Source organism: Populus trichocarpa, chromosome 8 (assembly GCF_000002775.5).
Source record: "Populus trichocarpa isolate Nisqually-1 chromosome 8, P.trichocarpa_v4.1, whole genome shotgun sequence".
Lineage (NCBI taxonomy): Eukaryota > Viridiplantae > Streptophyta > Magnoliopsida > Malpighiales > Salicaceae > Populus > Populus trichocarpa.
Window position 1 is genome coordinate 16,197,517 of NC_037292.2, and position 72,089 is coordinate 16,269,605.

Genomic DNA, 72,089 nt, shown 5'->3' on the forward strand with positions numbered 1-72,089 from the left:
GTCTTCCATTATGATAAGCTCATTCAAATCTCAACAAACTTAGATTATATTGATCTTGGGGTCATGAATTCCATTAAATTCCGCTAGGGTTCGCATCATAACGATATGTTAAGTAGTATACTTATTGAATAAAAAGTATCAGTTCATCGCAGTTAAATAATACATAATTATATATTTGTCTAAATTCTATTTATGACAAATATCTTTCCATCACAATATTTTTTGGTACGGGTTGTTTAGGATGAGAGAATATTGACAAGCTCCCACATGAAGGCACTTCCCTACCATCGTCATACCTTGAAACGCAGTTGATTCTCGTTCTCAATTGAGGCTCTAAATAGTACGAGATCAATGTTGAGATATCTTAAACAATATAGGCCTTACATATCAAAGCCTCAACATGCGCCTTGTTTTTTACTTTTCTCTTAAGGTTGAAGAAGTACCTGTATGGAATTAAATGAATGTTTTAAAATATACAAAGAAAGACAATAAAATTTTAATTATGATGCATGTGCAATCCCTAACCTCTCGAATGGATACATCCATTTATATTGGATCGGGCCTCCAACTTTTGTGTCAAACAATAAATGCATGGGTAGATACTCCATCGAGTAAAAAAACAATAGAGGGAATATCATCTCAAGTTTACATATTATCTGGATGATATTCATTTCAAGCATCTCCATGTGTTGTGTCTGCAACTTGTTGGAACATATATCTCTAAAGAAGTGACTGATCTTTATGAGTGCATCTCATATCATTTTTTACAATAAATCCCGGTAAGCTAATGGAATGAGTGTTTACATAAATATATGGTAGTCATGACTTTTCATTCCATACAATCTACAATCCTCCAAATCCACCAACCTTGATATGTTAGAGGCATGTCCATCAGGAAATCACAGACTTTTAAGTCATTATTAGACAAGTAACTGTGCATTCTTGTCTAAGGCAAAGTTGGCTTTTGGCTTTGCGACCCGTGACCCAACATAAACCAACTCTATATTTTTATAGTGACAAAATAAAGCTATATACATTCTAGACTTGATGTTATCCTTTGTCTTCCCCTTCACTTCCATAACGTGTTGAAAATGTTATCAAACATATTCTTTTTTTATGTGCAAGACATCAAGGTTATGACGGAGGAGATTGGTCTTCCAATAAAGAAGTTTCTATAAAATAATTCGCTTTACCCAATTATGGATAAAACTAAAACTAGGAAACTTCTGCTTACTAGATTGAAAACCAAACACAATGTCACCATACTCCGATACCACGTCATATAATTCTTCACCTGAAAAAAATGGCGGTGCAACATCCCTTTCAACTCTGCCAACAAAGAAGTCCTTTCTGTTCTTTCTAAAATTATGATCTGTTGGCAAGAACTGCTGGTGGTAGTAAAAAAAGATGATTTACCACCGTTTGTTAGTGTGAATGCCTTGTTATTTTCCATACAATATGGACATGCTAGTTTTACATGTGTGCTCCAACCAGAAACTATTCTATAAGCTAGAAAATCATTGATAGTCCACATCAAAGCTGCCTTCATTATAAAATTTTGTTTTCTTGATACATCATAAGTTAAAGCCTCAGATGACCACAACTGCTTCAACTCATCAATCAATAGTCGAAGACAAACATCTATATTCTAACCTAGACTATTAAGACCAGGTATGATTGTAGATAAAAACATGAACTTCGACCTCATACACATTCTTGATGGCAAGTTATAAACCATGAGTATCACCGGCCAACAAGAATAAGGAGCAACAAATGATCCGAATGGATTAAATCCGTCTATACATAACCCAAGACACATGTTCCTTATCTCCATTGAAAATTAAGAATGCATATTGTTAAAGTGTTTCCAGACTTCACCACCGGAAGGGTACACCATCACTTCATCCACCACATCATGTGATTGGTGTCATGTCATGTTCCTAGTAGTCTTTAGTGACAGGAATAACCTCTGCAGTCTAGGTGTGATTGGAAAGTATCTAAGTTTTCTGTGTGTGACAAGAGTCCTTCCCTTGCTAGTCATGGGTTTATAGCAAGAATGCCCACATGTTCTACACTTGGTCAACTCTGCATTTTCAAGGTAGTACAATATGCATAAATTTAGACAAGTGTCAATTCAATTTTTTGGTATCCTATACTGAGGGGTTTCATCATGGACTTAGCAGCATAGAAGTTCTCTTTCAATCTGTTCATTTCAAATAAAATGTTTCTTACTCATTCAATAATTTTGTCATAACCGGCACCACTTAACTCATGATTTGACTTGATGGTGAACACTTGTATGTGCCGATAATTTACTGTGATTTGTCCAACCATCCCATAATGGTTCGTCAAAATCTTTCAAAAGATAAAAAAAACTTGGCCACGTCTACAATAGGTTCTTCATCTATGATTGGACGTTGGTCGGCATGACCCTGATTCATTCTCATCACATCCATCACCATATTCCTATAAGGATTACTATTGTTATCTATAACTCTATGCACGTTGCTAGAACTAGAGGTTAACACAACCATCTTTTCTACTATCGTATTATGAGGAACATATGGTTCTTTGTATGTATACCAATACAGATATTTCTCCAGAAACTCTTTTTATAGAAGATGCATTGTTACAACATCTGGAGCGATAAACTTTTTATTTTTACACCTTTTGAATAGACATCTAATACCCCTTCCACTAATATTTCTCGGATTAGATAGTGCATAATTAACAAAATCCTGAACTCCATTACAATAAATTTGCAAAAAAATTGATTTAACTCAAACTTATTAAATCTATTTTAATTGTACTCTTAATTTATTATCATTTATCTACATACATTCAAATTTGTATACATTTATAAAAAATTTCAGCTCGACAATAAAATTGATAAAATATAAAACAGACCCATTAAATTAATAAGCTATTATATATTTCATATCAAAGCATCTAAGTCAAAAATTCGATATAGGTTTCATCAATTTACATAGAAATACAATTTTACAAAATCTAAAACAAACCCTAACTTGTACAAATCATAAATCCACTTAACAAATTTGTATGAGAAAAAAACTATAAAACAAGTAAACACCCAAACAAAATACATATACTACAAAATATACGAAAACAAATTAACATTTTAAAATTGAGTTCAAATAAAAAAAACCGTACATTTGTTTGCTTAAAGTGGAGAATCCTCAATAAAATTTAAATCAGAGCAAAAATACTGATAAACTGAGTGTTGTGATGGCCGAATTTGTTGTGAGAGTTTGAGTTGTGTTGAGATTGGGGAAGGGGTGGCTTTTTGTTGCAGAAAAAAATACATAAGGAAAAAGGAGAAATGGGGGAAGGGGAGAGGAGAGTCGATCGTCAGGTTATAAATTAAATATCACCGACGACATTATTGATAAGATTATTCCATCAATAACTCCATTAGTCATTCTATCGGTAAAAATGTCACGTCACAATATGATTTTCCTTTTTGAATCCGACTGTAATACCCTCCATAATTCCCAAGGTATATACCGAGGAAATTTTTCCATTGAGTTAATTTTATTGGTAATGTCGTCTGTAAAAGTTACATGTCATTATACTTTTTGGATTTTTTTCATACCTTATTTCCCACTACAATTCCTTTGGTATCTATCGATAGAATTTTTTTGTTGGTGTTTATCAATGAATACAGGGATGTAAGATTTTGTTAGTGAAGGTCATCACTATATACCAATAAAACATTATGTCAGTGTTTTCATTTGTATTTGTCAATTTTCTAGTTATGAGGGAGATACTAGGCATATGAAACTATATTATGGTAAAATTTCAGGTTAATCGTAGTTCAAGAACATATTATTTAAATTGGTTAAAGTTGTTACTGTTTTGACAAATTAGTGGACAAGTGTTCTTTCTTGGCTATTTTAGCCCAATTAGTCCATACCTATAATGGATTAATTTTGGACGTCAAAGAGAAATTAAATCAGACTTATTTAGGCCCTAAACTTGTGCATATGCTTGGGCTATAAGGGTTCCTAATGTGGCTTGGATTTGATATGATGGCATCCAAGGGGATCTTTCTCTTGGGTTTATTTTCTTTATTTTATAGGTATTCCTAGTGCATCAAGAAGACTAAGAGGAGGTAATATAAGAAAGGAAATTATAGCAATCAAAAAAAAGTTTCCTAGTTGAACTTCTAAACTAAAAGTTTTGGCCAAAACACCACTTAGAAGAGTTTGGAAATTTCAGCTACATAGAGGAATTCTAGCATGGAGATTTTGGTTTTATTATCCTATTTTATTTATTTGATTTTTAACAATTATTTTTAATTTGGGTTTGTTATAGACCATTAAAAGTTATTTAGGGGTTTATTTTATTATTGGACTTATGTTAGTTGATTTGTAGTTTAGGTCCATTGGCTTGCAACCTAAAAGAAACTTATTAGGATTATTTAAAGGAGACTATATAATGTTTTTGGAGCTGTAAACTTTGGCAGCTTGGTGATAATAAACATGCATTTCTTTCATTTAATTGTTTATGGTATAACATCCTTTTTTTTTGTAAATCTGACTTATTGAAGATTAACTGGGTTTATGACGCCATTCACATACTCCGGGTTATAAGGTATATGGTTATCTCTGGATCCAAGTTTATTCCAATACCTTTTGTTCATAGATACAAGGTTTCCTCTAGATCAGGGTTCTATCAAACCTGGTTTTCTGTTTCTTGGGTTGTATTTCAAGTTGGGGGTTACTTGATCATGTGATCAAGATGTCTGTACCATTATAAGCCTACTTCATGTTGTGGGTTGCATCCAAATTTCCTTTTGAACATGATAAAAAAATATCTAGGTCATGGATAACTATTTGACATTGTTATTAAACCTGACATATGAGGTCAACCTTGAAACCTCCCGATTTGATTCTTTGTCTTGTTCGAGTTTAAAATTAAACCATGTAGAAGTTATCCTGACATGACTTTAGTTGACTTGGTCGGTCCAAAGGTAGCCCATCTAACTTGTAAAAAAAGTATGAGGATGGAATTAAAAAGAAGAAAAAAGATGAAATTGACAACAAAAAAAACCTCTTGACCTAATTATTTGCCTAACCCGGGTTTAAAATTAAATTGTGCAATAGTTGCTTCAACATAATCCATCTAACTTGACAGGACCAAAAGCAATTCAGACAACTATTAAAAGTCTAATAGTGAAATTGAGAAAAAGAAAGTATGAAATTTTGAAAGATAAAAAAGGGGAGGAAATTAAAAAAAAAGGTAGTGGAATTGAAAAAAAAAAGAAAACAAAGAATTGAATTGTTCATATGAACATTAAAAACTCCAGAAAGAAGTCCACTTCTTTTAGTATAAGAAGGTAATCATTAAAACATTTAGAATTAGAGTTACCTTGAAATTCAAGGATAAGAATTAATAAATTTGATAGTTAAATTTGAGTTTTATTAAAAAAAATAAAAAGAAACTTAAGTTTTATAATAGGTAGTTTGTTCTCAATATTTTATATTGTTTTGATTTCTTTTTTTTTTAATCAAATATAAGAAATTTTATAGATAAAAAATAAAACATAGCTGGAGACTAGCAAGTCAACTGTACAGGAATTTACATTCAGAGAAAGGGAACAGACTCCCTTGAGTTAAGGGAACAGACTCCCTGAAATAAAACCTTAAACTAGCTAGCAAACTAACTAGCAGGCAAGAACCAGCACAGCGGGAAAAGCTACCTGCATCCAGGAATGCTTGAGAACTAGAGAAGAACCTAAAAAGCCTGCAAGAGACTAAACATCAACAGAGGCTCTGACTAGAGCACCAGCAGAGCAGACAACCCAGAAAACATCAAATAGAGACCGGCTGGAAGCAAACCAGCAACAGTAGGCACCCACCAAACATGAAAACCCAGCAACAATTGCATCCAGTAACACTTGGCTACTAGAAAGGAACCCAAAATGCTAGCAAGAGGAGAGCTAGCAACAACAACTTTAGGCATAAAACAGGCACAGTGACACGACCAAAAGATTGATGTCTTCTCCCAAGTGCAGGAGTGTCAAAGTAATAAATAACCCGGCAAGATCGGGGTCGAACCACAGGGAGGTTAATTGTATAAATTATAAACAACAACAACAACAAGTTAAAGAAAGCTTTGAGATGTGATATTGATGTAAGGATTAAACAATGATAAAATAATTGTCAAGGTTAGAGGATCCACTAATGGTATTTCAAACAAGTATAGTATAAACTCTTTTTATTACTCAACTGGAAACCACACACAAAGGAGGTTCAATCGGATTATAAATTGTTAACATGATTACATTAGTTATCTTATTCGAATAATGCTAATACTTGTAAATGTTGTCAGGCATTCATGATTATAACTTATGTTAACAACAAATCAAGTTCCTTTCATAGCACAGGTGTCAGTTATACCATACGGTTGGGCTATGAAAGTGCCAAGTATTTGTTGTACCAAGAGTTATACAACATAAATCTAGATTAACCATTTAACAAGCAAAGTGTTAAAAGTGAACAAGATAACAAATATAAAACATGTTAGTATCAAACATTAAGGTCCATGTTGAGTTTATATTATACTTATTCTTACACCATTAGTGTAACATTTTCACCTTGACATGATAAACTTAGCTAAACATAATGAAAGAGAGAAACATAAATAAACAAGGAAAGGAAATGAAAAGCATAAGCAAGAGATTAATATAAGCAAAACTTAAGCATTACAAAATATAAAGAGAGAGCAAGAGCATGATCTTGATCTGAAAACCAAGATGCCTAAATACATGACAAATGCCTCCTTTTATAGGCCAAAATTCAGAACTATTGATTTGTTGACTAATTGTTGAGTGGGTGGCCACATCTTGACTTGGTAACAATCCTTATCTTCTTGTCTGCCAAAAACATCATTGATAACGTCATAATTTCAACATACTTAAATCATGAAAGTTCTAGGAAATTGTCTCATATTTCCAAGAAAAAAAGTTGAGGTCATTTGGACTTTTAGAACTCGAGATATGGGCTGAACAATGTCTGGGTTGCAGGATAGATTCGGACTTCTCCGTTGTTGCTACAAATTTGGACTTGAAAATGGCCTTTTTAAATCTTGAACTCCGTATGAAAGTTTTAGGCCTATGTCTTAGCTTTACATCCATATAAGGCAGACCTAAATCCAAGATCTACAGCTCCAAATATGACCCAATGACCGAACAGTGTTTCAGTTTGGATTGAACCGGCATCTCTTTGCTAAGTTTGGCCCTCTCTTTGTCCTTTCAATTTCAGTACTTAAACTCATCAAACAATCCTTTCATTTATGTGATAGGCCTGCATTTAAGATGAACATTTACCATAAATTAAAGGTATCTTATGGTATCAGACTTGTTATTATAAAACATGCTTTAGTTAAGGAGTTATTGATACTTCAAGTGCAAAATGATGATATAAAACCTTGATAAAAATGCACTTTTAAGTACTAATCACACCCCCCCAACCAGCTTATTACTAGTCCCTAGTAATCAAAGCGTTAAAATAGAAAAACAATTTGCAAATTCCACAAAGCAAGGCATTCATCATTCAAATTCCATTAATCTATCTAGATAAACAAACTCTCATTAAATTTATATATCTGCTCAATACCTCTTAAACAAAATATTAATAAACCTTTCTTTTCATGTGCTCAATGTATGGAAACATAGATGATGGGGCTTTTATTGGAAGAAAACAATATTATGTTCTAATGTTTAAGGTTAACTTCCTTGGGTTGGGATTATTATCTTCTCTTCTTTCTTTCTTTCTTTTTTTTCTTTTTTTCTCTTTTTTTTTCAATATATATACATATAACTTAAAACACAATGCATCTTTAATCCATGTAACGAGCTTTCGGCTAATGACTCCCAGACTAGTTGGTCTTAGGGCATTAGGTGTTGAGACACCCCTACGAGCTTAGTAACTCGGGTTCTAGATACTGATACATAGATAATGCAATGTTTGATTCCCTTAAGCTTTTCTCCTTAACCCATGTAACAAGCTTTGGGCCAATAGCTTCCAAGTCAGTTGACTTTAGGGTATTAGGTGTTAAAACACCCCTTCGGGCTTAATTGCTTAGGTTAGGGAGGTTACGAAACCAAACTTATCTACGTTTTTATTATCATCAATATTATCAATTTGTTTTTTTTAAAAAAAATTATATACTATCCCTTTCCCTTAGTTGTTACCTTTAACAAAAGAACATAAATAATGTAATAATCTAATGTGCAACCCACAATCATATGTTAAAATGTGTGTGTGAAAATGAAGGTTTAAGAATATTTGTTAAATGAGCATATGAGCAGAATCAAGTGATAACAATGCGAGAGTTTGTAAACCTAAATATTTCAAGAAGTATTTTGATAGACCTTGATAAGACTATTTACTAAGATGCGTCTCAAGAGTCAATAAAATTCCTCCTTACTCTGTCATCCTAATAACAGTTTTGTCAAATGGTTTTAATAATAGCAAAAAGAGTTAGTAAGTTAGTTTTTTTTTTTAATGTCAACTACTACCCTCTCCCCCCAACCAGAACGAGACATTATCCTCAATGTCATAAGGTAGAAAGATATAGTATAGAAGACATCACTTGAAACAGCGAACACTAACAAACCTGAAACAAACTTAAACAAATATAAGAAATAACAACACAAAATAATATGCTATTAATAAAACCAAAAGACATAAGATTTCACAAACGAAGGCTCAAATCCAATCTAAGCTTTTTACAACTTATGGAGGGATCAATTTTTATATACAGGATCACTTAATTCAATAGTCATTTTCAACTGAAAATTTGTCAAAATAAACTTTCAAACGATGTCCATTTACCTTGAAAACATTGCCATTCTTTGGATTCTCGATATCACAGGCCCCATATGGATACACATGTTTCACAATAAAAGGACCGCTCCATCTTGATCTTAGTTTTCCAGGAAATAAATAGAGTCGAGAATTATAAAGCAAGACTTTTTGACCATCATCAAATGTTTTTCTCAAGATTCTCTTGTCATGAAACTCTTTGATTCTTGCTTTATGAATTTTTGAATTCTCATTTGCATCATTTCTTATTTCCTCAAGCTCATTTATTTGTAACTTACGCAACTAGCTAGCATCATCAAGGTTAGAATTGAAAGCTTTAATAGCCAAATAAGCTTTATGTTCAAGTTCCACATGCAAGTGACAAGGTTTTTCATAGACTAATCTATACGGTGACATACCTATTGATGTTTTATACGCAGTTCAATAAGCCCAAAGTGCATCATTAAATCTTAAAGACCAGTCTTTTCTATTAGGGTTCACTGTTTTCTCCAAGATCTGTTTGATCTCCCTATTAGCAAGCTCTACTTGTCCACTTGTCTGAGGGTGATAAGGGGTGACAACTTTGTGTGTGATTCCATATTTCTTCATTAAAGACTCAAATGACTTGTTGCAAAAAAATGTTCCACCATCACTTATCATGGCTTGAGGGATTCCAAATCGACTCAAAATATTTTCTTTCAAGAACTTTATCACTGTTTTGTGGTCATTATTTCGACTTGGAATTGCCTCTATCCATTTTTAAACATAATCTACTGCGACTAATATGTACAAAAAACCAAATGATGAGGAAATGGACCCATGAAATCTATACCTCAACAATCAAAGATCTCAATGACAAGAATAGGATTTAAAGGCATCATGTGATGTTTTGAAATAGATCCCAACTTTTGACAATTTTCACAAGCCTTACAGAATGCATGTGAGTCCTTGAACATGGTGGGCCAGTAAAATCCACTTTGTAAGATTTTTGCAGTTGTCTTTCTTGATGAGAAATGGCCCCCACGTACCTCAGAATGACAAAATTTAATGACACTGCTTACCTCATTTTCAGGAATGTATCTTCGAAATATTTGATCAGGACAATATTTGAATAAATAAGGGTCATCCCAATAAAAGTTCTTTACTTCGTTCAAGAACTTTCTTTTATCTTGGGTACTCCAATGAGCTGGCAATTGTCCTGAAACAAAACAATTGACAATATTAGCAAACCAAGGCATTGTAGAGACATAAAATAAAGATTCATCAGGAAAGTAGTCATCGATTGGTGTGATGTCAGATCTCGAATTTGTTGTCAATCTTGACAAATGATCTGCGACAACATTTTCGGTGCCTTTTTTGTCTTTGATTGTGATATCAAATTCTTGAAGTAACAAAATCCACCGCTCCAATCTAGCCTTAGAATCTTTCTTAGAAAGAAGATATTTCAATGCTGCATGATCACTAAAAACAACAATAGGTGAGCCAATAAGATAAGACCTGAATTTTTCACATGCAAATACTACTGCAAGTAATTCTTTTTCAGTGGTGGTGTAATTCATTTGAGCACTATTTAAAGTTTTACTTTCATAGTAAATCGCATAAGGTTTCTTATCTTTTCTTTGTCCCAAAACACCACCCACGACATAATCACTAGCGTCACACATTATTTCAAAAGGTAATGACCAATCAGGAGGTTGAATGACATGAGCAGAAGTAAGCAAGTTTTTAAGTTTAACAAAGGCTTCTTCACAATGTTCAGTCCATTCAAAAATATTATCCTTTGTTAGAAGGTTACTCAAGGGCTTAGATATTACACTAAAATCTTTGACGAACCTTCTATAAAAACCAGCATGTCCTAAGAATGATCTAACATCTTTAACAGATTTTGGTGTTGGTAAGTTAGCAATTAACTCGATTTTAGATTTGTCAACCTCAATTCCTTTCGATGAAACAATGTGACCAAGTACAATGCTGTTTGTTACCATAAAGTGACATTTTTCTCAATTCAGTACATGATTCTTCTCTTCACACCTGCTCAAAACCTTTTCTAAGTTAGTCAAACAATCATCAAATAAATCACCAAAAACAGAAAAATCATCCATAAAAATTTTAAGAAAACATTCAACCATATCACTAAATATACTGAGCATGCATCTTTGAAACGTGGCTGGTGCATTACATAATCCAAAAGGCATCCTTCGATATGCAAAAGTACCAAATAGACATGTGAAAGTAGTTTTCTCTTGATCTTCCAATGCAATTTCAATTTGGTTGTAACCTGAATAGCCATCTAGGAAACAATAAAATTCATGATCTGCAACTCTTTCTAGGATTTGATCCATGAAAGGTATAGGAAAATGATCTTTTCTAGTCATTGAATTAAGTTTCCTATAGTCAATACACATGCGCCAACCAGTAATAGTCTTAGTTGGAATTAACTCATTTTTCTCATTTGTTATCACAGTGACTCCAGACTTCTTGGGTACAACTTGGGTAGGACTTACCCATTTGCTATCAGAAATAGGATAAATGATTCCATTATCTAGAAGCTTAATGACTTCATTTTTCACTACTTCTTTCATATTAGGATTAAGCCTTCGTTGCATTTCTCTAGAGGGTTTAACATTTTCCTCCAAATAAATCATGTGCGTGCAAATCAAAGGACTAATTCCTTTTATGTCAGCTATGGTCTATCCTAATGCATTTTTGTGCATTTTCAGAGTTTGTAATAACTTACCTTCTTGATGTGCATTAAGTTTTGAAGAGATTATTACTGGAAAAGTTTCATTTTCTCCCAAAAATGAGTATTTGAGATTGAATGGTAACGGCTTCAAATCAGGTTTTGGTGGTTGAACACTTGAAGGTATGGACTCAATTGCTCGTGGTGGCAATTCCTCAATTTTTGGTCTCCAACTATTTGCCTTTGATTCTTCCTGAAAATAAACCATTTGCAAATCATCAGATTCATCAATCTCAATTTCACTAGAAGTGGTTTGAAATTGATCATGAACTAATTTTTCAGTAAAGTCCACTTCCTGTAAATCATTATCATCTCCAGGTTGCTTGCAAATGTTGAAAATATTCATCTCCAATGTCATGTTTCCAAATGATAGCTTCATGAGTCCATTCTTACAATTAATCAATGCATTAGAAGTTACAAGAAACGGAAGTCCTAAAATAACAAGAAATGAATTACATGCTTCAACAGGTTGTGTATTCAAGACAATAAAATCCACATGATAAATGAATTTATCGACTTATACTAACACATCTTCAATTATTCCTCTAGGCACTTTTACAGATCTATCGGCAAGTAAAAGAGTTACAGAAGTTGGTTTTAACTCACCTAAATTGAGACTTTGAAAAATTGAATATGGAAGTAAATTCACACTAGCTCCAAGATCAAGTAAAACCCTTTTAATTTTATGTTCTCCAATAAAGCATGAAATTGTAGGACAACCAGGGTCTTTATGTTTCAAAGCATTATTGTTTTGAAGAATAGCACTTACTTGTTCGGCTAAAAAGGCTTTCTTTTTTACATTCAGTTTTCTCTTCACAATGCACAGATCTTTCAAAAATTTAGCATAAGAAGGAACCTGTTTAATTGTATCCAGCAAAGGTATATTGATCCTTACCTGTTTGAAAGTTTCAAAGATTTCAGAGTTGTGATTGACTTTCCTTTGTTTGGTCATGGCATGAGGAAATGGAAGTGCTGGCGAAGAATCAATCTCTTCTTTACAATGTTCAGATTCAACCCCTTCCTTACCCTCAGAGATTGACTCATCATCTTTCTCACAAGGTTCAAGAATGAGTTTTTCAATAACCTTACCACTGCGAAGAGTAGTGACTGATTTGACTTGATCCATGTGTTGGCTTCCAGAACTACTTGCATTTGCATTGTATTGCCCCTTTGGATTTTGCTGTGGTTGAGATGGAAACTTACCTTTCTCTTGAAAACTAAGAGTAGATGTCAATTTTGCAAGAGTATCTTTAAAATCTGTCATGCTTTGAGCAAGTTGAGTGTTGATTGTCTCTTGCTTTTCAATGAATGCATGCAATGTTTCCTCAAGATTTCTTCTAGGAGGTGGAGCATAAGAAGGTGCATATCCATGAGAATTTTGGAAATTATGGTGTGCTTGAAACAGTAGTTGTGAAGTTTGTGCATTATTGTTATCACTCTTCCAATTGAAATTTGGGTGATTTCTCCAACCAGGGTTGTATGTTTGCGAGTATTGTTTATGATTTGGCCTTTGGAAACTGTTTAAAGCATGGGCTTGTTCATAGAGACATTCCTTAAAAGAAGGCAAAGTTGGACAATCATTGGTTGAATGTTCATTAGTTTCACAGATTTGACACACAATGTCTTAAACAGATTTTAGTTGACCACTCTTTTTTAATTCTAGTGCCTCGACTTTTCTAGCTAAAGATGCAAACTTGTCTTGGAGGTCATGATCTTTCCTAAGGTTGTACATACCTCCACTAGATGTATGAGGTTGGGTTTTACTTGGTGCCTTATAAGTGCCTGTAGTGTCCCAATTTTATGCATTTTCAGCTAGCAAGTCTAGGTACTCCATTGCTTCATTAGGGTCTTTATTCTCAAAAGTTCGATTGCACATCAATTCAACCATTTGCCTATTTCTAGGTGTTAACCCTTCATAAAAATGTGAAACCAATCTCCATGTTTCAAAACCATGATGAGGGAAAGTATTAAGCAAGTCTCGATACCTATCCCAACATTGGTAAAATGTTTCTCCTGGTTTTTGAGTGAAAGTGATGATTTATCTTTTGAAAGAGTTTGTTCTGTGAGATGGAAAAAACTTCTTTAAAAATTATTGTTGCATTTCATCCCAAGCACGAATGGATCCAGGTCTCAAATTTTATAGCCATGTTTTAGCTTTATCTTTTAATGAAAAAGGAAAAAGCTTTAACCTGATGGTGTTCATGCTACAATTTGAGTCATTATAGGTGTTACAGACCTCCTTAAATTCCCTTAAATTCAAGTATGGATTTTCTAAATCTAAAACATGAAAAGAAGGTAAAAGTTGAATAATGTCTGGCTTAAAATTAAAATGAGATGCATCGGGAGGAAGAAGTATGCATGAGGGTGCACTTGTTCTTGTGGGATTCATGTGGTCTCTAAGTGTTCTCACTCAGTTATTCTCATTATTCTCATTATAAAGCGACTGATTATATTCTTCGGCCATATTTTCTGAAAATGATGAGGATACCCTACAAAGTCTACCACTTAATGTACGTGACCAAGCTCTCATGCATGTGTAGGAAGAGAATAAAAGGAAGAAAAGAAAAGAAAAGAAAAAGAAACAAAAGTTAGATAAAATGAAAAGTGAAAAGAGAAAATAAAATAAATACTATAATTTGTACAAGAATTTACCTCCCCGGCAACGGCGTCAAAAACTTGACACGACCAAAAGATTGATGTCTTCTTTCAAGTGTAGGAGTGTCGAAGTAATAAATAACCCGGCAAGATCGGGGTCGAACCACAGGGAGGTTAATTGTATAAATTATAAACAACAACAACAACAAGTTAAAGAAAGCTTTGAGATGTGATATTGATGTAAGGATTAAACAATGATAAAATAATTGTCAAGGTTAGAGGATCCACTAATGGTATTTCAAACAAGTATAGTATAAACTCTTTTTATTACTCAACTGGAAACCACACACAAAGGAGGTTCAATCGGATTATAAATTGTTAACATGATTACATTAGTTATCTTATTCGAATAATGCTAATACTTGTAAATGTTGTCAGGCATTCATGATTATAACTTATGTTAACAACAAATCAAGTTCTTTTCATAACACAGGTGTCAGTTATACCATACGGTTGGGCTATGAAAGTGCCAAGTATTTGTTGTACCAAGGGTTATACAACATAAATCTAGATTAACCATTTAACAAGCAAAGTGTTAAAAGTGAACAAGATAACAAATATAAAACATGTTAGTATCAAACATTAAGGTCCATGTTGAGTTTATATTATACTTATTCTTACACCATTAGTGTAACATTTTCACCTTGACATGATAAACTTAGCTAAACATAATGAAAGAGAGAAACATAAATAAACAAGGAAAGGAAATGAAAAGCATAAGCAAGAGATTAATATAAGCAAAACTTAAGCATTACAAAATATAAAGAGAGAGCAAGAGCATGATCTTGATCTGAAAACCAAGATGCCTAAATACATGACAAATGCCTCCTTTTATAGGCCAAAATTCAGAACTATTGATTTGTTGACTAATTGTTGAGTGGGTGGACCACATCTTGACTTGGTAACAATCCTTATCTTCTTGTCTGCCAAAAACATCATTGATAACGTCATAATTTCAACATACTTAAATCATGAAAGTTCTAGGAAATTGTCTCATATTTCCAAGAAAAAAAGTTGAGGTCATTTGGACTTTTAGAACTCGAGATATGGGCTGAACACTGAACAATGTCTGGGTTGCAGGATAGATTCAGACTTCTCCGTTGTTGCTACAAATTTGGACTTGAAAATGGCCTTTTTAAATCTTGAACTCCGCATGAAAGTTTTAGGCCTATGTCTTAGCTTTCCATCCATATAAGGCAGACCTAAATCCAAGATCTACAGCTCCAAATATGACCCAATGACCGAACAGTGTTTCAGTTTGGATTGAACCGGACATCTCTTTGCTAAGTTTGGCCCTCTCTTTGTCCTTTCAATTTCCGTACTTAAACTCATCAAACAATCCTTTCATTTATGTGATAGGCCTGCATTTAAGATGAACATTTACCATAAATTAAAGGTATCTTATGGTATCAGACTTGTTATTATAAAACATGCTTTAGTTAAGGAGTTATTGATACTTCAAGTGCAAAATGATGATATAAAACCTTGATAAAAATGCACTTTTAAGTACTAATCACACAGATTGCCAGCTAAGCTGCAACAGGAAATTCACCCAAGCAAAACAGATGCTCAGCAACCAACTCATAGCACCAGCAACTGCAAAAGCAGGAAACATGCAAAAATATTGCACCAAACTAAAAAAGTAACAAATAGCTAGCCAAACTGCACCAGGAAACAACAACATTGTATCCAAAACACATAGAACCCAGCAACAAAAACTGCACAAGATCAAACTGATAGCTCAGCTGCAACAGGGTGCAAGCAAATATGCACCAAACCAGAAATTACCCTAGAGGAAGCAGGGCATCTACATAAAGAAAAACACAAGACCAACAAGTCTACAGAATAAAACAAGCAAGAACTAAGGGATCACCCTTCCAATCAAACATAAACAAATCATTAGAAAGTGGATGAGGGAGCAGAGTCATCTGAGCTATGCAGCGACTGGAAAACAACAGCAGGGGCCTTAAACTTCCTTTGCAACCCCAAACATGGAATGGTAGCTGTTTTGCTACGAGTGAGATATTGCCTCGTGGAAGGGGCTACTGTTGTAGTGGCCTCAGCTTTAGAATGGTGTATTGGAGTAGTCGAGCTAGAGAGCTCGGTGACAGTAGCTTTGGACCTCTTGCGACCAGGAGACTGGGGCCTTAATGCACCAACTGTAGCAGCTTCAATAGATATTGGATCCACTTGAGGAACAACAGAAGGGCCTGCACAGTACGGTTCCTGCTTCTCAACATCATCTGTTTCTGCAGAGGGGCTAGAACTAGCTGAACAAGTTGGAGTCTCATGCGACCTCTTTTTACTTTTAGGCTTAAGTCCTTTAGTGCAAGTGAGAGTTGAATGACCTAGAGTCTTACACTGCTTGCAAAAGCGTGGCAGAGATTCATACATAACCTGCTAAATCAAAGTGGTGCCATTGGGTAAAATTACATTGACAGAGGATGGCAAGTCGGAGAGCAAGTCTACTTCAATAAGGACTCTAGCATAGGAGACCTGAGTCATTTATGCAGTAGGGTCATCACAATGTATCGGCTTTCCAATCATGCTTGCAATTTTTGATAAAAAAAATATGGTTTCAGCATCGTAATGGCAGATTAGGTAACCTTACCCATGTTGGCATTGTGGTCATATCAAGAGATTGAAAAAAATAAAATAAGCTAGCACTATTTTCAGGATAAGAGGTCGACCAAAGACAATATATGGACCTGCACCTAAGACTTCTAGCATCTCCAATTTTGATGAGAATGCAAAGATCAACCAACCCGAAGCATGCATAGTGAAATGAGCTTTATGCTGCCAGGTTCGATTAATATACGTTAACAGTGAAGCATAACCTGAGAATTTCCCAGCCACATAACCAATCAAGTATAACTTCCACTTAACAACGAGGTCACTAACATCAGTTTCCTGAAGATAACATGAAGCAGAGGATGCATATTCTGGAAAGTGAACAAGAGCAGGAGACTGAGAATTTAAAGTACCTGGTGGTGTGTCTGCCGGAGTACTTCTGCTACAACCAGGCTGAGACTTATCCATCACCAGTGATGCAAGAGTGGCATCAACGGGGGGGGGGGTAGCATCAAAAGGAGGTGCTGAAGGATGACTCTTGACAAAGGAGGATGGAGGGGGAGGAACAGTAGTCAGGGTGGGAGTGAGACCACTTAAGCTCGGACAGGAACCGCTAGGGTGAACTCCAACCCGGCGTTCGGTATGACGTTCTGTAGCCAAGGGGCTTGCCCTGGAACTGCCAGAGGAGCCACCATTACGACCACCAGAAGAATGACAGTGAAGAGATGGAGCAGGGGAACCTGTCTTTTGCATGGTTTTGTTCTTGCGTTTGGACGAAACCCTAGCTGCACTGGTGAAATCAGCAAAATCAATAAATGTAACCTTTGTTCGAGGTGGAGAGGAGGTCGGATAAGGAGAAATGGAGCCTTGGTGAACCGGCGAGCAATTCCTAGACGGAACCCTAGACGTGTGCAAGATAAATGTATGGCGTTTAGTTTGAAGCCGGAAATTGCCTTGGGTGGAACAAAGAGTTGAGGATTTAACCTTAGATTTAGTCATATTGACCGAAGAGAGAACTCTAAGGAGCAGAGGACAGATAAAAGAAGAAAAATGGTGAACGAAGAGGGAAGAACACAGACGCTTAATAGACTGCTTCTCTCACTACACCGGGAGCTTCTCTCTATTGACTAAGAGCTCTATATTGTTTTGATTTCTTATATGTATTAAATATAGGATAGTTTCTCTAACACCCTCTCACTTACAATCCATATTTTTATTTTTTCAATAAACTTAAGCTGATCTTTATTAAACTGTTACACTAGAATTGCTCCATAACCATATTAAATTTGATATTTGAGTTTTTTTTTGAAAAAAAAGCTTTATAATGGGTATTTCATTTTTAATATAAATTTAGATGTCTTTATATATATATTTGTGTGTGTGTGTGTGTGTGTGTGTGTGTAAACCAAAATTTATGTCTTCAACTCAGTCAACCTGACATTCCAATCTGGAGATTCCTTTTAACCAGAACCAAAATCTATGTCTGCAGCTCGATTAACCTGAAATCTCAATCTAGTGGTTTCCTTTAACCAGAACCAAAATCTTTGTCTGCAGCTCGATTAACCTGAAATCTCAATCTAGCATTTCCCTTTAACTAGAACTAAAATCTATGTCTGCAACTCGGTTAACTTGAAATCCTAATCTAATTCCCTTTAACCAAAACTAAAATCTTGTAGCTACTAGGAGCACCATATGCTCACATCAATTCTCTTGCACAACTGTCTCTTTTTTTCAACTCAATTGACCTAAAATCTTGAATCTTAGTGATCCCGTTTAACTAGAACTTTCTGAGGGTGTCTTTAACTATTTTGATTGAATCCAAAACATTTTTATTGTATAATTGAAACAGAGATTCCTGATGGCAGGTTTCCTTCTTTTCTCCTTTTATGATGATAGGTTTTGATCAAGCTCTTCCTGAACTTTCCTAGTGTTTCTTGATTGCAGGGTTGATATTTGTCCTTTCTAATAACAAGGTTAACTGGATTTCATGATGATAGAGTTGAATTTCTTAATCCTTCCTGATTGCAAGGTTGACATATCCTTCTTGATGGTAGGGTTTGAAAATTTAGTGCTTTTTGAATGCAGGGTTGACCAGAATACTCCTTTTATTCTAGGGTAAAAAAAGATTCCTTACTATCATGACTCAAGGATTCTTTCTTTATCAACTCAAATTCATCAAAATCTTACTAGATTTCATTAAAGATTTTTCCTAAAAAATTCAAAAATATTTATTCAATGCTTTGAGGTTAGATGACATGCATGCATCCTTACCTGATTTGAAATATAACTCCTCTATTTGATGTTCCATCGTCATATGGTGTCTTTGCTAGCTATCCAAAACATTTTCATTTCTTAGATTCACCATCTCCTTTGAGTTCATCGTATGTTAATCCTTCACTTAAATGCAAGTGCAGTGCCCATCTTAGGCTATCCGCGATTATTACTACTCTCATTGTTTATTAAGTTTGACCATGCCCCCCAAGTTTGGCATTGTTTGCTTTATCATGAAAGAGTTTAACAAATCATTCAACTTCTTGGATTATTTCAAAAACTACATTCTGATTAGTTGTGTGCATACTACCAACAATTATCTAAAGGTTTTCTGGTGTCAACCTCATATTAGATTGTCAATCAATCACGAAGTTGCTTTCAGTTGAACCATACTCCTCTTGTTTTATTTAAGCATTATCAACTAATTTAATCAGGCTCCTTTGTACTATCATCATAAAGGATCTTGTGTGACCCATCAATGGATCACTTGCTTTCAAACAATCGCCTTTTCCTCGAGAGCTAACCATGGACTTTTAAAGATCATGCTCATTTTTATCTCATTGTTAAAATGAAACCAAAAGGATGCTAGTTTTGAAAGTATTTAAAAAATTAACTTGGTGAAAGACCTAGCACAAGCCATTCAATACATGCAATCCTTTAATTATTTTATATTTTAAAAAGAGAAATTAACTCAATGTAAAATAAAAACAATTTGTTTGGCTCTTTTATGGTTCTTTGTGTTAATTTTAATCTCTCATTTTGGGTATATCATTCGATGGTATATGATGAGGTGATCTTTTATGGATTTCAACAACAAGAGGTTCGATTCAAGACTCGAGGTTCTATAAAGACTGATTGTCTCTTTTAAGTAACCATTTTATCAGCATGCATAATAACTAGTAACTTACTTCGTGAAGCCATGATCTTAATGGAAAGGCTCTTCACATTTTAAGAGCGTCACTTATCAATTCAAATCGCTTGCTTGATTAAAAAAAAAAGACTTTTAAAAGCACGTAATGTAGGCTATGACTTATGGTTATGAAAGGAAGGGAAATTCATAAGCTCAAAAAATATTTGAGGGTTTCAATGACCTAGGACCACCATCAACTATTCAATTTATTATATTTCTTTTGTTGTCTTTGTAAAAGAAATGACATATAACAATGTCATTCATTCCAACCAGAATCTTTACATCGATCAATTAATGGTTTAAGAAACTTCATAATCATGTCATTTCTTTAACTGTCAATTTCAAACTTAAAGAGAAGTCTAAAGCTCATTCTCATCATTTATCTCATGATATGCCTTCATCTTTTTGTTATCTTAATAGAGGCCATAAAGCAACTCCAACTCCTCATTTGATGGATAACTTATCTTTTATCTAATCATTTAAAGACACAATAATCTCAATCATAATTTTCTTAATATGAGGCTCTATAACAGATACCAAAAGACATGGTATTTCACTTTCTTGTCTTTTGATCTTTTATGTGTGTTTTCCTTTCAGTTTTGTTTCTTCTTTCTCTTTTTTTTTCACTCATGCCCCTTAGACATCAACTTTTGGCATTTTTGTGCTTTTCCTAAATTAAAATCTCTTTTGCCTTTCCTGTCTAGGGCTTTTCTACTTTTGGGTCTTTCATAATCTTTTGTTTTTAGCATTTCCTTCACCATTGATTCTATCATTGTCTTCATCCTTTCAACCAAAAATCTCTCACTTGTCCCCAGTATGGGTGTGATCCATACTAAGGTTTATTTTTTAAACGAATATTTCATTAGGCTCAAATTGAAGCTGCAAGGGATAATCTTAAACAAATATATTTTAAGAATCATGGAAGGAATAAACAAAGATGACCTTTTATCATTTTAAGCAAGGTCGGTTAGAACCGATAAATTTTGACATCGTTCAGTGTAATGATTTGGACTTGTAAAGAACCATGATTTACGAGTTCATAACTATCAAATCCACTATATGTCAATATACATATTGTTAAAACTTAGCTCCATGATGTATGGTTTAATTTCGTATGTGAGTTCAAAATTTATTTGGTCACCTCATGCCATTTTAACAAACATCGAATCATTTTTGCAATCAAAACTCTTTTAGTTTTTTTCAAGATTGATTAGCCTTAACTTTGCATGTTAGAGTTTGATCAAAATATTTTATCAAAATACCCTTTAAAAAAAGCATATCTTTATTTCAAGACAATCATAAGACAAAGAATAAAGCACAATTCATTGAAAGTACATGATGCAGTCACGATACATGAAAAAAAAACTATTGAAGCAAAATTGAATGCTCATTCTCTAGGTAATTGCATATTATTTATGCATTGTCAGCATTTTGCAAGCTACTGATTATTGCTGAAGATGGGGATAAGGGTGACTGTGTGGTAGGTACCATCATTCTTCAAACTCAATATGTCCTTTACTCACCAACTTCTGGACATGACAGTTGAATTTTTTGCATTTTCAATTGAATAGCCCATGACAATATCATGATATTCACATCTCTCATCTAGATTATATCACCTAGGAAATGGTGGTTGTATGGGATTTGTTGGAGTTAAGGGAACAAATCCAACGTCTGACAGATGTTGGTAGACAAAGAATTAAAACCTATCAAAAACATGTTATTGATACAAATAAACACTAGATTATCTATTAATCATGCTTAACGAAGGTGTTTATGCAAAGAAATGGACCAAACATTCTCTTAATCAAGGGTATGAGGTAATGTTCTTCCCAAGAACATGAAGAACATGCCCAGAAACCCACACATTAACCCATTAAAGGCAGCCATTGTCAAGCTTAGAAAATACATGCTTTCTTTAACCTAATAGGTCATTTTTTGCTTTTAAAGGATGCTTTCTTTAACCTAATAAATCACACTATTATAAATAAACATTTTTTAATTCCAAAAAACTAACAAATAACATCAAAATCAAGCATAAGGTACCAAATCAAAAAAACTATCTACTTAAAACAACCTATATGTCCGTGCAATATGGATTAAAAATTGATTTTCTGAACCTATTTTATGCATGAACAGGCCTAAAAAACCCAGGGTAAACACCTTTTTTTTCCTTCCCTTTTTTTTTCTTTTTTTAACCCTTTTTTCTTGATATTGAGGGTAAAAACTCAGGGTATTTGTAGGGTTTTACTAGGGTTTTTAGAGGTCTTAAATCCATTTCTGACCTCTTGAACTTAAGGAAAGTGTTGTAAAATTTTTATTTTTCCAATATTATTTAGGAAGTTTTAATTGTTGTAAACAGGGTTATTTAACTTGTACTTAGGTTTTTTCTTGGCAACCATGGATTATTGAATAAAATTAGTGTTTACTTGGAGTAACACATTTTTTTTTTGTTTAAACAAAGAACCATCAAACTTATCAAAGTATAACTGACTTTGTGGTGTTCTTCCTTCTACATCTCATTCACAATTCACTAATCATTGGGTGGGGGTTCATTCCAATAGTGTTGGTGTCTTGGTTCAGGTAATCATTGTATCACACTTCTATCAAACTTGATTCTTAAGTTTTTGGGATTATGCCAATCTTGCTTGTGGGTTTATGAATCTTTAGATCCATAGGATCCATATTAGTTGGAATTAGAGCTTGACTCCATTTATCAGGTTATATCCTTTTATGATTTTCATTCTTCTTATTCCACGTGTTGAAACTCATTATTTCATATCTTCATCTATTCCTCTTAAATTGCAGCAACAACTACTCTTACAAAAAAAAAAGTGTAATTTTGTTTCATTACTGTCACTACATATATTAGTAACATAAAAACACAAAAAAATAAAAAGAAGAAGAAGAAGAAAGTTGTTCAAACAAAGACGTTATAGATTATGCTACATAAACTAAAACAAGGAAAAATTGGGTCGAGCCATATCAGAATTACTTGAAAATTTATATTCTGGTTATTTTGGGTCTAATATATATCAAATTTGAGTTCAGTTGGACATTTTTTAGTTTAGATTCTAAGTTCGGGTTTAGTTTGCATAAAACGGGTCTGATTTGCGTCAACTATTGAAACTTGCTTTGCTACTATTAACATTAATCTAGGTAGTATACTAAAGTTTTATTTGGGTTATTTTGGTGTCAATCAATTCATTTTCATAATATTTGCTTCTGGTTATTTTTTTTGTATCTTTAAAAACATTCATATTTGTACGAATTCATTTGCTACTTGTAAAATTATAATCATAGTTTTGTATTTACTTGTTTTTGTATATTTCTTGCTTTTTGAGTTAATTACACTTATTTGGATTGGGTGCTACTAAGTTGTTCTATTTGGTTGTGTTGATTTCAATTTTGCAAAAGATGAAATAAAGGTGAGATGAGAAGAAAAGGGCATAGCGAGCATATTAGAGTGAAAAATCTATTATTTGTGTGAAACGTGAGAGGTGTGATGATATTTTTTTCTACTAAAAACCTTTTTACATATTCAAAATGTCTGAAGAAAAATGAGTTACACCACCTCCTACAGAGAATAATAACCTAACACTTTAAATTTAAGGTCTAGCATATATGTTGGAGAGGTTTAACTTGATAATTGATAATATGCAAGAGAGGTTGGATAGGGTAGAGAGGTAAGATAACAATAATGATGGATATAAGAATATGATTGATTGAAAGGGTAATCATGAAAAGAAACTCGAATAATAACTTGGATGATTTTAAGGATGAAGATGACATTATGGGAGATGATGATTTTAAACATAAGATTGTAGGTTCTGGGATGATGGTTTTAGACATAGGGGTCAATTCATCAATAGAGGAGATTTCCAAAACTATAAAAACCATGATAATGTGCTTGGTGATCCGAAATCTATTAAATTGGAAACTCCTAGTTTTCAAGGTAAAAATAATCTCGAGGTTTATTTGGAGTGGAAAAGGAGATGGATTGATTTATTCAAAAATAAAACTTCTATGTGAGAGTTTTATCTTACTCTTAGTTTCTCATGGAACTTTTTCAATATCTTATCAAAGATCAATTGTTTTGTGGTGTTCATCCTGACTTATCAAAAAATTAATCAAGATTTGTGGCGTCTTCTATACTTCTTGTAACACCTCACATCGAAAGAAGAGTGTCCAGAGCCAGAGCATATTAAGGCAGTTGGTACCTAACCTTGTGGGACGCGTTTTGGGGCCTGTGGGTCACCAGGAACAAAATCGTGAGGTGTGGAGGCCGAGTTGTGCTGAGCCATAGCGAACAATATTCTGCAAGGGGAGTGAGTCGGGCCTTACATATGGTATCAGAGCCGAGGACGGTTCGTTCTTAAGGTGGGGGGATTGTAAAATCCCACATCAAAAGAAGAGTGTCCAGAGCCAGGGCATATTAAGACAGTTGATACTTAACCTTATAGGACACGTTTTGGGGCCTGTGGGTCACTGGGAACAAAACCGTGAGGCGTGAAAGTCGGGTTGGGCTGAGCCATAGCAAACAATATTCTGCAAGGGGGAGTGGGTTGGGCCTTACACTTCTCATTTGCATACTGATTCTAGGCTTTGGGTATGGGTTGGTTACATATAGTTTTAGTGCCTCGGTATAAGTTATCATTATGTCAAGTTCAATTTCAAACCTAATCTTAGCTTTCTTAGGAAGTTTATTACTTTGCTTTGAGTTTTTGGATCTTTATATCCACAGGTTTCACATCAATTGGTATCAGAGTAAGGCTATAAAATCAGGTTATATCCCTTTTTCTTTTAGTTTTCGTGTTATTTCATCGTTGTTGTAATTTCATCTAGACTTGTAGCACAGTATAAAAAAAGTTAAAAAAAGGTCTTGTGAAAATAACAAGTCAACATCCAAGCACGATGATGATTTGAGGTTGGATCCTTTTGAGGAGAGGGGGAATGATGTGAATGCGAGCATCATCAAATGATGCATTACATGTTTCAATTGGGCTTATTACAAGGTCAAGAGATAAGAAGGTTAAAGATGTATTTAATGGGATAATTCAAGATATTTGGATTTTATTTCTTACAAGACTTGCAGATTTAACTTATTTCCCTACTTACATATGGATTAAGTTTATTTTTTTAATGTGCAGTTTCATGTTAATGAGTATAATTTTCAATCCAACTATTGGATTAGATTAAAGTTTTACGAGAAGAATCCAAAGGCCTTGTTTTATATTGGGTTGAAATTTCATATCAATTGGACATCGAGAAGGCTTTGTGATTTAAAACTTTTTTATTATTTTTCCAGTATTGTTCATGATGTTTTACATATTATAAATAGAGTTATTTAACTTGTACTTAGATTTTTGCTTGGTAGCCATGGATTATTGAATAAAATTGGTGTTTTGTTTAGAGCAACATGTTTTTCTCTTTGTTTAAACAAATAACCATTGAACTTATCAAAGCATAACTAATTTTGTGGCTATCTTCCTTATACTTCAAGTTCATGATTCGTTAATAGTAGGGAGGGGGTTCATTCCAATAGTATTGATGTTTTAGTTCAGGTATTATTGTGTCACAATTCTATCAAACTTGATTTTTAGCTTTTCAGGATTGTGACAATCTTGCTTGTAGATTCTTGGATCTTTATAAAACATTTAAGTATAATTTCTTTGATAATTTTTATAGATTATTTTTTTTCTTTTTTGAGAGTTTTTTTTATTCAAAAGGGAGAAAGAAATAGCACATTACATGATTATTTCAAGGATAGACACTAAGATATATATATATATATATACACACACACACACACACACACACACACACACACACACACATTATGTCATCTTCATCTGCTATATATGAATCTGGTCCTTATGTTTTATAGTTCTCCTTATGTAGGTTATGGTATAGGAGTGGCATTATTAGAAGAATTTTATAACAATTTTGTTGATGTAATTCATAAGGAATTTGTACAATTTATATATTCTCTATTATTCCTTAATCATGTTAATTGTGTAAATTATTTTAAAAAAAAATGATAAACCAACTTTCCTACTAAAACCCAAACCTTTATCATTTCATATGAAACAAATTTTATGATATTTTCATGTTCTACCAAATACATTTCTTATCGAATATTAAGCAAGTTATCCATACTAAAACAAATGCATTTATGAGAAATGACGAGTTAATTCTATTAAGTTTTTCTTTAATTTTTGTCTAGTTCTGTAAAACATATGGGTCTGACATACATGTCAGACCCAAGGCATTTGGACTTGGCTTTCAGCCAAGTCCAAGGCGTTTGGGCTTGGCAATACGTAGAACTCAAGATAATATGGGTCTAGCACACATGCCGAACCCAAGGTGTTTGGACTTGGCATTCAGCCAAGTCCAAGGTGTTTGAGCGTGGCAGTGCGCTAAGCCCAAGATAGCGTAGGTGTGGCACACCTGTCAGACCCAAGGCATTTGGACGTGGCAGTCAGTCAAATTCAAGATAGCGTGGGTCTGACACGCATATCAGACCCAAAGCATTTGGACTTCGCATTTAGCCAATTCCAAGGCGTTTGGGCTTGGCAGAGCGCCAAACCCAAGATAGAGTGGGTCTGGCACGCATTTTGGACCCAAGGTGTTTGGACTTGGCAGTGCGCCAAGTCCAAGATAGTGTGGGTCTAGTATGTATGCCAGACTCAAGGCACTTAGACTTGGCAGTCAGCCAAGTCCAAGTTAGTGTGGGTCTAGCAAGCATGTGGAACCTAGGACGCTTGGACTTGGCAGTGCGCCAAGCCTAAGATAGCGTAGGTCTGGCACGCATACCGAACCTAAAACGCTTGGACTTGGCAGTGCGCCAAGCCCAAGATAACGTGGGTAGTGTGGGTTTGACACACATGATACACCCAAGACGCTTGGACCTGACAGTGTGCCCCGCCCAAGTTAGCGTGGCATGCCAAACCCAAGATGCTTGGACTTGGCAATGCGCCAAGCCCAGGGTAGCGTAGGTTTGACACGTATGTTGGACCCAAGACACTTGGACTTGGCAGTTTCATAGTGATTGATATAGCATTAGCTTACAATGTCATTCTAGAAAGACCCCTTCTACATCAAATCAAGGCCATCATTAGCACTCAGTACTTAACTTTGAAGTTCCCAACTCAACAGGGAGTAGCCACAGCCCGAAGAGATTAGATGGTCTCAAGACAGTGTCTTTACTTGCTTGAAAGGCAAGAAAGTACTGATATCTGATCAAGAAATGCCTTTAAACAAGCATCTAAAAGTTAGAACTAGATTGTTAAAACATTGAAAGATGTTTGTTTAGGAGGAGAAGAGAAAGCAACCACTAAAATGAGATCCACCTTAACACCAACATAATAGCAATCACTAACGAAGCTCCTACAAGTCCATAAGCTAAATTTCACAACAAATTCATAAAAAATGCCAGGTATCAGTCCAAAAATAGCCACCCAATTAAGAGTGGATCCAGTTGCACACCCAGTCCGCTAAAAGAAGAGGAGCTTTGAGGGAGATAGATTGATGGCTATAACTCAAGAAGTAGAAAAACTTTCCAGAAGCTAAATGTCACAACAGACTCATAAAAAATGCCAAGTATCAGTCCAAAAATAGCAACCTACCAGTTAGCGAGTTGATCAGTTAGCGGTCAGTCAATGCCAAGGAACAAATGAGACGAGAGAACCTAACACGCAGCGATATCTTCAAAAAGTTAAACCTTATTTCAACGTTGATCACCAAACCATCTCAAGCACTTGCATTCCTAAAGAAGATAACCAGCGAGTAGACCTCTTGTCTAATATGGCTAGTTCCAATCTAGTGGAACTCCCTGTTGGTGTTTGGATAGAAATCTTGAAAAAGATGAGATTAGTGCAGATGATTAAGTAGTTGTTTCTTTCGGCGTGGTGAATGACTACAGAATCCCCATAAAAAATTATTTACAAACAAGAGAGTTATCTTCAAACAGATATGAAGCCTTTCAAATAACAGGATGTGCGTCGGGTTATTACATGATCGATGATGTGTTGTATAGAAGATCTTCTTCAGCCCCGTTATTAAGATGTCTTTCCCCACAAGAGAGATCTTATATCTTATAAGAAATACACGAAGGCATATATGGTTTGCATACAGGCTCTAGAGCTATTGCAGCTCAAGTAACATAGACATGATTTTACTGGCTAACAATACTCTAATACGTCATGAGCCTGGTAAAAAGGTGTGACAAATGTCAGAGGTTTGCGCTAGTTCCCTGACAATCATCTGCATAAATGATAATTATAACTTCCCCCTAACCGTTTGTACATTGAAGGACAGACATCCTAGGTCCATTCCCCAAGGCCACAGTCAAAAGACAATTTATCCTAGTAGCTATGGATTACTTTACCAAATGGGTTGGAGCGGAAGCTCTAGCAAAAATAACCACCAACAAAGTACTCTCTTTCCTCTAAAAAAAACATTTTATGTCACTTCGACAACCAACAAATAAGAGAATGCTAGAGACTTCATATTGATCATATCCTCAGAAAAATGGACAAGCTGAATTAACTAATAGAGTTCAACTGAATAGACTGAAGAAAAAGATATAGGACGCCAAGTCGAAGTGGGCAAAATTATTGAATGAAATTTTATAGGTCTACAGAACGACTAAAAAACATTTACTAGCAAAACACCATTTCTCCTCATGTACGGAACAGAAGCTATGATTCCAGTTGAAATCGGGTGTCCAAATCATCGAGTAGTTTACTACACCACAGAAGGCAATGAATAAGGTCTTAAAATCAATCTTGATTTTCTAGAAGAATCACATATAACGGCTGCAATTAGGAATGAAGTCTATAGACTCAGAGCCACTCAATATCACAACCTCAAAGTCAAAAATAGAAAGTTCAAATGTGGAGACTTAGTACTCTGGAAGTTAAAGGTCACGAATAACAAAGGAGGCAAAGGCAAACTAGCCTTGAAATAGGATAGTCCTTTCAAAGTTATAAGAGTGATCAAGGCCAACACATACCATTTACAGGATATGGAAGGTAAAAATCTCCCTCACGCTTGGCATTTAGATCATTTAAAAATATATTCTAATGCGTGAGAATGTACTTTTTCATATATGAATATTTGTAGTGCTATATGCGTCATATGTAGGAATGTACTTTTTCATATTTGAATATTTTCAGTGTTATATGCGTCAATTTCCAAGGGATAAACATAGTCTCCCCAGTGTTGTATGCATCAATCTCCAAATGATAGACATAGTCTCCTCAATGTTATATGCACCAACTTTTGAGTGATGGACGTAGTCTTCCTGGTGCTATATGCGCTAATCTCCAAGGGCTTTCTAGTGTTATACGCATTTGTTCATCAAGGAAGACATAATCTCCCTAGGGGCAGCAATCCCAACATGGTGTTGTACAGGGAAATGACTAAGAAATGAAAGATATTAAAAGAAAAGGAGATCAAGAATTGTCATCGGAGGAGAAACAAAGCCAACAACTATAGCATGTAGACGTATATATAGTATTATGATCCTGTGTCCACCAGGTATGCAAACACCATCCATCTTTATCTCAAGGGAGGACGATATGCTTTTTAGTCAAGTTTTTACCTTAACCTCTCTTAAGCCTTTACATGTGAAATCACATATTAAAGGTTTAGGGGGGCAACTGATGAGTCAATTTTATTAAGTTTTTATTTTCTTTTTTTCTAGTTCTTTAAAACATATGGATCTGGCATACATATGAGACCCAAGACATTTGGACTTGGCTTCCAGCCATGTCTAAGGTGTTTGGGCATGTTAGCACGTTGAACCCAAGATAATGAGGGTCGGGCACACATGTCGGACCCAAGGTGTTTGGACTTGCTAGTCAGCCAAGTCTAAGGTAGTGTGGGTCTAGCACGTATGCTAGACCCAAGGCGTTTGGACTTGGCATTCAGCCAAGTCCAAGGCGTATAGGCTTGGCAGTACACCAAGCTCAAGGTAGTGTGGGTCTGACACGCATGTCGCACCCAAGGCTCTTAAACATGGCAGTGCGCCAAATCCAAGGTAGTGTGGGCTGGCATATATACCAGACTCAAGGCGCTTGGACTTGGCAGTCAGCCAAGTCTAAGGTAGCATGGGTCCGACATCGTGCCACACTCAAGACGTTTGAACATAGCAGTGCGCCAAGTTCAAGATAGTGTAGGTCTACCATGTATGTTGGACCCAAGGCGTTTAGGCTTGGCGGTGTGCCAAGCCCAAGGTAGTGTGGGTCTGGCACGCATATCGAACTAAGATGATTGGACTCGACAGTGCGTCAAACCCAAGTTAGCGTTGGCACGCATGCCAGACCCAAAACGCTTGGCAGTCAGCCAAGTCTAATATAAGGACCATCCTTCCTTTGCATGTCCAGAAGAATGACTGACCTCCCTTGAGTCTAACCTTAGGAAAAAACTCAGTCTCTATAGGTTTAGCTACACTTGACGTCTTAAACTCTAATCCCCATACACCTTTTTAGGTGTATAAAAGTCATTTAAGGACCTATCATATTCACATCAGATAAGAGATATTTATCTCTCATTAAATGCTATCAGGATAATTACATTACAGGCCCTCCTTTATACACAAAGACAAGATTTATGGATTATAAATACATCATAAAAGCTTCATAAGAAAGGTTCACATTTTCCAATCATCTATTACCTTTATATTTTAAAAGATACTGACTTTATCATCGGAGGATCTTTAAGATCCTCCAATTGGGATTGTTTTTTTTCAGGTATTCAAAATCTTCTTAATGAACTTGGAGTTGTTTTGATTGAGGAAAAAATCTAAATATTTTAACGTATTAATCAACTATTATCTCAAATATAAAATAACCTTTTATTTTAAGTTGGATTTTTGAACATCATAAAGAAATATTTTTTATATAACCTCCCTAAATTCAAACCCTAGAGTATAATTGGAGAGTCATCCATTTCTCAATCAAATTAAACTTTCAAGGAAAATAGTGTTAATAATGACAAAAAAAATATATGCATAGTAGAATAAATTTTTTGGAGATTCTTGGATAAAATAAATATTTGAATGTAAAGAATTATAATTTCTAAAAAATACAGTACTATGTTAATAAACTATTTTAATCCAATGTTAAATCACACATGATAATGATAGTTGGTATTATAATTTTTTTTAATTTATTTTATATGTAAAAATTTATCTCACAATATTCTTAACCATATATAATTTCTAAACCTATCTTTTAAAATCATAAATAAAAATAATTTCTTAAAACCTATTTTTTTAAGCAGATACTACAACATCAAACACAGACCACACACTCGGTGCTCCCTTATTTAATAATATGTTTTATTCAGAAGAGCAAATCGGAGCACATTCAGTGAATCTAGCCTTATCTTCGATTGGTGGTTCAAGGTCAGCTTTGTCGAACTTATAAAACAAAACAAAAAAATATTTACAGGACAAGAATATAATGATTTTTTTATTTGATGATAATGTGTATTGATAATCAAAATTAAGTTTTTTTATTTGATTTTAAATGCTTATTATTCATGTCAACTTTAATAAACATTTATTAAATTCAATCCAGAGATATAATCAACCTAGCTTGAATGTATTAAAAATATATATATTAAAACCCCTCGGAGTTGCAATACTGTAACGATGCACGAATCTATTCCTTGTCAAGAAAAAGAAGCCTTCCTGTTGAGAAAATTGAACCACCTACCAGGCAAGGGACCATGAAAGAACCTTCCCTGAAGTTATGAAAAGTCAAAGTCTTCGCTTTTGAGGAAGAAAACTCAACTCCACATAGAGAAAGAACACATGTAATGTCGAATTGCTCCGATACACCGCTTTTTTGCAGTCTTTCAATCGCATTTTCAAAGCCATAGCCGGAAGCTATAAGCATGTCCATGACCACTGCAGATGTCAAAAGCTCTGAAAGGTTTGAAGAAGGAATGGTAGTGATACAGGAGGCGGTTGATAGAGCCATTGGGATTGCAGAAGGGACTGACAATGTCCAAGGGTTCTCATCCGAAGACTACATGCGATACTACACGTATCCTTTTCGTTCTCTATCAACTCATAGCTTCACCATTGAAAACACTGTTGATTCTACAAGCGGATTTGGATATTTACTTGCTAGTCATGATGATGGATCCACCTGCTGGGTGGTTATTAACAAAAACTAATGATTGATATCTCTGTGTTATGTTACATTTTGGCCAAATTGTTTCTGAGCAATGTCTTAGATAGCAACTCTTTACCCCAATTACAAGTGAATGTTTTGTTTTGTCCAGTTAAATTATGCATGGCTACAGGCTACCTTTGTTGTTGTTTTTATCTTCTTTCTGGTTACATGGAATTTGTAGAGTTAACTAAGCTGAGCAGAACTATTTATGAACTCAGTACCCCCAACCCTCTCGGTGAATATTCTCGGGAGTTGTATGACTATTATAAGAAGATATTTGAAGAGTACATAACCTCTAAGGTCAGTGGCATTTCTGAGATTTACAAACTTCACTTGGTGATAATAAAAATCTCCTCATATTTGGATTCTTTGCTTCTTTATTGATTCCAGGTTTTGCCAGCTTTAAATGGAAAGAGAGACCAAGATTTGTTGCAAGAAATAGTGAGGAGATGGTCTATTCTCAAAACCATGACTTTATGGCTTTTTAGATTTTTCAACTATCTTGACAGATACTTTATTGCAAGGAGAAAACTTCCTTCACTTCAACAAACTAGCTACAACACTTTTTACAACCTGGTTAGTAATGGAAATTCTTAATCTTTTCACAAAGCTGAATCATGGTACTGGTTTCTTTTTTCCCAGATGTATAGTTTGATTTTGTGTTCAGGTGTATGCTGAGACATTTGGCCCGGTAAAAGATGCTGTGATAGCCATGGTACGTTTAGATTTTCTACCAAATTCATAGCATTTCTCCGATCACAGGGCATGAGCAAGAAATATCGTTCATGTCGAATTCTTATGAATAACATTAACTCTATAGATCACTAGTTCGACATAAGAAGAACAACTGATTGTCTTAGAAATCTTAATTACTTCTAGTTACCAATGTTCGGTTTCATATGCTCTGGATTAGCCCGATACGAGAACTTTTTTGGATTCCATCTTGTTGTCCTGATATCCCCACTAGCTACCAAATACTTCATATTGTTAGTCGATGGTAAATTATACTTTCACTAGATTGTTTCTGTATGATAATTGAAGTAGACTGTTTGTTGGCAGTAACTCATTATCATGATTGACTCTGCCTATATACTTGAAGAATCCCTTTTGAAATAGTTGATTTGTTCACTAAAACCCCTTGCACTTGTAGTAATGTCTGAAATCATAGAACTTTTGATATTCAGATCAACCGGGAACGTGAGGGTGAGCAGATCGATCAGGCCTTGGTGAAAAGTATTTTGGCGATCAATGCAGAGAATGGAGTAGGTTCATTAAAACAGCATAAGCAAAACCTTGAAGAAGCAATCCTCAAGGACACTGCTGCATTTTACTCTCAAAAGGCTTCATATTGGATGCAAAAGAAATCTTATAATGAATATATGCTTGCGGTATTAATGTTGCTTCCATTTCTCAGTTGAAGTATCTATTTACAGTACTAATGCGGAGGGTTCATTTAATGCTGTCTTTCACAATGAAATTTAGGTTAGCCAATGCTTGACACATGAGAAGGACACAGTTTCTCCTTACCTGCAGGCCGAAAACCAAAAGAAGTTACTGGAGGTTTGTTGCTTATACTTTTTGAGAAGCAATTGACAGGTTTATGATTTTTTTCTTCTTGGGATAAATTGTTGCATGCTGGGATTCAAAGTCTCAGCCTTGTTTGAAAAATTCTTCAAGATGACCTGAACTGTGAACATTCGCTCTTAATTCTCCCATATCCAAGTGGCCTCTGCTATTTTAGTTCATGACAAAGCAATTCGGATTAAGGGTCCGGAAACGAGTTGCACCTGCAGTGCAACGTGCGTTTCCAAGTGAAATGTATCGTTCCATGTTTGGAACGTGGTTGTGTTCTCTAAAATTTTAAATTTTTTTTTATATATATTTTTAAATTATTTTGATATGTTGATTTTAAAAATGATTTTTTTAAAAAAAAAAACATCATTTTAATGTATTTCTAAACGAAAAACACTTGATGTATTCCTTGATATATTTAGTTGTTCATTTGTTAACTATTCTTAAAGCAGGTTGTAGAACAAGAATTGCTCAATGCACATGCTAATGAACTGGAAAGAAAGAAACAAGTTGATGAATTTCCCTTGGCAGATCGTAAGCAAGTCAGCTAAGAAACTTACTTGTGCTGATTTCTTTGGGGTTGAGGTGGATTTAAAGATCTGAATAATATTTTAAATCATTTGTTGCAGACTTGCAGTGAAGCTGTTCTGCCATCTGCCCAGTAGACACATCTGGGTGATAATAGTACATTGTATCATTGTTTTCTTTACAGGATACATATGCTGGACTTTGCTTACTGCTGTTCTGCACTGGTGGCTGAATTCTAATTAGTATCATGTTTATCCCTTAGTGTCTTGATGTTGGATGCTAACTGAATTTCTGATTCAATCATTATTGTTCTTCATGAGCTTTATTCCCCATATGCAACTGTCAAGGAATCCATGTGTGTTTGTTGGGTTGCTTGGTCCATTTCTGAGATGATTTCTGTTGGAATGCTGTTCTAAAATTTTTGAATTGATTTGCTGCTGGGAACCTTTTGGATGGTGTTGAGCCTTTATCTTCTTCAACTCCAGGTGATTCTGCTGTTGTGTTGGCTCTGTAAGCTACCACTTATTTTGACTTATTTGGCATTCATCTTTGATAAAATTCTAGCTGATCTATCCTGGAAAAGATAAGCAAGGTTTATTTGATGTGGATTTGTGAGGCATTCATTTAGATTTGATAAATCAGATTTTTTTATATACATATTCTACTTATTATATTCATTGATTAAGAAATTTAGATATATTATTCATTGAGTTTCGGGTATCTATATAGATATCTGTAGACATAATTTTAAGTACCTGGAATTAAACAACTGAAATTAAACAAACACCCATGTACAAATATATGATTTTATTAAATATATGATTGGGTACAATTTTTATCTAAAATATTCTTTCAAAAGAATAAGACAACCCTCTGATTTTTCCCTTAAATTTGATATATGATGACTTGATTTATTAGTGAAATCAAGCCAAGATTTGTACTTTGCAAGAACTTGAATTTAGACGTGTATTGCGAAGCGAGATTTGGTGATTTAATGTTTTGAAGAGTATATTTAATTTGTCTTCAAAGTGTTGTTGAAGAACTCTTATGGAGCGTTTAAGTTTGATCCAACAGAGTTTCATTCTTTGTAGACTTCAAATGTAGATAAAGTAGGCTTGAGAACTTTTGAGAGAGTTTCTTTGCTTGAAGAGCTTGTATTTAAGAAAATTTGTATCTCCTAGAATTTATTTTTTTTCTCTAAGTTGAGACCATTTATTTATAGAGATTTTTAGGGGTTCTTGGGTTCTTTTCCAATGCCACATGACATGATTTTATTGGTTGATCTTTATTGATGGATCTTGTATTTATGACAAGATATCTTAAATATTTCATCCCAAGTGTCAACCTTTCATTGGTCAAGAAATATATAAAAGCTCATTTATTTTCCATGTCATTAATTTCAATCTTATTTTATCCTTTCATATAAAAATAAAATAAAAATAACATGATGAAATTTGATTGGTAGAAAACTTTTGTTTCTACATATGCCCCCTTGAGATAAGTTCACTTACTTTTAAAAACAAGTGGGCATGTTTAGAAAATATAGTTAAGAAGGTTTTATATTTTAAATATATTTTCGACTAGAATTCGATTTGATCATATTAAATTTTCATATATATACCCTTGAAGAGCAATTATGTGACTTATTTATGTTTAATTATTGGATCATATTCTCAATAATATAACTTTGTGTCTCGTGTTAGATGGTAAATTTTCTTTGACATTATTTGGAACTTGGATATAGGTTAACCACCTGACTTAAGGTTCCACATGAGTTGCTTTGGTGGTCTAAATTCTCTAGCTATAATATTTCACTAGACTTGGTGCTTGAAGAGTCGTTTTTTAACGGTCACGGTTGCTATTTTTTAACGCACCATTAATTTTTGCGATTCATAACTTTCTTTCAAATGTTAGAACATCACTCTTCTTTGGTTATTGATCAAAGTAAGTTCTTACCCCTTTTTATGAACTTTATGGTCATGGTGGTTTGCCTCAATCAGTTTTACAATTTCAATCCTCCTTTCCACATTCAACCACTTTTCCAGCTGATTTGTCGCCATTAGACTATCATAAACGTGATAGAGATGCAACTTGCATGAATTATATCCCAATCTCTGATGCACTTGAGTATACTCCCAAGTTTTGGGAATGGACAAAAGATATTTTAAAACATTACGAGCCGATCCTCGAGAAGACACATATTCGAGACACCATTTTTGCATCCCTTTTAACATATGATTGGTAGATAAATGTTATCCTTTCTTTCTTTCTACAACCATTGAAATCCTGCTAGTAATACGCTATCTACCCTCAATGGTGAGGAGTTTGTGTCACTTTAAGAATTGAAATCATGTAGCGGCCTTCCTCTTTTCGGCACTTTTTATGATGAAGTCATCCTTTTTGCTGATGAACTTAATGAAGCTAATAAGAAAGGAAATTATTTTCTTCCAAAGAGCTGCAAGTATCTATTTATTGCCTTTCATAAAAAATATGAGACTGTTTATGGTGATCATGTAATAACTCTTCAAGGTTCCTTTCTCTGTAGGTAAATCTAGTGAATCCAATAAGAGTACTTATCCATCTGGTTCAATTAACAAGTCTCGTATTTGCTCTGGCAAATTCATTCATCCTCTTAAAGAGATTAACATCCCTCCTCATATACAAGATAAAGTTTATTTAATGGCTTTTTTTTCTTGTTGGCTATGCAAATTTATCTTTCCTTACATCATATCATCATATAATGTTATTCAAGTGTTATTCAAGTGAATGATAACATCATATAATGTTATTCAAGTGAATGATTCGATTTCAACTATAAACATGCATGGTTAAATAGGTATTTAGAATTACAAACATTATATTAAAGTCAAACATCCAAATTTATAGGATAATATTACATTTCAAGTTTTAGGAAATAAGTCTTTTAATTTACAAATAATTACATGGTCGAAAGCAAAAGGTAACTAAACTAAGATCACTCTTGACACGACTTAGATGAACCTGAAAATAAAAATTAACATATACATATAAATATAAAAAGGTAGTAACAAACAATAACAATGACATGTAATAATTTCTATGAAATTTCTTTTGATACATAAATTTAGGCATAAATCTCTTTTATAATATACATTTTCCATCTATTACCAATATCTATCTAACATCCTATCTCATTTGCCGAGAATAATTTCATCTTGGAAATCTCCACTCAACTCAATGGTTTCGAACACCATCTCCTTGTGAATCAATTCTCACTTGATACCAAGATATTCCATTCTTGGCATCATTAGCTTATCTCATTCTTTTGGAATAACTAATCAATACTTTCTCTCCGATTTTCTGGAAGGTAATTGTCGATACTATTGAATCTCATTAGTATCAATACAACCGATTGATATCATTAACTATTCCTACCCCGAAATAGTTAATCAATTCTTATTCATATTTGGTTTACCATCAAAGTTGTCAATGTCAAGAACCCTTGACATCATTAGCCTCTTTACCCAAAGTAGCTAATCACACCAGAAATAGTTTTCGATACCATTATGACCCATTGATATCATTAATTATTCTCAACCCGGAATAGTTAATCAACTTATCTTTTTTCCTTAACTAGGAGTAACCATGCCAATGTTAGAAATCTTTACTAACATCATTAGCCACCAAATTACTTAGGATCGACTAATCAATTTAAGGAATGTCGGCACCAATGAAATCTTATTGATACCATTAGCTATCCAAACTCAGATAGCTAATCAATGTCATCTGAAATGCCGGTACTAATGGAACCTCATTAATATCATTAGTTATCTAAACCCGGATAGCTAATCAATGTCTTCTCAACCTTCTATTTGTATTGATCCCCTTTCATTCTTCTTATTAACATCATATACATTGTAATCACAGTTGCCAAGTATTATTCACACATAACCTTAGTTACCGACACTAGAGTCACTAAGCATCATTCACATAACCTTGGTCACCCTTATCACAATGCCAAGTATCAATTTATGCCCTTAATCACCCTCATCATAATGTTAAGTATCATCGTAACATATCCTTAGCCACCAACACTACGATGATAAATTATATATCATTTCTCCTCCAATCTCCAAGTCATTGTACATACTCAATCCATACTAAGGTATGTAAGATCATCACATATATTCCAAAGTTATCATGACTAATTCGATACCTATCAATGTATGCAAGGTAATCATATCCATTATAATAATAACATAATTAATTTGATATATGACAATGCACACAAGGTACTCATGTTTGTTCAAACATTATCCTAGCTAACTTGATTCATACCATTGTACATAAGGTACACGTGTTCATTCAAACATTATCCTAATTAATTGATCTATCTTGTTGTATGCAAGGTACTCATATTCATTCCAATAATATCATCACAAGTTTGATACATATCAATATACGCAAGATACTCGTATCCATTTCAATTATATCATAACTAGTTGATACACATCAATGTACGCAAAGTACTCATATTCATTCCAATATTTATCGAAGCAATAAAATAATAAATTATGAAATTTATCAATGAGTTTAAACAAATTGAAAAGACAAAGTGCAATACACCTACCTGTTTCCCCAACCTACCTAGTCCCTTCAACTATTGACGACCCTGCTCTAGGCATCTCTTCTGTTTGAGAATCAAGAGATACAATTAGTACCCTCTTATAATTTTATTATAATGTATGTTCTCATACTATTGCAATCTTATTCAAATGAATTCATCGCCATGTTTTAATTTCATTTTCTAAATATTTCCTTCAACTACCTCATTACACTTCCTAGATCTTTTTTCACTTGAGAACATTGTTTACCACTTAATTCATAAGTAAAGTTGTAGACTTTGGTTTTAAGTGTGGTTTGGTTCCTTGGAAATGTAAGACATGGTTCTACAACTCTACTAAAGGATTGAAAGCCAAATTCTACCCTTAACACTCCTGAAATTATCTGTTATAGTACTCAACACAATTTGTCAAGTACAAGACAGTTCAACCCTTCTTCTATTTTCAGTCCATATCTGGAGTTCTATAACTCCAAATTACACGAGGGCAGTTTTGTTTGAAAGATAACATCCATACCTACAACCTTTGTAATTGGAAGTTTATCATTTGGGTGCCCTAACCTCAGCTAAAAGGTGGGTGATCAAACTGTTTAGTCCCAATACATAGATTGGACAACCAATATCTCCTTTTTCCTACTATGAATAATCTGGATAAACATACCTAAGAAACGATACCAAGGATTTTCTTCAATTTAAATTATAATTAGCATGTTTTTGATGGTTAAACACAAATCAAGACACTTTCCATTTATTTCATTCTTGCTACCTAATTTAAAGAAATGTTTTAGTAAGGTTCAAGTTTCTCCTAACTCAATTAGAACTAATAAACTCCAAAAGATGAAGTTAACCATCATTATATCATGCAACACGTACCATAAAATCAGAGCATTTTAACGGATAGATCTTCCTAGATCGAAACAAAACCAAATTGACCTGAAAATTAACAATATATTGTTCACCGATGAATAACTTCTCATCGAAGACTCTAATCCTGATCTCCACCATTCAAATGAATAGCTCATTAATATTCCCAACATATCAAAACTTGTGCAGGATCCAACGGTGGACGAAGGCAGAAATTGCTAGTGACCGTGACTGTGCAGGTACGTTTTCCTTGAAATGTTGCGAGGGGTATATCTCTCACACAAAATCAGAGCTTTAGATCCCAACGGTTAGATGTTAGGGGTGGCAAGGAGTATAATATATCCAAACATCAGCCCGATCCGAAGGTGCAATCCAGAGATATGGCCGTTTGAGTTTCTGCTCTCAAGGTACTCTCTCTCTCTCTCTCTCTCTTTCATTCGGCCATCCTAGGTATTTTCTGCATAATTTTCCTATTTATATAGCAAATCTATCCATATTTACTAAAACACCTTTATGTCAAGTTTGAGTATCTTTTTCATTCAATCAAATACCATCTTTTTCTTAGCCCGTTTTTAAAATACCATGTGAAAATTTTTTCTCTCAAATTTATTTTCTAATAATTCAAACGGTGCATTTAATGCTTTATTTAAAAAGCATAATTCATGTGAACAATTCAGGTGCATTTAATGCTTTATTTCTCCATCAAATCTAACAAAACGTGCACGCAAATGGTCACCTACAATTTCTCTACAACCTCATGTTAACAGTTCAAGCTAAATGACAACGAGACGGCGCCGGTGCCGGCCTAAATAGGCCAACTCCAACAGCCTTTTCCTACAGATTTGACAACTCACGATGCACACTTTGAGCCAACGGTTGAGATCCTTGCCAACCGAATTAAGGGTTGAAAATTTTCCCTTGTGTAGACAAGATTACCCTCTTCGATTCCTTATAAATAAGGGTGGATTTCATGCTCTGGGGAAGGAAAAAAATCAAACGCAAAGATGGTCAAAAACCAACCTTCCCCGCCCATTTTTCCTGCATCCAGTTCTCTCTCTTCTTTCTCTCTCCGTCGTGGCCTTCAGCCGCCGCCACCCTTGTCGCACGTCACCCGTTTGGCGTCGTTTTGGTGATTTTCTTTTCGTTTGCTTGATTCGTTGGGAGTCGCCACCTAGTACTTAATTGAGGGCTACTAGGGAACCCGGGTGTACTGGTCTTGTTAGAGATTCACGGGTAAGGGACTGGTTATGGTTAGGGAAGGTATTAGCACCCCTAACGCACCCTACCTGAGGTAAGCTGCTTCGTGGCTTTGATGTGATAAAGAAGTTTCAAAAATTTTGTTCTTTCATCGGATATTAGAAATACGACTTACGTGTAAGTTTATAATCCTTAACTGTGAGCAAATCAAAATATTAAATTCTTCTTTATTCTTTGCAATTTTATCATAAAAAAAATACAAACAACACATTCACTTTCACTATTTTTTTTCTTTTTTCTTTTTTATTTACATCCACACTGCAAATTATAAAAATTCAAAACTGAACAAAAATTACATTAAACAATTTAAAATTTACAAAATAGCACTTAAAACTCTAGGAATTGCAGGGAAGGCCTTTTGAAACTGCAGGAACAGTGGCGGCGCGTCTCCTCCATGCGCCACCGCCACTGGCGTCACGTGGGTTCACGCGCCGCCGCAGTCAACGCTCGGAAACGGGCGGATCCGGCCTGCTTTCTTCTTCCTTTCCCCTCCCTACCGGCTGTGAGGAACGTCATTACCTCCAAAAGCAACACAATCGCAACGAGCAATTTGTTTTAGTTTTGTTTTCTCCTTCTTAGATCTGGTCCTTTTGGGTCTATTTCCCGGTTAGTGGTTCTTTCCCTCTTCTTCAGGCGACATATCTGTTGTGGAGGACCTAACATTGTGAGTGAGGAGGCAGCGCTGCAAGGTTGGTAGGAGGAGATGAAAAAGACAGCGGGGGCTGCTGCTGGAGGTCGGACTGTGCAAAGAAGAGCTAGTGGATGAGGAAGGGGACGACGTCTGTGGGCGCTGTCGTGTGCTAGTTGCTGTTGGAGGACAGTTGTCGAAGATGAAGCTGAAATCAGTGGGGAACGTGCTCTATGGTGTTAAGGTGGAAGACGATGTAGTTGAAGAGAGAGTGGGGGGAAGATCTGGTTGGCTGGGAGGAGAAAATGAGGGAAAATAGAGATGGGAAGGGAGATCAGGTGAGGGGCTGAAGTGGCCGGCTGGGAAGGTCTGGTGAGGGAGAAGGGGGGCGGCTCCTTAGAAAGGAGAAGGGTTGAGTGGGTAGAGATGGATTTAGGTTTAGGTTTCCTTTTTTTTTGTGTTTTTTCTTTTAAAATTGCCCCCCTCCATTATGTGTGTTGAAGGCTACTATTTATAGGCAAAATATTGTTTGGTTCCCAAACTTGGTCCCTCAATTTCTTTCTTTTTTGTAAATTTGATTTTTTCTTATTTTTTTTGGATTTTTCTTATCAACATCGACTTGAATGAGGAAAATCGGTGATTTTAAAAATAACGCGTTAAAAGTTGAACGCGTTCCAAAGATCTTTGAAAATTTAAATTCTTTTGAGACGATGCTGAAAATGCTAAAAACGATGCAAATATATTTAAAAACGTATTTTTTGGATTTTCGTTGTTTTTTTCTCTATTTTTGGGTTTTTTAAAATTTTTATCAAAAAGGTGGGTCAAAAATTAGGTAACAACAGATGCCCCCTCTTACAATGCTTACAAAGCAAAACTCCTCAATGTTTTGCATAGTAAACTTTGTAAAGAAAAGAAAAAGAAAATGATCTCATTATCTTGGGGGACCTGTCCCTTTTGAAGAAAAGTTGTCTATTTTCAAAGGCGACCTGCCCACACACACTCACACTGTTCTATTTTCACGGGCGACCTGCCCAAGTGGAAAAAAGGAAAAGTGGTCTCGTTGTAATGAGTGACCTACCCAGATGGAAGAAATGTCTCATTGTAATGGGTGACCTACCCAGATAAAAAAAAACATGAAAAATGGTCTCATTGTAATGGTTGACCTACCCAAAAAAAGGATGGTCTCATTGTAATGAGTGACCTACCCAGATAAAAAAACATGGAGAATTGGTCGCGTTGTAATGGGTGACCTACCTAGAAAAATGTTGGTCTCATTGTAATGGGTGACCTACCCAAGGAAAAAGGAAACAGTGGTCTCATTGTAATGGGTGACCTACCCAAGTGGAAGAATGGCCTCATTGTAATGGGTGACCTGCCCAGATAAAAAAACATGGAGAATTGGTCGCGTTGTAATGGGTGACCTACCCAGGAAAAGGATGGCGAGGGCTCCAAGGTGCACTCGAAAAGAGGTAGGGTTAGAAAACGCACTACCTAAGAGATGGTGGCTCAAGGGCGCACTCGAAAAGAGGTAGGGTTAGAAAACGCACTACCTAAGAGATGGTGGCTTAAGGGCGTACTCGGAATGAGGTAGGGTTAGAAAACGCACTACCTAAGAAGTGAGGGCTCAAAGGCGCACTCGAAAGGAGGTGAGGGCACAAAGGCGCACTCAAAATGAGGTAGGGTTAGAAAATGCACTGCCTAAGAAGTGAGGGCTTAAAGGCGTACTCGAAATGAGGTAGGGTTAGAAAACGCACTACCCAAAAGGTGATGATGAAACACTGATCTGACAATGTTGAAAACAATGCATTATGATCAATATGCATGTATACTTACCTGAGAAATGTAGGTCCCCATTTCTTCATGGTGTCTTTCTTTTCTCAAAAGTTGGAGTGTTGGTAGTAATACTTCGATGGCTTTTTTCGCTCTTGCTTACTCAAGTCATATCTTGGGACCTTGACCTCTTGGAAGGGCTTGATATCATCATACTTCTTCGTCTTCCACCCTTTATCTCAAGGGTTGTCAATTTTGCCCGACATTTTTCTTAGAAAAGGAATCATAGAGCCAACCCTACCAGGTGTTTTTGATTGCCCGCCAGCTTAATCATGCCCCCAAGTATTCAATTCAGGTTTGGGGATGAGGCTAATATGAAGAAAGGTTTGATAAGGAGTTGTTTTCATGCAGAATTTTTGGAATTTCAAAGCTATTCCAGACACAGAAATCATTTTGACATCAATTCAAAGAAAACTTGTTCTGAAGAAATTCAAGTAATTCCTATGGAGAGGTTTTCAGAAGTGATGAAAACTTTTTTTGTTTTACTTTTGGTGAAAAATGTGAAGTGATGTTTGGTTGGTCAAAAAATGGTTCAAAATTCAATTTGAGGGTTATAGAGAACCGATTTGCAAAGCATTTATTTTATTTGCATGAATAATGATTTGGTTCGCATGAGAAAGCAATCTAGATTGCTTGCCTTTGATCAGAAAGTACTTGATTAGGCACATAATGTAGGCTTGGGCTATTGGTTATGAAGAAAAAGGATATTTGCAGGCTCAAAAGGTGTTTTAGGGATTTCAAGTCTAAGGATCACTAGTGCTTGTTTCCTGATCTTCTGTCTTTGAAATATCTTTCCAAAATGGTCTATCGTGCCCCCCAATGTTGGGCTTGGGCTCTTTCTCTTTGTTTTTGTTTTCTTTATTTGGTTGAGCATCTCATTTGGTTTTTTTTTTTTGCTAAAATTTTTTTGGATCCTTTGGATTTTTCTTCATACCCCCAAGCTTTGTTTTAACACCTTTGATGATTGAGAATTTTCTTTTATGCCCCCTAGTGTTGTTTGGGCACTTTCAATCGTTGAGGTTTTTTCTATGTCTCTCGCACTTGCCCCCAATTTGGGGTGCGATCCTAGCCAAGGTTATTTCCAAAAAATGTTACTGAGGCTTGTCATACCCTTTCGAGAGCTCGACGTCACGATGACCCTTCCCGGAGCGGGGAATTGATTTCGGGGTTTTTGTTTTGTGAAAAAGGGAGTCGCCACCTAGTATTATGATCACTAGAAAACCTAATTGATCTTTTAGAGATTCTAAGGCAAGGGACTGGTTGCGTAAATGGAAGGTTTTAACACCCCTAGTACGTCCTACCTAAGGTAAGCTGCTTGGTGTTTTGTTTGACTTATAATTGCTATGGTGTTGGTGTTCTCTAATCCCATCAGTTTCCTAGGATAAGTCTGCTGTGATGAACGAACTTGGGTTCAAAGTCTAAGGCAAAGAACCCTTGGCCAATATGGATTATACCTTTTGATATGTCTATATAGTGCCAAAGAGAAACGGTGCTGATCTCTTGAAGTCTATGCTTGATTTGAAATAAATTCAGAATTTATGAATTTAGAGACAACTAAAATAGAAATCTAAGGAGATTCAATGTGCTTAAGAGCTTATTTTTTCCTTAATATTTCAAGTGTTTGCGACTCGTAAATCGCAAGGAAGAGAAAAGAAGAAAAAAAACTAAGTTAGAAATCTAAGGAAATTCAAGGTGCTTTAAAAGCCCATTTTTGTCTTAGTATTTCATATTTTCATGACTCATAAATTGTGGAATCAAAATTTAAAATGTTCCCAATTATAATTGAGGTTTCTTTTGAGGATGTGCAATTAAATTGTTCTAAATAACATTTTAGGTATAAATATGCTCTTATGTTAAAAATAAACAAATTAGATTACCCTTAACAATATTTCAGACATTTACCTTTCATAGGTTTCTTTGCCCTTATATTATTAAGGGATAATGACTTATTATTTCTAGAAAAGTTTGGATATTAACCACTTGGGGGTTTCTTTATCCAAATATTAACAGTGAATAATAGCAAATTATTCTCAATAATATTTTGGATATTAACCCCTTTGGGATTTCTTAATCCAACTATTAATGGTGAATAAAGATGAATTCTCCAAAAATAAGATTTTTATATTTTTGAAATATTGGCCAACACCTTTCGGAATTTACAAACATGTTGTAAAATCCAAAATGCAAGAAAATAATTTTTGTGTTTGAGAAATCCATGCTAAAACATATTTTCTTTTAAACTTTGAATATTTGTTTTTTTAAAGATAAATATTGAAAATATGTTAGGGTATTGACCGTATGCAACATACAAGAAAACATTTTTATATTTGATAAAAACACAAGCACCACAAAAAAAAAGAAAACAAGCCATACACATCCATTCCAAAAAAATTTAAAAAAAAACCCAAAACACTGATAAATTTATATATATATATAAAAAAACTTTTCAAAGCCAAATTTTACTCACACAAGACTCAGTCCGTCCACTTAAACCCAAATCCTATAACTGAAAAATAACACATCCATATGCACCAGAAGACCAAAATTCTGAAACCGAAACCTATAACAGGCCACCGTAACTCGCCACCCATCCTCTTTTCCAATCATTTAACACTGCCATGCTATTTTCATGCAAAAGGAAACGACTTGGGCGCACCTTTATACTAAGCAATTAAAAACTACAAGCACAAACCCACGCCCAGCTGCCTCTTCTTTTCAAAATAAACAACAGAAATGAAAACGTGAACCAAAAGTCTGCCAAAAGACTACATTGATTGTAAAGGGACTTCCCTCATGCCTTTTTACTTTCTCCCTGGAACTTCCCTTGCGTTATTTAATTTCTCCTCTAGCCAAAGCTTTGTTTAGAAACAAAACTTCTCTTATGCAACATTATAAGACAGAGAGGCACCGAACAAAGGAGACTAGAGGTGGTGAGGGCCTTTAAGACTCACAGTCTCTTAGGAAGGAGAAAAAGGAAGAAACACATAACTCTAACATAGACAAACTATCTAAACTCTCACATGTATGGAAGGAACAAATGGGCAAGCGTACAACTTGTTGCCAAAACAGAAAACAAATGTCCCAAACGAAAGCAGAAACAGGTTTTGGAAAGAACAATCATCAGACACCAACTTTTAAATATGGCAAGGAAGGAGAAACTAAGACTTATACCTGCAAATCCAGTTGCTCTGAATACCAAAGATAACGTACAAGCCGATGGAAAAAGCTTCTACGGATCCTGCATGTTTTGAATGCAGAAGATGATATACAAACTGATGGAAAAGCTTCTGCCTTTTTACCTCTAATAACCAAAGAAAGACTCCCTCTTTCTGCCGTTAGGAGCTTTTTCAAAACCCTTTTAGAGTTTTGTGAAGTCCTTTTCCGCAAGGTAAGATGAGCTGAAAATAATCTCCTCTCTTGTAATTCTCCTGGTTTTTTCTATTTTTCTATTTTTCTATTCCCGACCCTTTTTTCTTGTTCCCTCTGCTTTCTTTCTTTTTTATCTTCTTCTCGTCTCACTTTTTCCTTTCTCCCCTCTCTGTTTCGGTCTTCTCTGTCACTCTAGTTTTTTTTTCCTTCCCTCTGTTTTTTCTTTTCTGTATCTTTCCCCTTTTTTCTCTCTTCTTCCCCTCTTTGTGTTTAACTCCCTCCGTCTCTGTTTACTTCTCTCCGTCTCCCTCTCCTTTTTTATGTCTCTGTTTACTTCTCTGTCTCCCTCTACTCTCTCTGTTTTTTCTTTTTTCTCCTTCCTCCCCCCTGTTTTCTTTTCGTCTCTCTTTGGTTTCGCCTCCTCCCTTTTTTCATCCTCCCCCTTTTTAGCTGCACAACCAACTGGTTTATATAGCCAAACCAAGCATGGAGACCACCTTAAAACCCTCTCATCCCAGCCCTTAGATGGTGTGAGGCTCCTCTCCCTTTGTCTTCTTTCACAGTTAGCGCCGTGGACGTACAAAACTGTTTCCTCGTGATGTGCGGATGAAAACCGGGCGCAAGGACAAGAGAATAAAAGGCCAACAGAAACAGCTACAGAGGAGGGAAGGAAATGCAGACGGGGTACAGTGCCATGCTAATTAATATTTCCAGGATGGGGCTGTTCTCATACGGCACCGTCTAGCTAAAGAAGTGAATTAATGTAAAAAGACAGAGACGGTGTCGTTTACAAAGGCAGCAGAAATGTAACCCATCGTGGCAGCATTTCTGTCATTTTCTAATCCTATCCCTGTTTTTCTATTTCTTCCAAAACCCAGCCAATTAACAATTTTGGCATTTTCTAGCATATTCTATGCAGTTTTTCACCGTTGTATACCAGTAGTACCCTATTCTTTTTATTCGAAAGTGAAGTTTAGGACTCAATTGGTGTGCTTCACAGATCCCTGAATATGTTTCTTCTAGTGCTTTTATAGCTTCTTCATCTTTGAGACAATATAAAAAGACTCCATCAAAAGAGCGTTAATAAAGTGCCTTGGAAATATATGAAACGAGAAGCTTTTCACCTCACATCTGTCTTATGGCGTAGGTTTTTAAATAGCTTAACATGTCTTAAATAGTCAATAAGCGGCTGGCGCTAGACTTTTTTTTCAATCTCATAGACAGAAAGCGCTCCTACTTGTTCTTTCTCTTTTACATTATGAGTTTTTGGTGGAACGACTCATCTTTGACATACAAGGACTTTTATTTCCTCACTATATTATGCTAATATTGACAGCAGATTTGCTAAGGAATCGACTTACTTATTCTCTTTTTGTGGTACATGTTCTAAAGTGACACAATCTAGTGATGTCAATTTTAACACATACTTGTGATATGGGACGAATTCTAGCTTCTTGACTTCATAAATTGAGAGGAGTTGTCTGATGACTAATTGAGAATCCCCAAAAACTTTAAGGTGAGACATTATTATATTTACCGCCATTTCCAATTCAAGAGTCAAGGCTTGATATCCAGCCATGTTATTGGAACAACATTCGGTAAGTGAAAAAAAGAAAGGCAAGATCTCTCCTTCTAGTGTGATGAATATTATTCCAACTTTGACTCTATTTTATCGTGTTGTACCATTAAAGAATATTTTCCACGGTTCTGACATTTAAATAAACAAAACATCCTTATCAGACAGGTCTTTAGAGAACTTTCATTCGTTGGGAATAGGATGATCAACGAGAAAATCAGCTAGTGCTTGCCCCTTGATCACATTTTGTGAGACGTAGACAATTTTAAATTTTTAAAGCAATAAAGCCCATTTTGCCAATCTTCCTGATAGTACTGGCCTTGAGATGATGTACTTGAGAGGGTCAGCTCGAGAGATTAGTTGTACTAAATGTACTTAGAGGTAATGTCTTAACTTCTTTATCGCAAACATTAATGCTAGACATGTCTTCTTTATTGGAGAATAATTCAGTTTATCCTCATGTAACGTCCTACTAAGGTAGTAGAAAGCACTTTCCTTGCCTTCATCATTTTGTTGTGCCAACAACACTCCCAAGAAATGTATTTAAGCCGCAATATAGAGGATAGGTGGGTGTCCTAGTACCGGTGTTTATAGGACAAATGGATTCAGTAAGTACTTTGTAATCTTGTTGAAGGCATTAGTATAAGCTTCATCCCAATAAAATGACATATCTTTTTTCATCAAGTGGGTGAATAGTTGACATTGACCTGCTAAGTTAGAAAAGAATCTATATATATATAGGCTAACTTTCCTTGGAGACTCTTCAACTCATGGATGTTTCTTGGCTCCAGCATTTTTAAAATGTCATCAATCTTAGACTGGTCAATCTCAATTCCTCGATGTCGAACTATAAACCCTATGAATTTGCCCGAGGACACACCAAATATGCATTTTAGTGGGTTCATTTTTAGTTGGAATCGACATAACTGTTTAAATACTAGATGAAGATCTTACAAATGATTTTCTTTTTCTTTGGATTTCACCACGAGGTCATCAACATAACATTCAACATATTGGTGAAGCATATCATCAAAAATCTTTTACATCGCCCTTTTATAAGTGGCACTTATATTCTTTAAGCCAAAAGACATGATTTTATAGCAATTTATCTCTTTCGGAGTTCGGATGGTCGTCTTCTCCTCATTTACGGGTGCCATTAGAATTTGATTATAGCCAGATGAACCATCCATGAAGGTTAATCTCTCATGGCTCGTGGTAGCATCGACCATGATCTCAGTGATTGGAAGTGGAAAGTTATCTTTAGGACAAGCATTGTTAAGGTCTTAAAAATCCATGCAAAAACGAATTTGGCCATTCTTCTTTTTTACCGGTATGATATTTGAAATCCATGTAGGATATTTGACCTTATGAATGAAACCTGCTTGGAGAAGTTTATTGACTCCAGCCTTACTCTATAAGATGAGTTCAGGGCGATAGTGATAATGGGTTTATTTTAAAGGTTTAACCCTATTTTTTACTATTAATTCATGGACAGTAACCCTTGGGTCTAAACCTGACATTTCATCATAGGACCAAGTGAAGATATTTCAATACTCCATCAAAAGTTCCATGTAATTTGTTTCCTCTTCAGGTGATAAGTTTATATTGATGAAGGTTGGGCATGGGTTTTCAATGGTTCCTAAGTTAATCTCTTTAACCTCATCCGATGTAGGCATATTTTTGTATTCAAGGGAGGGCGGAGCTTTCTCGACATCTTCTTCAATGATAAGCTCATCATTATCATTTTCTTCAATAGTGATGTGATTTGAAGTGAGATACATTATTTCATCTTTTTTTCTTCATTAGAGGGGTTTGTGATTATTATCGTATATTTTTTCCATTTCAATGTCCCTTTAGCACTCACCACCCATTCGCATTGTCTCTTCATGCGTGAAGGTATTTTGATACAAGGATCCTTTGAACCGTCCATCAAATTTAGTTGATGATCAAGTACATGCTCATCAACTTTTGACTTGGATTGTCCAAGTCTTGCAAAGACTGATGTGTGTTTTTTTTCCCTTCTATTCTTTTAGGTTCCAATCCTGACAATAACGGAAGCATGAGTTGTAGTCACACTAAGATGATCCCAAACTAAAGCTCTAAGAGGTGTAGGCTGATTTTGTTATTTATCCTTCACTTCTTTCACACTTATGTATTGCGAGGCTTTTTTACCAATCTGAAAATGCAGCGGTGTGGAAAACTTGTACCCAAGACCAACCCTTAAAGTTTTGCCAGGAGTTTTCTTCTCTCTCTATGCCTTTCTAGTCTTTATAAAAAAGTGTTTACCTTCAAGTTAAGTCGTATCGTCATCCTTTGCTAATTTATTAATGTCCTCATGACAATAATCAGCCCTAGCTAAAAGCTTATAAGCATTGGGATCAAAGTCATTCACCTGTTTATTAGGGAGTCCTTTAGGATTTGTAACCATCAAATCAGTATGATGAAAAACCCTTTTAATAAAGGTTTTGAGACCTTGTTCAATGCAAGATCAGTAATTGGAAAAGTCAAGTTTTTGAGCCCTTTATTGATCTTCTCTTCATCTTTAGTAAAACGATATTGACCCTCTTTTCTTGTTGATACTGGGATATATCATAGTATTATGGCTTTACATGATACCTTATCATTAATAAAGTTTTCTACTACCTTTTCTTTTCCTTTATTCTTCATTGAACAAGTCACTCCTTCATTTCCAGATGACTTATGCTTTTTTGAGCTTTTAGAGACAATTTTTCCCTCTTCTAGATGGTCAGATGGGGATCATAGTTCTTCCATCATAGTTGATTTAAAATAGAACTTTGTGTCAGCAAAGTGGGCTTCAACATGGTAAAAAGGTCGGTATCTGCCACTATCTTTCTCACCTATCTATCTTGACGATACTTAAAATATTGGTGGAGCGTTAAGGAGACAATACCATTTTAATGTATTCATAGTCTTCCAAGTAGCATGTTGTAAGTAGTTTTGGCATCTATGACATGGAAAAGTGAATTGGATTCTATATCTTCCATGTGTATCGCAAGTCTTATCTTTCCTATGATGTTTTGCCAAACCATCATCCATCAAGATACAATTCACCATCTTTTTATCGACATATCGTTTAATTAAAATAGGTCAATTATAGAGTTTTGATCCAAGTAACAAGTCTTCATCATTGAAGGATATCTCTGTGGTGCATACACCGTAAGACAAGTTTGAAGAGTCAACATGACTTTCCTTTATGACAGGTTCAATAAGAGTTTTCTCTTTATCAACATGATAGCAAGCAACAAGAACATTTTCCATCCTTTTTATCTCTATTGGCAAGTACTCATTCAATGTAATGGGTTTTCTTAAGCTTTGAGTTGAAAAAACCTCATTTCTAACTGGTATGGACTTTCATCGAATCTTTCAGTATATCGACTCATAAATTAGCTTCCTCACCATCGAGATTCTTATTATACATGAAGTTTGACTTGAGGATACAATGAAGCTCATAGGCAAAATGACGCCAAGTTTTATAAGTTCAAATGAGCTGAAATTTATTGTAATGAGCGAGTAATGTGGGCCTAAATTGACCATAATTATGATATTAAAGGCTGTTATTTCATCATCAAAAACAATATCCCTACTCTCATGTAGCCTCATGATCTTGTCTTTCAGCACAAAACACTTCTCTACGGAATCGTTGATCAAGTGATGGTATTTGTAATAGTTCAGATTGTCCACTTGGTTTACTTCTTCAGGACGCTTCACCTTTAGCAACTCAATGAGATTTGTCTCAAACACATCATTTAACATCCTAGATATGTTTGAGTCGGGGAATGGATACACCTTTTCTTGTCACTCTTTTAGTAATGGTTTCTTTCTTTCACCTTTTGAAACGTAGCCGGTGTTGCACAATCATTTCTCTTAACTATAGTTGGTACCTTTACGGCAGCCGGGTTAACTATTAAAGACTACTTTCCCTTAACCTTTAGAGTGTTCTTTTCGAATCTATGACCTTCGGGCTTATTTCTCTTGGGCTCTTGCATAGGTAATATTGAACTTTCAACTGTCGCAATGCTAAGTTCCATGTGTGCTCGAGTAGCCAATTCTTCAAAAGCTTTTGTTTTGATGCCTTGTAATATATAGTGTAGTCCCCAATGCATCCATTGAATACACATGTCCGACGCAGAAGTTTCAGTGAGCCAATCTTTACAGTTAAGGCTAAGGTTTCTTCATCGATGAATGTAGTCGATGGCAGGCTCTTCCTTCCACTGACGTGCATTGGTGAGTTCAATCATGTCAACCATACAATGAGTGTTGTAGAAGCGATTAAGAAACTCACGTTCCAACTACTCCCAACTATCGATCGAGCCAGACTCCAAGTTAGCGTACTAGTCGAAAGCATTACCTTTTAAGGAACAAATGAACTTTTTTATAATGAAATCACTATCAGTTTCGACATTGTTGCAGGTCTCTAGAAAGTGAGTTATATGTTGTCTAACATTCCCTTTGCCATCAAATTGTTGAAACTTTGGTGGTTGCTAGCTTAGAGACATCTTTAGCAGATCAATTCTTTGGGTATACGGCTTCACATAAAAATATGAGGGTTGAATTGAGCTTTCTACTTGGTCTGTGATGGCTTCCTTGATAAGTTTTTTTAGTTGATTCATGGTGAAGATACCATCAGTAATACAACATATATTCCTTGTAACTCCAATTATAGAATCTCTAATTATAGAATCTCCAATGACATCTAATTGATCTACTTGAAAAGCCTTGGTAACCGAGGTTTGGCCTCCTTCATTAATGCTCTCAAGTTTGTTCATCAACTTTTCTATCTCATAGTCTTTTGCCTTGAGTGAAGTTGAAAGACTCTCGACGCGTTTTGTCAAGTTAGCCATTTGATCCTTCAAAGATGTAGTCTTGATCATCCTCACTAACATGGTGCCAAAACCGAAAGCCTTACTTAATGATTGATATGGAAAATTTTTTATAGGTGAATTGTTGAAGTCACCTTAAGAGCCTAAGAAATTCCACACACCCCACTTGATTTTTGTAGTGGAGTTACTTGTGGTTTCAACTTTTGAGTGAGCTTTCGTGCCCCTCTTGCATCCGAAGTTGATGTCACCTTGAGAGTCAGTTTAGTTTGTGCATACAACTCAACGATAGATTTTGTTTTCAATGATAGGGTTAAAGAATCTTTAATGCTATGTTGATGACTTAAATCAATAGACTTATTGCTTTTAGAAGCAACAATGATGATTATGTTCCTCCTAGTTGTCATTGAGAGTTTGTTGAAAATTCTTTCTTAATGGAATAAGATGAGAGGTAGAGATTTCTCCAATTGAGTCGCCAAAAAATTGTAGAAACAATTTTGAATACCTGAAATTAAACAAGCACATGTGTACAAATATATGATTTTATTAAATATATGACTGAGTATAATCTCTAACTAAAATATTCTTTCAAAAGAATAAGATAATCCTTTGATTCTTTCCTTGGATTTGATAAATGGTGACTTGATTTATTTGTGAAATCAAGCCAAGATTTGTGCTTTGTAAGAACTTGAATTTAAAGTGTATTGTGAAATGAGATTTGATGATTTGAAAGGTACCTGATTAGTAAAAGTGCATTTTTATCAAGGTTTTATATCATCATTTTGCACTTGAAGTATCAATAACTCTTTAACTACAGCATGTTTTATAATAACAAGTCTGATACTATAAGATACCTTTAATTTATGGTAAATATTCATCTTAAATGCAGGCCTATCACATAAATCAAAGGATTGATTGATGAGTTGAACTACTAAAATTGAGAAGACAAAGAGAGGGTTAAGCTTAGAAAGAGATGCTGGTTCAGTCCAAACTGGAACACTGTTCAGTCATTGGGTCATATCTGGAGCTGTAGATCTTCGATTTCAATTTGGTTTATATGGCTAGGAAGCTAAGACATAGGCCTAAAACATTCATGGGCATGTAAGACTCAATTATGTTGTTTGGAAGTCCAAATCTTAGCAACAATGGAGAAGTCGGAATCTATTCTGCAGCCCAAACACTGTTCAGTGTTCAGCTCATATCTCGAGTTCTAGAAGTCCAAATGCACTGATTCGTATTTTGTTGGTAAGCTCAGACAATTTCCTAGAACTTTCATGATTTAAGTCTGTTCAAATTCTGACGTTATCAATGACGTTTTGTTCAGACAAGAAGATAAGGATTGTCACCAAGTCAAGATGTGGCCACCCACTCAACAATTAGTCATCAAATCAATAGTTCCAAATTTTGGCCTATAAAAGGAGGCATTTGCCATGCATTTAGGCATCTTGGTTTTTAGATCAAGACCATGCTATTGCTCTCTCTTTTTGTAATGCTTAAGTTTTATTTATATTAATCTCTTGTTTATGTTTTTCATTTCCTTTCCTTTAGTTAGTTAACTTATATCTTATTTATGTTCTTATCTTGTTTATTTATGTTTCTCTTCTTCATTATGTTTAGCTAAGTTTATTATGTCAAGGTAAAAAGGTTACACTAATGGTGTAAGAATAAGTATAGTATAAACTTAACATGGACTTTAATGTTTGATACTAACATGTTTTGTATTTGTTATCTTATTCACTCTTAATACTTTGCTTGTTAAATGGTTAATCTAGATTTATATTGTATAACCCTTGGTACAACAAATACTTGATTTGTTATTAACATAAGTTATAATCATGAATGTCTGACAACATTTACAAGTATTAGCATTATTCGAATGAGATAACTAATGTAATCATGTTAACAATTTATAATCTGATTGGAACCTTCTTTGTATGTGGTTTCCAATTCAATAATAAGAGTTTTATACTATACTTGTTTGAAATACCATTAGTGGATCCTCTAACCTTGACAATTGTTTTTTAATCATTGTTTAATCCTTATATCAATATCACATCTCAAAGCTCTCTTTATTATTATTATTATTATTATTATTATTATTATTATTACTATTACTATTACTATTACTATTACTATTAATATTCTTGTTGTTGTTGTTGTTGTTGATGTATTATTGTTATTTATAATTTATATAGTTAATTTCCCTGTGGTTCGACCCCAGTCTTGCCGAGTTATTTATTACTTCGACACTTCTGCACTTGGAAGAAGACATCAATCTTTTGGTCATGTCAAGTTTTTGGCGTCGTTGCCTAGGAGGTAAATTCTTGTATAAATTATAATATTTATTTTATTTTCACTTTTCACTTTTTCTTGTATCTAACTTTGTTTCTTTTGTTTTATTTCTTTTTCTTTTGTTTTCTTCTTCCTTCTATTCTCTTCCTACACGTGCATGAGAGTTTGGTCACGTACATTAAGTGGTAGACTTTGTAGGGTATCCTCATCATTTTCAGAAAATATGGCCGAAGAAGATAATTAATCGCTTCATAATGAGAATAATGAGAATAATCGAGTTAGAACACTAAAAGACCACATGAATCCAACAAGAACAGGTGCACCCTCATGTATAGTTTTTCCTCTTGATGCATCTCACTTTAATTTTAAGTCAGGCATTATTCAACTTTTACCTTCTTTTCATGGCTTAGATCTAGAAAATCCATACTTGCATTTGAGAGAATTTGAAGAAGTTTGTAACACCTATAATGACTTAAATTGTAGCATGAACACTATCAGATTAAATCTTTTTCCTTTTTCATTAAAAGATAAAGCTAAAACATAGCTACAAAATCTTAGGTCATGATTCATTCGTGCTTGGGATGAAATGCAACAATAATGATTTGAAATATAAAGAAAGCCTTTTTAGCCGAACAAGTAAGTGCTATTCTTCAAAACAATAATGCTTTGAAATACAAATACCCTAGTTGTCCTACAATTTCATGCTTTATTGGAGAACAAAAATTGAAAGAGCCTTACTTGATCTTAGAGCTAGTGTGAATTTACTTCCATATTCAGTTTTTCAGAATCTCAATCTCGGTGAGTTAAAACCAACTTATGTAACTCTTTTACTTGCTGATAGATCTGTAAAAGTGCCTAGAGGAATAATTGAAGATGTGTTAGTATAAGTCGATAAATTCATTTATCCTATGAATTTTATTGTCTTGGACACACAACCTGTTGAAGCATGTAATTCATTTCCTGTTATTTTATGACGTCTGTTTCTTGCAACTTCTAATGCATTGATTAATTGTAAGAATGGACTTATGAAGCTATCATTTGGAAACATGACATTGGAGATGAATATTTTCAACATTTGCAAGCAACCTGGAGATGATAATGATTCACAAGAAGTAGATGTTATTGAAGAATTAGTTTATGATCAACTTGAATCTACTTTGAGTAAAATTGAGTTTGATAAATCTGAAGATTTGCAAATGATTTATTCTCAGGAAGAAATCGAGGACAAGAAAGGCACCGAAAATGTTGATACGGATCATTTGTCAAGATTGACAATAGATTCGACATCTGACATCACACCAATCGATGATTACTTTCCTAACGAATCCTTACTTTCTCTTAGTTCAATGCCTTGGTTTGCTAAAAATATCAATTTTCTTGCAACAGGAGATTTGTCATCTCACTAGAGTACCGAAGATAAAGGAAAGTTTTTGAACGAAGTGAAGAACTTTTATTGGGATGACCCTAACTTATTCAAATATCGTCCTGATCAAATATTTCAAAGATGCATTCCTGACAATGAGGTAAGTAATGTCATTAAAATTTGTCATTCTGAAGCATGTGGGAGTCATTTCTCGTCAAAAAAGACAGTTGCAAAAATCTTTTAAAATGGATTTTATTGGCCCACCATGTTCAAGGACATGCATGCATTCTGCAAAACTTGTGAAAATTGTCAAAAAGTTGATACTGGTCAAAAAGGTTTGCTTTATAATTCTCGACTCCATTTATTTCTTGGAAAGCTAAGATCAAGATGGAGCGGTCCATTTATTGAGAAATATGTGTATCCTTATGGGGCCTTTGATATTGAGAATCCAAATAATGACAATGTTTTTAAGGTAAATGAACATTGTTTGAAAGCTTGCTTTGATAATTTTCCTAGTGAAAATGAATCCATTGGTTTGAATGATCCTATAGATAAAGGTTGATTATTTTTTTTTCTCACATTATTTTTGTGTTTCTTTTTAGTGTGACTCTTGTTTTGCTAGTCTCTCTCACCCCGGTCAAATGGCAGATAACGGTATTCTATGACTCTTAAGTCGGTTCTTTCAGTTTCCCATGATAACTGATATCTGTGTATATATTTGTTCAATTTCTTGTTCCTTCTCTTTGCATCTCTTTTCCACTTCTCATCTAAAAAATGGACACCACTCTTGAAAAATTGAAAAAGTATTTTCCCGCTTTGCCTTAAAATGCGATTACTAAAATTTACCGAGCTAGGTGTGCAAGATTGAGGTTGTTAATGAATTATGGAATTCCTGAAGATATTCATTGGATGATTGAAGCAAAGGTCCGATTATCAGGTGAGTCTTCTAATTCTTTTATTTCATACATGCCTGGGACAGGTAAGAGCACTTTTGCAAAGAAACGTCGTGCAAAACAACTGAAAGTCTGTCATCGATGTGCCATATGGACTTGTAATGCACAATGTCGTTCTTTAGGAATGATATCTATAAACCGTGAAGATAAAATACAATCCATTAAGGATGGCCTAAGTAAGGGGTCTTTAGATAATCTTCTATTAACTATTGAGACGCATCCTAGTGGAGATGTACATCGTGCAATTCATGATTTATGGCCCCATTTTCATAAAGAACATGATCGACTTAGTCTTGGGAATCTGACTATAAAAGACCCTGTTTGCCAGTTTTTAAGAAAACTGGATGGGAAGCCTATCCCCAACCCATAGAAGGCGTTTAAGTCGTTCTTAGACGTAAAACCAAGGGAAGATGTGAGCTACAATCACAACTATGATTTAAGTCTTAGTTTGTAAAAATTTGTGTCTTTTGGTTTTATTAATAGCATAATATTTTTCTGTTTTGTTATCTCTTATATTTGTTTAAGTGTGTTTCATGATTGTTAGTGTTCGCTGCTTCAGGTGATGTCTTCTATACTTTATCTTTCTACCTTAAGATGTTGAGGACAATGTCTCATTTTGGTTGGGGGGGAAAGGGTAGTAGTTGTTATTAAAAAAATTAACTAACTGCGTTTTCTATCTCATAAACCATTTGCAAAATTGTTGTTACTAGGATGACAGAGTAAATGAGTTATTTTGTTAAAGTGACTCTTGAGACGCATCTTAGTAAACATTCTTAACAAAGTCTATCATAATACTTCTTGAAATATTCAGGTTTACAAACTCTCGCATTGTTATCATTTGATTCTGCTCATATACTAATTTAACAAGTATTCATAAACCTTCATTTACACACACGCACTTTAACATATGATTGTGGGTTGCACATTAGATTATTACATTATTTATGTTCTTTTGTTAAAGGTAACAACTAAGGGAAAGGGATAGTATATAATTTGCTAAAAAAAATTGATAATATTGATGATAATAAAAACGTAGATAAGTTTGGTTTCGTAGCCTCCCTAACCTAAGCAATTAAGCTCGAAGGGGTGTTTTAACACCTAATACCCTAAAGTCAACTGACTTGGGAGCTATTGGTCCAACACTTGTTACATAGGTTAAGGAGAAAAGCTTAAGGGAATCAAACATTGCACTATCTACGTATCAGTATCTGCAACCCGAGTTACTAAGCTCGTAGAGGTGTCTCAACACCTAATGCCTTAAGACCAACTGGTCTGGGAGTCATTAGCCGAAAGCTCGTTACATGGGTTAAAGATGTATTGTGTTTTAAGTTATATGTATATATATTAAAAAAAAAAAGAGAAGAAAAAAAAAGATAATAATCCCAACCCAAGGAAGTTAAACTTAAACATTAGAAAAAAAAAAATTTGTTTTCTTCCAAGTAAAGCCCCATAACTATGTGTTGATATATTGAGCACAAAAGGAAGGTTTATTAATATCTTGTTTAAGAAGTATGAAGCAGATATATAAATTTAATGAGTTTGTTTACTTCGATAGATTAATGGAAGTTGAATGATGAATGCCTTGCTTTGTGGAATTTGCAAATTGTTTTTTTATTTTAACGCTTTGATTACTAGGGACTAGTAATAAGTTGGTTGGGGGGTGTGATTAGAATATGTATATATTATATTATATTATATTAAAAAAAATATAAATGTTCTACAAATATATCTACATAATATAAATATATATTTTAGGTTAATTTCGGGGCGGATTTGACAATATCCATACCGTACCTATTATCTATTAGGTAAAATAACTATTTTAAAGAATACTCATTCTTTCAGATCAGATTGGATCAATATCCATTGCGTTCGAATTAAATTTTCATCCCTAGTCCCATTACTACGAAATGAATATAGATTTTTTCAATGGTTCCGAGATCATAAATTCAATATTAATACCTAATTCACACACAATTCTTACGTGTCATATAAACTTTTTATAACAAGTTAATATTATTTGTTTAAATAAAAAATTAATAAATTGATTTTTTTAATTATTTTAACAGTTTTGATATGACACATAAAATGCGTTTCTCTACGCGGCAGCGTTTGCGTTTCTTGAAAACGCACTGATATAGTCGTTTGGTTACAGATTGTCAAAAAAATAAAAAATATGGGTCCCACCATTTATATGCGGCAGGACCTCGATTATCAGAAAGCAGTAAAATATTGCTTTTTGCAAGTTCAACCTGTGGTTGAACTTTCTAGAGATAGAGTTATGTGGAAATTTACCAAAAAAAACATCTTGTTCTCTTTGCTCTTCTCATCCATGTTCTTCATTCGCATTCATTTCTCTTCCCATCAGCCCTAACTGCACATAACAACTCCACAGTAAACCGTTACTGCTACACAACTCACAACATTAACTGATGGCTGTGTCTCTTTCTGCACATTCAGTTGTCATTCATTTCGCCTTAACAACAGGAAATGAAGAACAACAATAACCCTTTCCACTACAAGCAACAACCCAAAAAATTATATCCAAATCGAGCTTGATTCAAGCACTAGAGCTGAAATTTCAAATGGGTTAGTTCACTGTTCTGGTCTTATAGTATTTTTAAGTTAATTGTTGAGTATTGCAGTGAAGATCTGTTTATCCCCTTTTGTAAATCACTTGTTGTTTACTCTCGATAGTAATATATGATAATTTTTCATTCATTTCTCCTTATCAACAGAAAAACAAGAAGAAGAGCAACCCGTGTTACTGCAATCAATAACCCCACAACAGTTATCAACATCGTGCTTCATTCAAACACCTCAGCTGCAATTTCCAACGGGTTAGTGTGCTTACTTCACTGGTCCCCTTGTATAGTAATTTTAAGTTAATTTTTGTTGATTGCAGTGAAACCTAGATTTGTTTATGCCCTTTTTTAAATCACTTGTATTTTACTCTCATCAGTGATAATTGCTAATTTTTCATTCTGTTTATTCCCTCCATGTATCTGCAGTTATTTATGTGTTTGTTGCTATGTTAAACTGGTATTTGTTATGGTGTGCTGCTGATTGCTAACAAGTAAATAAACGTAAATTAATTATTGGTTACTTTCAGTTGCTAATTAGAATATCTCCTACTTGCTATGTTAAAATGGTATTAGTTGTTATGTGCTGCTGATTGCTAACAAGTAAATAAACATAAATTAAACTAATACTTTCAGTTGCTAATTAGAACATCCCCTGCTTGTTATGTTAAACTGATATTAGTTGTTGTGTGCTGCTGATTGCTAACAAGTAAATAAACATAAATTAAACTAATACTTTCAGTTGCTAATTAGAACATCCCCTGCTTGCTATGTTAAACTGGTATTTGTTGTTGTGTACTGCAGATTACTAACAAGTTAATAAATGTAAATTAAAATAATAATTTTAGTTGCTAATTAGAACATCCCTTGCTTGCTATGTTAAACTGGTATTAGTTGTTGTGTGCTGCTGATTGCTAACAAGTAAATAAATGTAAATTAAACTAATAATTTCAATTGCTAATAAGAACATCTCCTGCTTGCTATGTTAAACTAGTATTAGTTGTTGTGTGCTGTTGATTGCTAACAAGTAAATAAACGTAAATTAAACTAATAATTTCAGTTGCTAATTAGAACATCTCCTGCTTGCTATGTTAAACTAGTATTAGTTGTTGTGTGCTGTTGATTGCTAACAAGTAAATAAACGTAAATTAAACTAATAATTTCAGTTGCTAATTAGAACATCCCCTGCTTGCTATGTTAAACTAGTATTAGTTGTTGTGTGTTGTTGATTGCTAACATGAAACACAATTAAAGGTTTATGCCACTGTTGGTAGTTTTTTATGTTCTTTCCCCTGTCAAGTTCCTAGTTCACACTTCACATCATTCAATCTTTTTTTGAACCAGTTCCTTAGTGTCTTTTTTCATCCTTTATCAACATTAAATCTTTTGTCAACTATAGTGAATTGTGTGTTTAATTCTTTCTTGCATTGTCAACCAAGCTGCTATAGATAATTGTTAATTTATGTTTTTCATCCCTTGTCAACATTCAATCTCTTGTTTATATGGTTAATTGTTTGTTTAATTTTTCATTGCATTGTCAACCATTAAGCAATGGATAGGTCTGACACACATTGTCACACCCGGACATCTCGGCGGCCGATTAAAAATCATCTCTCGATTGGAAAAGGAACAGATATTTTGCATCTTGTTCTTTTAGGGGAAAAGGTCTTGTTCAAGGAGTCGCCACCTAGTATTATGATCACTAGGAACCTTAACTGGTCAACAGAGATTCTATGTGTGAAAACCCTGGAAATTTATAATTTAAATATGTAGATGTGTAAACCCTCATGTAAACGTAAGACTGAAAGTGGTAATATTTCAATGAGTGATGGAAACCAAGATTAGAAATAATAGATAAATAATGATATATAATGGAAGAGATGACCTCTATAAAATGAATTTTGGTTTAGAATTCATAAGGATAAAGAAACTGGTAACGTGTTTTGATGGATAAAATAATAAGAAAATAAAAAAATATTTTTAGGAAATAAGTGAGGTAATAAAGAATGCATTATAATAAAGGATAGTGCAATGAAAAATGGTAGGACTAAAGGTGCAAGCACCGATTAAAAATCAGTGACGTTATTTTGAAACGGTAATAAGCCCGATAAATAAATAAAGGTGGAAATCCTAAAATGAATACATTTCAAAATAATAAAATGACCATAAAGATTTAGAAGGATAATTGATATGATTTTTTTTTGTGAAGATTGAACAAAAAAAAATCTAGATTGTTTATGAAAAGTCATGAACTGAACAAGTTTACATTAGGAATCAGAATTCTCAATCCAATCATAGGATCGGGATGAAATTTTGCATGAAGTCTATTAATATGTTTTCCTATCTTGGTTAAATATCTCATCCCAATCGGAGTTTGGTAAAGACTAACAATTTAAGCAGAAATAAACCAGATAGTTTATATGAAAAATAAAATAAAAAACATAAAGGCATGAATGAGGGATAAAATTGTAATTATGGAAAAAGGTGCCTATAAAACTGCAAAGGCCACCAGTAAAAAAAAAAGAAAAGAAAAAGAAAAAAAATAGAGAAAAGCGGATAGAGAGAGCTACAGATTTTGAAGTAAAACCAATAATGCTCCGGTGGCCATATCTTTGGACTCTACCGTTGGATCATGCTACGTTTTGGATATGTTGTTCTTATTACACTTCTATCCTAACTGCCAGAGGGATTGGAAGGAACACAATCCATTTGACAGAAATCATCATCGAACATTTCCTGAAAAATAAAAAGGAAATGCACCTGCAAGGCAGTTTGGTCGCCGGCCGATTTCTCTCTCTTCCACCGTTGGATCATACTCATTCTTGGATATAAGGTGCGCCTAGATGTTGCCTTCATTCTGACGGTGGAGATCGGAAACTCATTCTCCGGCAAGGTTTCGTGCATGTTGAACAGTAGCTCGTCTATTTTCAGGTAAGCTCGGTTTTATGCAGATCTAGGAAGATCTAACCGTTGGATCATTATGATTTTGAGATATAGTATGCACAACTCTATGATATGTAGTCTGACCGTTGGGTTTCAAGAAATAATCAGATTTTGATGACTTATTGCCTTTTGAATCTATTGCTAGTTTTGGCAAAATGTAGCAAGCTTGATTAAATACATGTTTTGATGAAATGAGAATTGTGTGGGTGTAGGTTTTATGGAAGATGTAATGGTAAAATATGTTCTTGTTATTAGTATTATTATAGATTAATTGTGTATTCTTTATATGAGGGGAAGAATGATTATTGTGTAAGAATAGTAAGGAACATTGCTATTTGAACATGTTGATTGAATACAAAGCTAACTTATTGGTTGTGTGGATATAAATGGGGTGGAACCATGAAGAAATTGAAATGAAAGAAATATGGAAAATAAAACATATTTAAAGCTAGCCATAAGTATTTTTGGCAAATTGATTAGTTAATGAAGATTGTCATGGATTCCAACTAGTAGGGTGAAATTGTTGTTGTAATAATGATCTAAGAATATTAATTGTTAAGGTTTGCCGCATATGTTTGATCGCACGAGGAGAGAGCGAAAGAAAATGAATAGTTCATCATTTTGTTGTATTAATAATAATAATAATAATAATAATAGGAGAAATCCCAAAAGGAATGAGTTTCCTTATTTTTGGTCTAATCTTTGCTATATTGTAGAAGTAGGGAAATTATTTGAATGTTTTGCTTTAGCATTGGTTTGAATTTGTGATTTAATGATGCCAAATGATCTTGGATGAGTTGTTTTTGCATGAAAATAAGTTGGAAGTTGAAAAGGATTTCCAAGGAATGAAAATCCTCGTTGTCCAAAATTTTAGCTATAAAGGAGTAGCTATTGTGATTGTTGATTTTGAGCCTTAAAACAAAATAATTTGGAGTTGGTTTCTTCATAAAAGTTGTATTTCCATGTTTTAGCCTTTCATAGAGATCAATCACGCCCAAAACTGAGTTTTACAGCTTTAGTTAGGATTAAGACACTGGATAGTGTTCTGGGTTGGTTAAGCTAAATTGATTGGAATTAGACAATTTTTAATCTTTGCTTGGAATTGTTGTTGAGTGATGGTTTTGATAACAAAATTATAAGAATGAATATAAACATGAAAATGAGTAAGAGTATGAGATCTTAAAGAAAATTCCTTGTGATTGGTTTGAGAATACTAGTTGAATGAGAATTAAATGAAGATATGATGTTAGTTGTATTGTTGATAAAAATTGAATCCCTGGTGGTACAGGGGAAGCTGTGGGGATTGGACAATTGCATGGAGTGGCAGCATGTGCCTATTCTAGGTAGGTGATTCATCACCTTATTTTGTAATTATTAGTTTTTTTTAAATATGTGTTGTGTGTTTTATCGCACCCTCGCGGCGGAGCGCGGCATCGCGGCGACTTTCGATTGATTTCAGGGTCTTTTTTTATGTAAAGGGGAGTCGCCACCTAGTATTATGGTCACTAGAAAACCTAACTGGTCTTTCAGAGATTCTAAGGCAAGGGACTGGTTGCGTAAAGGGAAGGTATTAGCACCCCTAGTATGCCCTACCTAAGGTAAGCTGCTTGGTGTTTGGTTTGTCTTATAATTGCTATGGTGTTGGTGTTTTCTAATCCCATCAGTTTTTCTAAGTTTGATTCTAACTAAATTTATTAAGATAGAAATCCAAGGAGATTCCATGTGCTTTACAAGCTTATTTTTCCCTTGGTATTTCAAGAGTTTGCGACTCGTAAATCGCAAGGAGGAGGGACAAAAATTTAGAAATCTAGGGTGCTTTAAAAAACCTATTTTTTTGTCTTAGTGTTTTATACTCTCACGGCTCGTAAACCGTGGAGTAAAAAATTGAAATGTCCTCGATTATAATCAAGGCTTCTTTCAAGGATGTGTGCGGATTTATTACTCCCAATAATATTTTGGATATTCGTCCTTTAAGGATTTCTTTATCCAAACATTAGCGGTGAATAATAGATGAATTCCCTCCAAAATAAGATTTTTGTATTTTTTTTGGAATATTGGCCAATACCCTTTGGAGTTTTACAAACATGTTGTAAAATCCAGAAATGCAAGCAAACAATTTTTTGGTGTTTAAGAAATCCATGCGAAAACACATTTTTAAAACTTCCAATATTTTTTGTACATAAAAAACGTTCTAAAACATGTAAGGGTATTGGCCGTATTTAACACACAAGAAAATATATTTTTTTATATTTTTTTTGTCAAAACGCAAACATCACAATTAGACATAAACACCAAAATGGAAAGTAGCAAGCCATCATTCATATTACAAGAAACTTGAAACAATTCGTAACAAAAATCGTTCAAAGCCAATTCAGCTTAAAATTTTGTGCACTGGAAAGGACTAAGCCCATATGCATGAGGGAGCCAAAGTTTTGAAACTGAAATTTTGAAATCCAAATCCTACTGCATGTGTCCATGAATCATGACCTATTTTCTTTTTACCAATCCGGGAGAAACTGGCATACTAGTTTCATACAAAAAGGAAAAGCTTGGGACAGCATGCTCTTATAACACAATTATATCACGGACTAAAAACTAAAGAAAACCTGGCCGGCTATTTCAATTTAAAAGCATGGAAGGATACGAACAGAAAAGGGAGCTGATGATGAAGAAACAACAGCCCCCTTCCCCGGTTCCTCAGTTCTGAAACAGCGAAAGAAAGAAAAAAAAACGAAACACCAAAGGCTAGCCCTCTTAACATAGTCACTCATCTAAAACTCAAAAGCCACGGCAGGAACAAAACAAAGCAAGCGTTCATTGTATAGTAAAAATAAACCGAATGTACAAAGCAAGGAAAAAAACGGGTGCAACAGATTTAAAGGCAGCAAAGGAGAAGATAGTTAAGACTTACCTGCAGGTCTCACTGTTTTATTTTCTGCAGAAGATGAAATGAAACTAAGCGAACGTTTGTTTTCTCTATTCTCCTCTCTTCTCTGCCAATAACACCAGAATGCAAGACAGAAAACTCCCTCTATTTACTGCGTTTTTTACTCTACCTCTCTTGTATTTTTTTTTGTCTCTCTTTGCTGTGTTTTTCTGTCCCTTACTCTCTGTTTTTCTCCTCTGTTTCTGCTCTCTCTTTTCTATTTTTCTGCTCTCTTTTTTTGCCGCCCCATGCTAGGTCATTAGAGGGGTTTATATATAGTCTAACATATCTCTATTTAGGAAAAATTCAATGCATTAATTCTAGGATGCAAATCCCTGCTGATGTGCAGTAAAAAAAACACAAAAAGGAAACTGAAATATTCTTATTCCTATTCTGATTTTCAGCACTTAATTTCCATTGATCAAAGGGTGGTACAACTCCTTTCTTTCCTTCCATAGCTGGGACCATGAGGCACCAGCTGTTTCCTTTGAAATGAATCAATAAAAACGTGGTCTCAAGCTCTCCAATCAGCAAGACAAACATGGAAACCAGCAGGAAATTTGCAGAGGAAAAAAAGGAAAGAAATCAGATGGGTAAGGGTGCATGCAAGGTCTTATTTTCCTTATTCGGCGTGGTAAAAATCCTGTCATTTATGATGATCCAACCCCCCTTTCCAGCTTTCAATATCATTCTTCAATTCAATCCCTCATTTTAACACTTTTCGATTCAGTCCTTGGTCCAAAAAAAAATCCTTCGAATCAGTCCTGCGAACTTGGGCTATATCCTTCTCGCGGCAGAATTTTCTGCCCTCACGTTAGATATTCAAATGGGAATATCTTGAGCTTTTGATATCGAAATCAAGTGATTCAAAAGTCCAAATTCATCTACGTGTCTAGGACTAAAACTTTGATGAAGAAGTCGAAGTGAGATAAAATCTTTTTACAGAACAGAATCTAGCAGTAATTTGGTTGGTCGAAAGGGATCTCCGGGTCTAACTCAAAAATTGACGAATGCCGAGAGTCCTGATATGACTGAGAGTATGAACTAAGAACAAAAATCACAAAAACTAGACCAAAAATAGAGTTTTTTTTTTTAGTGCAGACTCGGGTCAATATCCTTCTTGCGGCAGAATTCTCTACCTTCACGTTGGATATTCAAACGGGAACATCTTAGGCCTCTGATATCGAAATCAAGTGATTCAAAAGCTCAAATTCATCTACGCGTCTAGGACTACAACTTTGATGAAGGAGTCGAAGTGAGATAAAATCTTTTTACAGAACAGAAACTGGTAGTAATCTAGTTGGTCAAAAAGGTTCTTGATCTGACAATATTGAGCATCCAAATCTGACTGAGAATCTGCTCTAAGAACAATGATCCCTAGGACCTAATAAAGGTGTACATCAAGTTTTCAACAGGTAATGAGTGACAGGATATACCTAGGATGGTCAGATATCGTGCGAAACTGAGTCAGAATCAGAGCCTAAGTTGGAACCAAAAAATTGCGACAGCAGCAGAACTATTTTTTTAGTGCAAATTCTGAGGGATTTATTCAACCTTAAAGACCAGATAAAAAAGAACGAATTTAGCATTATGAAGACTCCTGATCAACCTAAGAAAACCTGATGATTTTGGTAGTAAAGGGGAAGGATAAAAAGAGCAGAAAACAGCTCAAACAAGGTTTCAAAAAACAAAATATTTCTTTATGTGCTTTTGTCAATCTTTTGGCGAATATGAGCTAAACTCCTACACTCTGTTCAAAAGAGGTATACACCGTCTCCAGCACGTGGGGTCCAAAATTGAGTAACAACATGTTTAATTGATGTTAAAAGAACGAAACAAATAAATAAGTTGAGTGATTATTACAAATGAGAATTATTGGTAATTTAAGAGAAATTACCGAAATTATTTGGCTAACAAAAGAGGTTAGCCGGGTGCTGGGTAATTCGTATGGAATTACCGGATTGATTGTGGCAACCAAGATGGGTTAGCCAGATTTCTTGGGTAATTAAGAAAATTACCGGGTTTATTGGTTAACAAGGAAGTTAACTGGATATGGGGTAATTCGTATGGAATTACCGGATTAATTGGCTAACAAAAGAGGTTAGCCGGATGTTGGGTAATTCGTATGGAATTACCGGATTAATTGGCTAACAAAAGAGGTTAGCCGGATGCTAGGTAATTCGTATGGAATTACCGAATTGACTTTGACAACCAAGATGGGGTAGCCAGATTTCTTCGGTAATTAAGAAAATTACTGGGTTTATTGGTTAACAAGGAAGTTAACTGCATATGGGGTAATTCGTATGGAATTACAGGATTGATTGACTAACAAAAGAAGTTAGTTGGAGGCTGGGTAATTCGTATGGAATTACCAGATGTACTGGTAACCAAGGAAGGTTAACCAAATGTGTGGGTAATTATATGAAATTACCAGAATTATTGGCAATTGAGATGAGTTAGCCGGATAGTTAAGTTTTGAAAAGATTATGTGAATTAATTGATTGAAGTTAGAAGTAGTAAATTCTAAATGTTAGGAGTAAAATAATTAATATATGACTAAGATATTGAGTAAATTAATTAATGTGGTTATTGGGTACACACAATGATTTGGAGATTGGAGGGGAATTGATAGATAATTGATTACCATAGTGTTGGTGGCTAAGAATACATTACAATGATACTTAACACCATAATGATGGTGGCTAAGGGCATAAATTGATACTTGGCACTGTGATGAGGGTGACCAAGGTTATGTGAAGGATGCTTAGTGACCATAGTGTCGATAACTGAGATTGTATGCAAATGATACTTGGCAACCGTGGTTACAATGCATATGATGTTAATAAGAAAAATGAAAGGGATTCGGTACGAATGGAAGAATCAAATGGCATGGATTAGCTATCCAGGTTTGGATTGCTAATGGTATCGATGAGGTTTCATCGGTGCCGGTATTTCTTAAATTGATTAGTCTAGCCCAATATTAGAAGACTAATGATACTAATGAGATTTATTATTTTTGGCGATTACCTTCTAGCAACAGATTTAGAAAAGGGAAAATATTGATTAATTATTCCAAAAGAATGAGATAAGCTAATGATATCAAGAGAGGAATATCTTGGTATCAAGTGAGAATTGATTTATAAGGAGATGGTGTTCGCAAACCGTTGAGTTGTGTTGAGATTTCCAAGATGGAATTATTATTGGCAAATGAGATAGGATATTAGATGGATATTGGTAATAGATGGAAAATATATGTTGTAAAAGAGGTTTATGCCTAATTTTATATATAAAAAGAAATTTTGTAGAGATTATTGTCTGCCATTGTTATTGCTTGTTACTATCTTTTATATTTATATGTACATGTTAATTTCTATTTTCAGGTCCATCAGGATCACGTCAAAGGTAATACTAGTTTAGTTATCTTTTGCTTTTGACCATGTAAATTATTTGTAAATTAAAAGACTTATCTCCTAAAACTTGAGATGTAATATTAATCCGTAAATTTGAATGTATGTCTTTAATCTAATGGTTGAAACTCTTAGTACCTTTTTTACCATGCATGTTTATAGTTGAAATTGAATCTTTTATTTAAACTACATTATATGATGTTATTGAATAAGATGTGTTGTGTTGATGAGAATGAGTTGGGTTGAGATCCAGATGATTGGGTCGTGATTTTGAGTTATGAGATGTGAGATATTAGAGGTGTAAACAGGGTATATGTCTATAACTTGGGACCTACCAGTATAGGGGAGACTCTGCCGAAATTTTGGTAGAAATATTGGTGGAACCTATATATCAAAAAACAATTACCTGAAAATTTCCAATATATTGCGAAAAAGAATGTAGAAAAATCAGGGTTGTTACATTATGGCACGGGACTGGTTACGCAAAAGGGAAGATGCTATCACCCTTTAAGCGTCCTACCTAAGGCAGACTGCATTGCTGGTTTTGTCTAAAATTGCTAAGAATTTGTTCTCCTTTCTCCCTTTTTTTATTCTTCCTTTCATGTTCCTGACTCTGGCGTCAGTGAACAATTCCTACTAATATTTCCAACTCTGACGTTGGTAAACATCGCACAAATCCAAAAAATACGATACTCCTGACTCTGGCGTCGGTGAATATTTTCGCAAAAAATGAATTTGAAGAAGAAATTTTCTATGTCATTTTTTCTTGTTTATCCTTTATTATTATTTGCCCTTTTTAGATGGAAGTAAAAAAAATCATTGCACGACATATTTGCATTTAACAGTAATAGTCCACAGATTGAGCACATTTACAAAAAATACAAACACAAAGAAAAAAAATAAAACAAAGTGCGAGGGGCCCACAAATAAATCAACAAAGGCCCCAAATATTTTTGGAATTTTCTGTTATCGAAAAGGGGTTTGTTTGGTAAAATATCAAATTAGAATGGGCATAAGGGTGTGTTTTGCCAAGCACACCCTTAGCAAACACAATTTGGGTCGGCTAGGCCTAAAGCCCGGACCCGGCCCACTCTTTTTTTTTCTTTTGGGCTGGATCTAGCCCAGCCATGCGTGAAAGGTTCACGCATGCATGCAACAGTAATCAGTTAATTATTTTAGCAAGGAAGGAAGGAAACTTACCTAGGCGTGCGGCTGCTGGAGGCGAAGTCGAGGGAGACTGGGCTAAAAAAAAGGGTTGAGGGGGGCGGCGACTAGTATAGGGTTCGCCGCCCCCTTTTTTTTATGTTTCTCTCTTTTAGGGTTTCTGGTAATGGCCTCCTCTTGGGGTCTCTTCTTTTAGGGTTTCTCTCTAATCCCTCCTCTTTCATACCCTGAGATCTGTATTTATAGTGTCAGAGTCCCTTCGCGTGTGAGAAACCAAGTTTCAATCAAACTCATTCTCTTCTTTGAAGTTTGAATTTGATTAAGAATCAAATTTGAAAGCGAATAACTATTATTATCTTGAAGACAAGGATTATCTTGAAGATAGGGATTATCTTGAAGATAAAGATAGAATGACAAAAGCATATTGTAGTCCTTAATTTTCACGTAAGTTGACAAATCACACTTTTCATCGAAATAAATCTCTGATCTTTTAATTTTATATTTTAAACCCTGTAAAAATTAAATTAAAAGCCAATGGGCCAAAATTGGGTTACAACAGTTACCCCCTCTTTACAATGCTTACGGTACACATGCATTAGAAAAAAAATTTTCTTTTGACTTTGTATAGTAAGTTTTGTAAAGAAGAATAATTGTGAAAACCCTTCCTCTTTTCCTTTTTTCTCTCTTTTTTCTTTTTTTTGATTGATTTTTTTTCTTTTTTTAAATGGTCTAATTGTTCCAGGCGACCTGCCCGATGAAGAATGAAACGTGAAAAGGATTTCGCGAGTGGTCTAATTGTTCCAGGCGACCTGCCCGATAGGAAGAAGCAACGCGAAGGATTTCGCAAGTGGTCTTATTTTTCCAGGTGACCTGCCCAATGAAGAATAAAACGCGAAAAGGATTTCGCGAGTGGTTTAATTGTTCCAGGCGACCTGCCCGATAAGAAGAAGCAACGCGAAGGATTTCGCAAGTGGTCTCATTTTTCCAGGTGACCTGCCCGATGAAGAATAAAACGCGAAAAGGGTTTCGCGAGTGGTCTAATTGTTCCAGGTGACCTGCCCGATGATAAAATGCAAGGAAACTCGCAAGTGGTCTCATTGTTCCTGGCGACTTGCCCGATGGTGAAAATACAGAGAGAGTTTTTTTTATATACAAGTGGTCTCATTGTAATGGATGACCTACCCAGGTGGAAAAATACAAAGAAAAGGTCTCATGGTAATGGGTGACC

At 34.7% G+C, this 72,089-nt stretch overlaps 1 protein-coding gene and 1 long non-coding RNA gene across 5 annotated transcripts; one reads left to right on the top strand and one right to left on the bottom strand.

Moving 5' to 3' along the window:
• Positions 1–31,512: 31,512 nt before the first annotated feature.
• LOC18101828 (cullin-1) lies at positions 31,513–34,601 on the top strand. 4 transcript variants are annotated; one of them, XM_024606399.2, is made up of 9 exons: positions 31,513–31,804; positions 31,905–32,037; positions 32,370–32,469; positions 32,560–32,745; positions 32,837–32,884; positions 33,354–33,557; positions 33,652–33,729; positions 34,194–34,283; positions 34,371–34,601. In XM_024606399.2, the coding sequence occupies exons 2-9, from the start codon at positions 31,937–31,939 to the stop codon at positions 34,404–34,406; spliced, it is 843 nt and encodes a 280-aa protein (XP_024462167.2). In that variant the 5' UTR covers positions 31,513–31,804; positions 31,905–31,936; the 3' UTR covers positions 34,407–34,601. The 4 variants fall into 4 exon arrangements, with proteins under 4 accessions (XP_024462167.2, XP_024462166.2, XP_052310789.1 ...); XM_024606398.2 differs by having other exon boundaries at positions 31,518–32,037; XM_052454829.1 differs by having other exon boundaries at positions 31,519–32,037; positions 34,194–34,287.
• Positions 34,602–37,097: 2,496 nt separating this feature from the next.
• LOC127905627 (uncharacterized) lies at positions 37,098–47,372 on the bottom strand. Its single transcript, XR_008059821.1, has 2 exons — positions 46,620–47,372; positions 37,098–38,938 (listed from the first exon to the last, which is right to left on the bottom strand). It is a non-coding gene; the product is annotated as an uncharacterized LOC127905627 (long non-coding RNA).
• Between the last annotated feature and the right edge of the window lie 24,717 nt (positions 47,373–72,089).

What these genes read in the sequence shown, in the direction of transcription:
- LOC18101828 (XM_024606398.2), top strand. Translation starts at nt 31,886, where the DNA reads ATGTCCATGACCACTGCAGATGTCAAAAGCTCTGAAAGGTTTGAAGAA. An exon ending in ACAACACTTTTTACAACCTG is followed by an intron (nt 32,746 to 32,836) that starts GTTAGTAATGGA and finishes TTTTGTGTTCAG; the next exon opens with GTGTATGCTGAGACATTTGG. An exon ending in ACCAAAAGAAGTTACTGGAG is followed by an intron (nt 33,730 to 34,193) that starts GTTTGTTGCTTA and finishes TTCTTAAAGCAG; the next exon opens with GTTGTAGAACAAGAATTGCT.